Source organism: Medicago truncatula, chromosome 1 (genome assembly GCF_003473485.1).
Source record: "Medicago truncatula cultivar Jemalong A17 chromosome 1, MtrunA17r5.0-ANR, whole genome shotgun sequence".
NCBI lineage: Eukaryota > Viridiplantae > Streptophyta > Magnoliopsida > Fabales > Fabaceae > Medicago > Medicago truncatula.
Genome location: NC_053042.1, coordinates 28,207,018 through 28,278,634, shown reverse-complemented (window position 1 = coordinate 28,278,634; position 71,617 = coordinate 28,207,018). Strand labels below are relative to the sequence as shown.

Genomic DNA, 71,617 nt, shown 5'->3' with positions numbered 1-71,617 from the left:
ATATGAATATGGGGATTTTAAAATAAAAAAAAAGGATAAACTTAGGAGATTAAAATTGCATAAAATAAATTAGGAGGGCCAAAATTGCACATATATAAAAGTTGGAGAGTTAAAACTGTATTTAAACCTTTATTTTTTTACCAAATAATTAAGATTAATTGACAATTTTTTATCATTAGGTAGTTGAACGTATAATGAACACACCGCTCTACCCATTAGTGACGGAAGATTGACTCATCTGAAAAGAAAAAAAAAATCATGGTGAATACTCTATTCGTGTGCAAGAATTACTTGATACATCCCATTTTAAGATACAAAGCACTTGGAATCTAACTTGGAAGCTCAAGATTCCCCCAAAAGTAAAAAAAAAAATTATGTGGCCAATCTGTAGAAATTGCTTACCAACTTATGTACATCTAAAAGATAAAGGAGTCACATGTCGTATGGATTGTACACTGTGTACGGTGGGCATTGAAGATGCATTTAATTTATTTCTTCAATGTCCAGGTAGTTTAAGTGTTTGGAGTATGTTTCCTTTGTTTTCTTCTATTTCTATTTTGCTACAACAAGATATGAATAGCAAGAATATTATTTTCAAAGCATTACATGATTTATCTAAGGAAGATGCGGCTTTATTTTGTTGTGTTGTGGAGTATCTGAAAACAAAGAAACAATAAAGTGTGGAATGAGGTAGTTGATGCTAAAGTTTATGTTGTGGAGAGAATAAAAGCTATGCTTCATGACTAACAAGATGCATGTTTGGCAGTTGGCTAACACCCCCGCAGTTCTTGCATCAACCAGTCAGAACCAGCCATCACCGACTCTTGATGGGGGGGGGGGCTTCCACTTCGGTACTACATGGTGTACGTAAGTGGCAGCTATGTCGGGGAGATACAAATGCTGACGCCACTTTCTCTTCTTTTCCCTCAACCGAACAGGTATTGACATTTGTGTTTGTGATTCATATGATACTTTTTGTTCTGGCCAAGACTGTTACGTATCCTTGTCTTGTTTCGGTTGACATGAGCGAAGCACTTGACTTGCATTTGGCTTTATAATGGTTGAGTGACATGCAATTTGATAGCGTGGATTTTGAAACGGGTCCTAAGCTGACTTCTGATGCTTTTCTATGTCTGAATTTGGTTTCATTATTTCTTCTTGTTGTTCTTTGTTTACTTCTTTATTTTCTAACTCTAGGGTCGAGTTTATTAGGCGACAAGCCAATGAGGTCGCTCATACTCTTGCAAGAGAAACCACATTCCTAGCTGATCCTGCTGTTTATTTTGAAATACTCATTGTATTGAAACTCTTATTATCAAGTAAATGCTATAAGAATGTTTCCTTAAAAAAAAAAAACATATCAATACTAACCAAATCCTTTCATAAAATAATAATGGGCTAAAATATGTTTTTGGTCCCTACAAATATAGCGAGTTTGAGTTTTAGTCCCTGGTAAAAATTTTATTTGAAAATTGTCCTTGCAAAATTTTTTGTTTTTTAAAATAGTCCCTGAACCCACTTTCTTGGTGATTTGTCTCATTTTTGCCTATTTGAAATATGCTGACTATGCAAACCTGTACATGTGGCATCCAGTTGGCAATTATTCAATTTTACCTAATTAAAAAATATTTTAAAAAATCAGAAACTATATTTTTGAAATTTAATAAAATTATCTCCCCATGTTCATCTTCTCTTAGTATCATCTTCTTCCCTCCACTCTTTCTTCATCATTTTCATAAACTTTATCATCTTAATCAAACAAACATAATTTTTTTTAGAAATTAATCACTTCCTATCATTCTCATCTTAATGAAACAAACATAATCGTCCTCCTTCTTCGTATCATTCTTCTTCCTTCCAAATCTAAATTCATAATTGAAGCATAAAAGATCAAGATGAATCAAGCAGAAACCAAGCTCATAATCGTCCTCCTTCTTCGTATCATTCTTCTTCCTCCCAAATCTAAATTCATAATTGAAGTATAAAAGATCAAGATGAATCAAGCAGAAACAAAGCTCATAAAATTATCTTCACAAACTTAAATAAAAGCGAACAAAACACAACACAACACAACAATAAGGTCGGAGTGACCTTCATGATTGAGGGAAAATACATAAAAGTTCCAGATCTTGGTGCAGTAACTTTGTTAAAGACCCAATTTCCATAAACAATTTGATCGAATTGGATCTAAGTGTGGTTGTGAGAAAGATGAATGGTGTAAAGGGTAGTAATTACACATCTGAGAAATGAATTGGGGGATGAAGATGATGAATTTGATGATCAAACTCAATAACAAGCATCACTGTCCAGATCGATCAGAAAACCAGATAGTGTATTGAAGAGGAAACAAGAAACAAATTGAACAAAACACACCCAGAAGCAGAAATGAATATCAAAATAGAAGATGAAGATATGGGTTTAAACCCACACCATTTTCCAGAATTTCAATTTGGATTTGGATGAATTGATGAAGATGAAGATGTTGCACGAAGATGAATTTAGTTTTCCAGAATTTTGATTTGATTAAGATGAATTGATGAAGCATTGAATGAAACAATGAAGAAGAAGAGGAACGAATAAGAGGATCCGTGAAGAATAAGAAGAGGGTGAAATGGAAGGAGATTCTATTTTTAATATATTAAAAATAAGGTTAAAGTGCACTTTCCCCCCTCTAACTTTCAAAAACTTGCAATTTTGGCCCCCTAAGTACAAAAACTACAATTTTAGTCCCCTAAGATTTAGCCCCATTGCAAATTTGATACTTTTGGTCAATTTTGACCTAGTCAACGCTTGCATGGCATGCCAGCGTGTAAATAATGAATTAAAAAAATTAAAAATAATAAAATCATTTTATAAATTAAATAAATAAAAAAAGATATTAAATAATATAAAAAAATCAGAAAAAATTTAAAATAAAATCCAAAATAATACACATTCAATCTTCAATTTTCATGTCTTCATAACAATCTTCAAAAAAAAAAATTAATTCAAAAGGCATAAAATTGTATTCATTTTCTAATCAAAGTTGTTACCTTTTAGTTTTATTTTTATTCAAGTTGTTACCACATAAAAATGCAAGACCGAACAACATTTCAACCCATGAAACAAAATTTTCCAGAACAAGAACATTGCAAAAGATATTGGGCAAAAGGTGGTGCTTTAAGGAACATACCAGTTGGTGTTGGAACAAGAAAAGTTACAAAACGTTCATCAAGTTCTAAACGTTCAACAACACCATCTTCATCTTCTCCATCAACATCATCCACTTCTTCAGCAGCAAAAGTTTCAGCTTCAGTTCCAGAAACTGACCCGACCCAGATTCATGTTGACCCGATTGTGAGAAATTTTGGTGAAGGTCTTCTTCTTACGCTTCTTAGCTCCACCACGAAGACGAAGAGTGTAACGCCCTAGTTGTTATAATTAATTATTTTAATTTATGTGGAGTATATATATATTTATATATGATGTTTGGTGATTTATGCGGAGTGTATGCATATATTTATATATATATGTGTGATTTTGGATGATTTATGTGGTGAATTATTTTATTATATAGTTATTTAATAATAATTAGAATAAGTATGAAATAATAATTATTTTGGTGTTTTGGGGAGTTAATAGAAGTTAATAGAAATTATGGGGAGTTAAATGAAATATTAGGGAGTTAAGTAAGAGGGAAGTTGGGAAATAGATGTCAGAAGCAGTTTTTACGTGAAACCAAGCCAAGGGAGAGAAAACCAGGAACAAGAGAGAAGAACCAAGGGAATCCATTTTTGCTGTGCATTTTCATTCTGAACTAAGGTAAGGGTGAGGTTTACTTCAAGAATGTAGTTATTAAATTCTGATTTTGTGTTTAACAGAGTTTTGGTGAGAATTGGGGAAATTGAGTTTTTATGATGAAATGATGAATTTGAAGTTGTAAGTGTGAATTTGGTGTTAGAAATAGGTTCTAAGTGCATACAGAAAGTTAATTCGTATCTGTAAACTGATTTGGGGAGTGATTGGAAGAAAAATGAGATTTTTGGGTAAAACCAGTTTTCTGCCCGTACAGAAGTTCATCGCTCGCCTCGCGAGTAGCTGTGCTCGCCATGGCGAGTGAGCAACTTCATAGCTCGCCTCGCGAGCAGACCAACTCGCCATGGCGAGTAGCCCATATCAAAACTTGATTTTTGAAAAGTTGTTATAAGATGTTTTGGGGATGGTTTAAGGTACCTGGATGATTTTAATGATGAATGGTGAAAGTTTTGGATTAAAAAGGTGAATAGGGAACTTAGAATTGGGATTTGAGTGAGAAAATGTCATTTTTCCCGAGAGCACCTGATGTTCACTCGCCTCGAGTTCGCCTTGAACTCGCCATGGCGAGCTAGTGTTTTGTGAACTCGCCATGGCGAGCAGTTGTGCTCGCGAGGCGAGCTGCACAGTTCCTGAATGTTGTTTTGCTAGCTTGAATAGTAGTGGTTGATGTTGTTGTTTTTGAGCATGGTTATATATAATTATGCATTATTTTGGTTGATTGAACTACTGGATTAATGATTACTGATGATGGTTGAAATGTATGCCAATTGCTGAATCATACATATTGTTAAAGTGGAGTCATATTGAGTTGCATTGCATGGTCAGTTGTATGTAGATATACACAAGTAGGTCCATTGCATATGCATAAAACAACGGTGAGGGCTTCGGTCCTGGAGTACTAGTTGCTCAACAGCGGTGAGGGCTTCGGTCCTGATGAATGCTTTAACCATTCAAAAGCGGTGAGGGCTTCGGTCCTGTTTGGTACCACATGCATATTGCATTTCATTGAGAAGTCTAAGATGGTGTCTTAGCAGTGTTGTCATGTCATTTGCATGAGTCTTGGTTGTTGATTGCAGTTATTATCTGATGGTTGATGTTGATGTTGAATATGCATTTATATATATTCATTGTGATGGTGGTGTATTGATGTTGTTTGTTGCTTATGACTTATATATATATATATATATATATATATATATATATATATATATGTTTACAAGATGATGTGTTTGATGATTAGGGTGTTAGATTCAATTGAAGATTTTAATATCTATATTTATTGTTGTGAATCTCACCCCTTCTGCTTGAAAATGTTGCCCTTCCTATGGGTAACTTGCAGGTGACCCTGAGTAGTTGGTGGTGGCTCAATGTCGTGTCTAGGGCTCTGATACGTGGGATGGGAACTATTATTTATATTTATTGTTGTTTCTTTTCCATGGTATCAAATTTTGGAATTGTGATGTGGAGCCTTTATTGTCTTTTGAACAATGTTGTTGAATTATGCTAGAGGCCTTTAATGCCATAGACTGTTGTTGGATGTTATGAGGTTATGGATTTGAAAACTATTATGTTGCTATGTTTTCATAAATAATAAGTTGCTTGATTAAATAGTTTTATTTTCTATTTAAGAAATTTTGAAATGACGTGTAGCATGTCCATTGTGGATTACTCTGATGTATAAATGTTATTTAATTGTTTTTGGGTAACGGGGTGTTACAAAGAGCAAGGTGGAGAGTGGATTCGTTCTGGATGTTATAATCGACGAGAATGCGGCCGTCGTCCAAGGAAGGTGCACGGAAGCTACGAGATCTTGACGGTGGCGAAGTTGTATCAGGAGGGGTTGTCATTGGGAACGGCGACGACGTCTTCCAAGGGGGGAGACTCTTCCCGGAGATAAGATCCGACGAGAGTTCATCACCTCGCTTCCTTTTTCATTTCCCTTCCTTTTAATTTTAATTTTTTTCTGATTTTTTTTTTATAATTTAATATCTTTTTTTATTTATTTAATTTATAAAATGATTTTATGACATTTTAATTTTTTTGTAATTTATTATTTACACACGTGGCATGCCACACAGGCGTTGACTATGTCAAAATTGACCAAAAGGATCAAATTTGCAATGGGGCTAAATCTTAGGGGGCCAAAATTGTAGTTTTTGTACTTAGGGGGTCAAAATTGCAAGTTTTTGAAAGTTAAGGGGGTAAAAGTGCACTTTAGCCTAAAAATAAATGTTTTTTTAATTTCAAAAATATATTTTTTGATTTTTTTAAAATGTTTTTTAATTAGTTAAAATTAAATTATTGCCACCTGGATGCCACATGTACATGTTTGCATAGTCAGCATATGCCACATAGGCAGAAATGAGACAAATTAGCAAGAAAGTGGGTCTAAGGACTATTTTTAAAAACAAAAATTTTTGCAAGTACGTTTTTCAAATTTTTTTTTTACCAGGGATCAAAATCCAACTTCACTATATTTACAGGGACCAAAAGCATATTTTAGCCATAATAATAATAATACTAATCAAATCCTAAAGATACTAAAAATAAAAGGGAACACAAGAGAATTAAAAAATCAGCAGCAACAGCCGGCAGCCGGCGGTTAAGCACGTCGGAGTGAACATAGGGATTGCATTGCACGTAGATAGATATCAACAACAAACTACCAGATCACCAATAAAATCAAATCTCAACCGTCCAATCCTCTCTTACCATCCATCTTAGTCGTCCAATTTCTTAAATGTTATTGGTAACGCACCAACGCGTTTTCTCCAAATTTTGTAACATTCTTTCTAACAGAAAAAACCGTATAACTTTCTGTCTCTATCTCTTCCATTTTCAACCTTAATTTCTGTCACATTAATGTTCATCTTCATTTCCCATCTTTAATTCTCTCAAAAGTTTCCATCAAAAGTCTCAATCATCAAAATCTTATAAACATTTTTCTCCATTATTGGTGTTCATTGATATTCGTATAATAACGGGTTTTTTCCATTAATTCCAGCTATAATTTCAACATTATATTGTCACAAAAAAAAAAAAACAAATTCCAGAAATCTTTCATAAATCATTGATTTGATACCCTTTTATATAGCACACTTTCATATCCATGTTGCACACTAGGTTTGTGCAACCATCAAATATTGCGTTGCACCATCAAGCTAATAAGGTAAACACAATTTTATATTTATTTTTTTCCCTTTCATTTTGGTTTTATTTTTTCAATTTTTGGAGGAAAAAGAATTAGGGTTTTGACATTTTAGGTTTCTGAGGTTGAATTTTTTCATGTTTTGTTGTTTGCTATGTTTTAATCTATGAAGCATATTACAAGGACACGTGACACGACACGGACAAACATACCTCTGACACAGACACGATAGAGACGGACACGATAGAGACGCAGTAGGATGATTGGTATAGGGGGTAATTAGTGTTAGATGGGAAACAACTGTGTCGGAACGAGAACCTTTTTTTCAAAGGATGAATCATCATCACGTGCAACTTTTCCAAGTCCATCTTGCTGGTCACGTTCCAAGAAAGATAGTGCACACAAAACAAGTCCAACAAAACCAAAAGAATCTGTTCAAAACAATCCTCCACCGGTAATGAAAATCGAAAAGGAAGATGAAAAGCCGCCACCACAGCAACATCATCATCAAAAACCGCGACAAAAACCACAAACTAATGAAGCTGTTGTTGCTACACCTGCAAAACCAAAGAGACCTCACAATGTGAAGAGACTAGCAAGTGCAGGGCTAAAAGCAGATTCAGTTTTACAGCGAAAAACGGTTAGTCTTAAGGAGTTTTATACTTTAGGACCAAAGCTAGGACAAGGGCAATTTGGAACTACATTCCTTTGTGTGGAGAAATCTACTGGGAAAGAGTATGCATGCAAGTCAATCATGAAGAGGAAGTTGTTGACTGAAGAGGATGTGGAAGATGTGAGGAGAGAGATTCAGATTATGCATCACTTGGCTGGCAGTTCGAATGTGATTTCGATTAAGGAAGCTTCTGAGGATGCTGTTGCTGTTCATGTTGTTATGGAGTTGTGTGCAGGTGGTGAACTTTTTGATAGGATTGTGGAAAGAGGGCATTATACAGAAAGAAAGGCGGCGAAACTTGCAAGGACTATTGTTGGTGTTATTCAGTCATGTCATTCTCTTGGTGTAATGCATCGCGATCTTAAGCCGGAGAATTTTCTTTTTGTTAATCAGCAGGAAGAATCTCCCCTTAAGGCAATCGACTTTGGATTATCTTGTTTTTTCAAACCAGGTTTGTCCAAATGTTAATTCTCTTTTATCTTCAATTGTTTGTTTCTATACAAATTTGACAAAAAAAGGTTGACTATATTAAAGTTTAGGTAGTGATTCATTGGAATGAATTAGGATTCAATGAGAATCATGTCCACAATAGATGCACATTACGGATTCCATATTCATATCGATTGAGTTCAATTTTGTATAGAATTTTGTATCAATTTCGTAAGATACTGACAACCATGGTTTTTCAGATCAATAAAATTTCCCTTTTAACTTCAACTGTGAAGAACAGAGATACTTTTGGGTTAGACAAAAGTCCCTTTTTGGTGAAAAATATTTATTGTGTTTGCTTACCTTTAGAGGCTTTATTTATTTTCCAATGTCCACCCTGTTATATTGATGCTATCTTCCCTGGACATAATGCATCTGGTGTTACATGAAGCTAATTTTTGCATAGGTAATTGCCGTAACATTTGTTGCTAACAGTCAAAGGCTCATTATATTACAGGTGACATTTTCAATGATGTAGTAGGAAGTCCATATTATGTTGCACCTGAAGTTTTACGCAAACGATATGGTCCAGAAGCGGATGTGTGGAGTGCCGGTGTCATCTTGTACATTCTCTTATGCGGTGTGCCTCCATTTTGGGGTGGTAAGAGTTCTTCAGATATCAAACCCATTATATTAATTCCAATCTAGCTATTTGCTTAATTTAATTTCTTTCAAATGTTTCCTGGTTCAAAACATAGTATAACATTTATCTTGATCCTTGGTACTAGAATCGGAACAAGATATATTTGAGGCCATTTTGAATAGCGATCTTGATTTCTCATCGGATCCATGGCCTAGTATCTCTGAAAGTGCAAAAGACTTGGTTAAGAAGATGCTTGTCAGAGACCCTAGTAAGCGGTTAACAGCTTTTGACGTTCTTCGTAAGTTTCTCTGCATTGTTATCCCATTGAAATTTATGGTAGTGAAATGGAAGTTATTAGGCAGCGTACAACCTAATTTTATACCTCATTTGGCATGCATGTGATTGATTAATTGGCTATCATATATTTTTCATACCATAGTCTATATCTTACTCCTTCCGGTCACATTTATAAGCAAAAAACAACTTTTTAGGTACATTGAATAATTAATGTATCTGACTTATAATTATGACTGGATACATTAGTTCTTCAATGAATCTAAAAAGTTCTTTTTTGCTTATAAATGTGACCGGAGGGAGTATATCAAGTTCGAGTAGTTTTCTTCAATACACCTTAAATAGTTAAGATGAAAATCTTTTACCACATTGTTAATGATGATGATCTGATTCTTTGCAGGTCATCCATGGATCCTAATTGATGGAGCAGCACCAGACAAGCCTCTAGATTCTGCAGTTTTGAGTCGCATGAAGCAGTTTACTGCAATGAACAAGCTCAAGAAAATGGCACTTAGAGTAAGTTACTTTTCCCGTCAGATAACTCAGTCACACCTGAGTATTTATATTCCCTCTATTTAGGGATTGATAACGAATATGTCAACTTATTGTATAGGATCTACTTTGATTGTCAAATTTTGCTCTTGTAAATTTTTATGCTGTTCTGTGTAGGTTATTGCAGAGAATCTATCTGAAGAAGAAATTGCTGGATTGAAAGAAATGTTTAAGATGATCGACACAGATAATAGTGGTCATATTACCTTTGAAGAACTCAAGGTTGGACTGAAAAGATTTGGTGCCAATCTAAAAGAATCAGAAATTTACGATCTAATGAAAGCTGTAAGTATAATTCAGGACCGTCTTTATTTCGTCAACTTCACGAAACCTTAGTTAACTATAGCTGCTAACTTCTGTAGTATCTACTTCAAAAAAAAAAAACTGCTGCAGTATCTACTTACTTCTGTTATTACATTAGAAGCATTTGGGTTATGATACCAATTATTTACAATTCAATTGTACAGTCAATACGTAACATTACTAAGTCAACATGGTGTGACATGTTTGGTAGAAAATCGGGTGCCTTGAATATATAGTTACAGGTTCGACTTTAGGGTGGTGAGTATGAAAGAGCATATGTTGAGATAAATCCCATAAATTAATCTCAATACCTAGGTGGATTAGTCTTGGAACATATTCTTAACATAATGATTAATTGATAGTAAAAAAAATTAATAGTAAAGAAAGACGGTGTTTTCGTTATTAGTACTAAATTAATTTGACGCATCGATTCCAATTTATGTTTCGGATTTCAGGCAGATGTTGATAACAGTGGCACGATCGACTATGGAGAATTCATAGCTGCAACATTACACTTAAACAAAGTTGATAGGGAAGATCATTTACATGCAGCATTCTCATATTTTGATAAAGATGGAAGTGGATACATCACAAAAGATGAGCTTCAAAAAGCTTGTGAAGAATTTGGCTTTAGAGATGTCCCCTTGGAGGAAATGATCCGAGAAGTTGATCAGAATAATGTGAGTACATTTTATTTTATTTTTGTTTCTCACATGTTCAATCTACGAGAACTAAGTACGTCAAAGTCTGTTCAAAGTACGTTTTAAGCTTGATAATGACTTTGGTATGGTGTATGTTTTTGCTTTTCAGGATGGAAGAATAGATTACAATGAATTTGTTGCTATGATGCATAGAGGGAATGCAGAAATGGGTAAGAGGGGTCGAAAAGGTAGCAGTAGTTTTAGCATTGGATTTAGGGAGGCACTACCAGTATGTTAATGTAAGAAAAATTTACGACAGTAGTGAATGAGTTTCTTTTAGTTTTTGTAATATAGCATTTTCTCCATGGTGTATTCAATTGAACATAGTTTCTCGAGAAAGATGTCTCTTATTTCTTAAAACAATTCAATTGAAGTTTGCATGAAGTAGCGATCAAATGATGGCCCTATTTGGATAAACAGGTTAATTTGCAGCTTATAACACAAGTGCTTATCATGATAAACACATATGTTAAGTTGTTTTCCTATAATCTATAAATGGAGAGTTTAAGAAAACAAGTCGAAGACAACTAATGAATATGTCATAAGTTGTTTTTACACATTCTTTCAAATAGTCTCACAAGTACTTATATTAATAGATAAACTCAAATAAGTCAATCCAAACCGACCATATATGGTTGATAGAGGTGACTTTTATGATGCCTTACACTTCCGTATGCAATGACAAGTACCTTAGGAAAATGGATTATTTGCGGTAGGGATACTTTACATTCATGTAGTTAATAATACATCAGAGACTATTTAATTATGATCAAACAGTTTACAATGATTTTGATTTTTTTAAAATTGAAAATGCCGAGCTTTAAGTTTATGTCACGATCTTGATCCAATGTGCCGAGAGCTTTAAGTTTATGTCGCGATCACGATCTTGAAAAGGCTAGTCGATGTGTTCATCAACGTATGTTGTTCTGTTCTAGGTCTTCTTAAGCTTTGGTAGTTGCTTCAAGGCCTTTGATATTGTAAAAATCATAATATTCTTAGTGAATGGTATGACAGTCAAAACAGTGTCTTCATCATCTTCCTTCTGAACCTCTTAATGGAGTTCTTAATTGGTTTTGTTTGTCATTGTGTAACTGAAAGTAAATTGTGCAACTCTTCCACACGATATATATTGGTACTAAACGATATGCGCTGGTGTGTAAATTGACCTTCATTGATAGTGGCGGCCTTAGAGGTTGAAGCATAGTGAAGCTCTTATAAGGTAAGGCTAATTTAAAACTGGCTTAAAAGAGACACTTTATTGCAAGAAAATTTAACCTGTAATAAAAACAGGGCGACTTAAAATCAAATCTGTACTCTTTCTGAACATATCATGTATAAAATCATTATACTTTGTGAAATAGAATTTCAACCATATCATGTGCACAGAATTTGAACCAGTTAACATGAAGGGAATAGAAACTACTTTTGATTCCAACAATGGTAAAAACAGTATCAGTCTTTATTTGGGAAGCCAAATAAAAAAACTTCAATAAAAAACTTGTTTTGAGAACAAGGCATTCTGTTTCATTCAAATACATATGTGGCTATTATCAAATTTTTAATCAAGTTCTTTGAGCCAAAGTCGGTTAGTTGTGATTTTTATCAACATGCTCGAACTCATCATCATACTAATTTACCATTTACCAAATAAAACAATGTCAAGTGAACACAGCATACATTAGAGCATCATAAATAAGAGTAAGTCACACAAACAAAGCTGTAAATATTTCCAATGAACATATTACTACCTCGTTCATCTTGTTTGTCGGAATCCAGTTCATAATTCAGCATAATTATAAATATCCAGAAAACGGTTAAGGAGAAAATATAACTGGCTTGTTCTTCTTGTTGTTTTCTTGTTTGTACCATTTTCTCAATCTTGCTCACTGACACTAGGGAGTGAAAGCAAAGACTCGTATAAATAGACACGTATGTTGAACATTTACAATAGTAGGTATGCTCTAGAAACTCTCCTTCGTTATCATATCTAATCAATACAATACGGCAACTTGTTCCAACAATATCACCACTTTTTGTACAACAAATGGGGGAAATGCGAGGAATGGTATCCATGTTGAGAACAAGAGTTTTAGTCCAAGATGACTGCCCTTTGTATTCTTTCATCACCCATATATCAACTCTATCCTTAAACCTCAAAACCCATAGACTGAGAAATCCTCTAAATACCCATAAACTATAATCTGTAGACCAAAATTCAATATCACTTGGGAGAGGAATCTCTAGAAGTTTCCTTTCCGTTAAATGAAAGGCTGCAACAAAGAAATCTATCTCATGACGGAAAGCTAACCAATGAATAGCCCCATTGAAGACCGACTCTACCACAGGATAATCAGAACCAGAACACGGGACCTCAATACAAGGCAAATGGGTAGGACTCACAATTTCGTTCCACACATTAGCTCTCAATGAGAAAATCCTCAAGCGAGATAGCACATCATCTGAGTTTGGAATATAGGATACTGAAACTACCAAGTAATCGTCTTTTGAAGGTGAAAAACCATAGGTAAATGTTTGTATAAGAGTAAAAAAATATGAACCCTCTACATGAACCTATAATTTTGATAGGTAAATCAAGTTTGTGAACAAAATTAGGGTTAAGTAAAGTAGGAGCAGAATGATCGGTAAAACAATGAATCCAAAGCTATGGATCGAAGTTCAGAAGTCTCTGTTACGAACAGAATTCGACGAGTGTGTGTTGCAGCAGTAATCTGAAACTGTGAATTTGCAAAACTGGATTTGAAATAAGAGAAAACCAAGACTTACGAACGCATTTGAAACGAATAAGAGACTTAACCGGTAATCTCAATAGGATTTGGGTGATCAATTCATCAGGCAGATATGGTGGTTGATCCTCCGCCTCAATAAGATACGGTGGTGGATGCACCTCCGCCTCCATGCGTCTTCCTCTTTAACAACTACCAGTCATGTTTGTCACCGTTTTTAGGGTTCGGATTCCAACTTTGATTCAGTTGTCAGGGGATTATTAAATAGTGCCCGTGGTTTTTAATGTAATCTTTTTTTTTTATACTCCCTCCGTCCTGTAAGCCTCCATTTGACTTTATTTTTATCCTTAAATATAAATCCCCTTTTAAATTACTAGATGCATTTATTATTATTTTTTTAAATATACACTGCTAATTTGTCTTGAAATATGAAAAGTCAAATTTAATACACATACAAACAAATGATAATTTGGTAATATTAACACACAAAAGAGATACATTAATTACACCGACAATATTACTTAATAAATGTAAAAAAGGCAAAAGGTGCTACATTAAAGGATTAAGGGACAGAGGGAGTATAATCTAATTTTATTTTTTGGGTCACAAAGCAAGGTTTTGCTAAAGTGGCTAAGCTGGTAGTAGGCGTGTTTGTTCATTTGGTTCAAATCTTGCTGCTTGCAACAACATTTACAAATTATGTTGGACTCATTTTCTTAATGAAATAATATGTTACTAGTTTTTATTTTGTTCTGAAAACATTTTTTTTTTTGAGGAATTGAACACTATTTTTTAAAAAAATTCAATTTAATTTACATGTAGAAACATATATTTTAAAGCTGAAATTCAGATTAGTACGTAAAATATAGCATATATTAGCTGAAATTTAGATTAAAACGTAAAATAGACATATAAGTTTGTATTTTTGCCAGTTCATATAATACTGGTATTTTCTGTAACCAAAAAAAATAATACTGGTATTTTCTGTTTTTTTATTTTTGAAAAAGTAAATATAATTTTCAATACAAATGATCAAATTTTAATTTCTTTATAATTTTTCTTATAAAATATAATTTGTGTACTGCTTTCTAATATAAAAGGCCTCAATCTAATTTTCACTTTAGGCCTCGTACTATGTTAGGCCGATCTTGGTTGTTCATTTCCTTCCAAATAACCCAGACACACGCAAACCAGATCAAAGAATGTGTAAATCGCGGTAACTCTGCTAGATGACCAAACTGAAGAGATGATCACGAACCACCACATCTGAAGCAACAAAGGTAATGCCTAACCACTGCGAAACATAAGACCACACGTTGCCAAAGGTATGTAGCATAACCTAAAAATACATGACATGCAGTCTCCTCAGAACCGCACCCTCCAACACACCGGTTGTCGTCTTGTTAAAGGACACGACACCACACATGATTATCTTTCGTCGAAAGTCGGTTGCGTAGAAGTCACCAAGAAAATAATGAAACCTTTAGCGGGATATGCTTATGCCAAACATTGTTGAACAAGCCCCTAGCAAGAGGTTCATCAACCGATGTGAGGAAATGATAAGTCCCCTTTACGGAATAACCATGAACGAGATCGAGCAGCCACTTCCACCTGTCAAGGGTATGTTCCTGCAAAACAATATGATGCAGCAAAGCAGAACACTCCCTAACACACTCTTCCTCCCAAGCAAAAAGGTGTCTCCCCCACACCCAGGCACCACCCGGCCCCAACCTCCCACCCTCTCCTCTCCATAACCTCCACCATCACCCATTTATCTTCAACCAAATCAAATAGGCGAGGAAATCTAACCCTTAAGGGAACACCTCCCACCCAAATGTCTGTCGATTTCTAGTCTCTATAAAATCTTCAATCACCCATTTTGGTCCCTAGTTTTATTTTTTTTCTCATGTGTAACCTTTGTATTTTTTTAATGAAATTCTGTAGAATATTTTAAAAATCTCTCCAAAAAAAGTTAGATTTTTTTTAGCAAAACATGAATTAAATATGATTTTTTAACGGCCAAAAATATAAAAAAAAAATCATATTTTTAGGGGAGAGATTTTCATAATATTATAAACTCTTCTGCAAAATTTTATTCAAAAATATGAATTCTACGTGAGGTTAGGATCCTCTCAATTTCTTCCATTTTGAGGGATAAGGACACAAAAAATCTTGAAAATAATTAATGATGGTGGGACCCATTTAATGATAGGACCCACCATCCATTTTTTGTGTCTATCTCATAATGACAATATACATTTATTTTTATAAATGGAGAGGATCTCAACTCCAAAAATGAAGATGAAAAACTTTTGGAGAATTAAAAGTGGAAAAAAAATTTAGCGGGACTAAACAAGAAGTTGATATATTTATAGGGACCAAAAATATATTTATTAAGTATATTGAAAGACTATTTTGACTAACAAGCTGCACGACCAGAGATTATTTAAGGATCAAAATGAAAATTACTCCCAAATTGTTCTGACCTCCATCGCATATTTCCTTAGATAGATGGATGTGTAACTAAATCCCATCATGTCCTAGAAGGACTACAATTCAAAGAAAGAATCACATGTTTCCCAACCCCCAGCTTGTAGAAATGAGAAAATAGAAATGAGGGGGTAACAGCAGAAAATAGAAAGGAGGAAGAAATGAGAAACTTGGCACACAAGTTACTTAGCTTGCAGTACACGTCACCTTCAAATTAAGGGTGAAGCCATGAAGAGAAGAGGGAGACAATATGACAAAACAGAACACACAACATATTCTAAAATTGCTTCTTACTTGAAATTTTACAACACCCGCAGCATCAAAATTTAAACATACTATAGATGTTTTACTTGTATACTCTACTAGTACACATTATTTTTAACATTCAACATGTTTAGTTTCTGAAATTACTACAAAAATTACAGGACATTCATCCGAGCCTCTGTACAAAATCGAATTAATATAGCAGTAATATTTTAATGCACCAAAACAGTTATTATCTTTAACAAATGGATCATCACTCTTGTGGTGCCTCAAATCATACAGCAAAGGTCTGATATCAAAATTATTAACAAAACTATTCCCTGTATTATCACAAAAGCAACCTCATCAGGACATCATAAATGTTGCAACAATCCAACACTATATCAGCAAAGTGAATAAAATAATGAGTCAAGGTAACATCAGATATTAACGGAAGGTGTTGCTCATTGTAGATTATATAATTATCATAAGAGTTATCTTTAATTAGCAATTTGAATTATAGATCTATAATCAGATCTCAATTGCAATCCATTGATATAATTTCTTAGTGGAGGACCTCTCTAAGAAGCAAGGATACTTTTGTGTGTCTCGTATTTAACATGTGCCAACAACCCGTATAACAGTGTAAGACACCTCATTTAGGTTTCCAATGAAAAATAATCATCTTTTTCTTGCTCTAATAACTAATATAGCTTCGAAACAGACAGAACACCGCTCTGGTGGGAAGCGACAACTTTTTTGTGTAGTATCGTAAACATTTTTCATGATTTTGATGAAGTAAATTGTAACTTGTTTTGGATCTTTATACCTTTTTTTCCCTATTTCTCTATAAGTTTTAATAAAATTTCACTTCTAGCTTTGATTATGCGAATCATCAAATTTTACCTATTTCTAATGTTATATAAATGATGCTTATATTACTTTGTCTAAATAGTTCAAATGCAGGGCTCTCCAAAGTCCAAACAAGATGTCTACCATTTGAGGATAAGTTGATGCAAGCACATCAATATTCAGTCCTCAACAATAGTTAACAAGAAAATAAAGTTAACACAAAATTAAAGAGCTATAAAAACAAAGTGTAAAATAAAGAATGAAATTAGTTACATTTTGACAGAGTTTTGATGACGAAAAGTAGAGGAGAAAAAGAAGATTAGTATGAAGATGTGAACCCGAAAAAATATTAAGAAGAAATGGGAAAGAGTTGTGATTTGTAGCATTACTTATAAAGAAACTACTACTTCACTAGAATGAAGAAAGAGAGGGATTTTAAAATTGTTGTCATGCTTTTGTGTGCTCCAAATCATGAAAGAGAAAAATCGTGATAGCCAAGATTTGTTTCAGTAAGGAATGAAATAAAACAATGACAGAGTTTTATTAATGTTTTTTGTCATTTTGTGGGGTACTACTAACCATATATGAATTGGTTGGTGTATTTGTTATATGTTTGTGTGCTCCGAATCCATAAAGATAGGAATCGTGATAGCCAAACTGTAAATAAAGTAAAATAAAACAATGAGAGGGTTATTAGTGTAAAGTAAAGAATGAAAATTTTAAACCGAGCTTTCATGGTGAAGAAATTTCAATGAGAAAAATAAAGTTAACACAAAATGAAAGAATTACGAAAACAAATTGTAAAATAAAGAATGAAACATTTTAACAGAGCTTTCATGGTGAATAAATTTTAACCAAAAAAAAAGTTAACACAAAATGAAAGAGCTACAAAAACAAATTGTAAAATAAAGAATGAAACATTTTAACAGAGCTTTCATGGTGAAAAACTTTTAACGAGAAAAATAAAGTTAACACAAAATGAAAGAGCTGCAAAAACAAAGTGTAAAATAAAGAATGAAACATTTTAAAAGAGTTTTATGGTGCAGAAATTTCAATGAGAAAAATAAAGTTAACTCAAATCGAAAGCGCTACAAAAGCAAAGTGTAAAATAAAGAATGAAACATTTTAACAGAGCTTTCATGGTGAATAAATTTCAATGAGAAAAATAAAGTTAACACAAAATGAAAGCGTTACGAAAACAATGTGTAAAATAAAGAATGAAATTAGTTACATTTTGACAGAGTTTTGATGACGAAAAGTAGAGGAGAAAAACGAGATTAGTATGAAGATGTTTAACCCGAAAAAATGTTAAGAAGAAATGGGAAAGAGTTGTGATTTTGTTGTGATTTGTAGAATTACATATAAAGAAACTACTACTCCACTAGAATGAAGAAAGAGAGGGATTTTAAAATTGTTGCATGCTTGTGTGTACTCCAAATAACGAAAAAGAAAAAACGTGTTAGCCTAGATTTGTTTGAGTAAGGAATGAGATAAAACAATGAAAGAGTTTTATTTATGTTTTTTGATTTTATTTTGTGTGGTACTACTAACCATATATGAATTGGTTGGTGTATTTGCTCTGTGTTTATGTGCTTCGAATCCGCAAAGATAGGAATCGTGATAGCCAAACTTTATATGAGTAAAGAATGAAACAAAACAATGAGAGGTTTATTAGTGTAAATAAAGAATGAAAATTTTTAACCGAGCTTTCATGTTGAAGAAATTTCAATGAGAAAAATAAAGTTAACACAAAATGAAAAAGTTACGAAAACAAATTGTAAAATAAAGAATGAATTTTCACAGAGTTTTCATGGTGGATAAATTTCAACGAGTAAAATTAAGTTAACACAAAATGAAAGAGAAACAAAAACAAATTGTAAAACAAAGAATGAAGCATTTTATAAGAGCTTACATGGTGAAGAAATTTCAATGAGAAAAATAAAGTTAACACAAAATGAAAGAGAAACAAAAACAAATTTTAAAATAATGAATGAAACATTTTATAAGAGCTTACATGGTGAAGAAATTTCAATGAGAAAAATAAAGTTAACACAAAATGAAAGAGTTACAAAAACAAATTGTAAAATAAAGAATGAAACATTTTAAAAGAGCTTTCATGGTAAATAAATTTCAACGAGAAAAAAAAAGTTAACACAAAATGAAAGAGAAACAAAAACAAATTGTAAAATAAAGAATGAAACATTTTAACAGAGCTTTCATGCTGAAGAAATTTCAATGAGAAAAATAAAGTTAACACAAAATGAAAGAGTTACAAAAACAAATTGTAAAATAAAGAATGAAACATTTTAACAGAGCTTTCATGGTGAATAACTTTTAACGAGAAAAATAAATTTAACACAAAATGAAAAAGCTGCAAAAACAAAGTGTAAAATAAAGAATGAAACATTTTAAAAGAGTTTTATGGTGCAGAAATTTCAATGAGAAAAATAAAGTTAACTCAAATCGAAAGCGCTACAAAAGCAAAGTGTAAAATAAAGAATGAAACATTTTAACAGAGCTTTCATGGTGAATAAATTTCAATGAGAAAAATAAAGTTAACACAAAATGAAAGCGTTACGAAAACAATGTGTAAACTAAAGAATGAAATTAGTTACATTTTGACAGAATTTTGATGATGATAAGTAGAGGAGAAAAACGAGATTAGTATGAAGATGTGTAACCCGAAAAAATGTTAAGAAGAAATGGGAAAGAGTTGTGATTTTGTTGTGATTTGTAGAATTACATATAAAGAAACTACTACTCCACTAGAATGAAGAAAGAGAGGGATTTTAAAATTGTTGCATGCTTTTGTGTACTCCAAATAACGAAAAAGAAAAAACGTGTTAGCCTAGATTTGTTTGAGTAAGGAATGAGATAAAACAATGAAAGAGTTTTATTTATGTTTTTTGATTTTATTTTGTGTGGTACTACTAACCATATATGAATTGGTTGGTGTATTTGCTCTGTGTTTATGTACTTCGAATCCGCAAAGATAGGAATCGTGATAGCCAAACTTTATATGAGTAAAGAATGAAATAAAACAATGAGAGGTTTATTAGTGTAAATAAAGAATGAAAATTTTTAACCGAGCTTTCATGTTGAAGAAATTTCAATGAGAAAAATAAAGTTAACAGAAATCAGATAAGGTACATTATGTGCGTTATGTTTGTAACAAACAAGGTTTCAAGAAGGGAAGTCTGCTTAATCCTAACAACAGGCCAACATCAGACAGTCCGGTGGTTATTGAGTTTGTGAAAGTGAAAGAAAAACCTGAGGAAAGGGTTGGTTGTAAAGCTGGAATATATTTGAAGCTGGATGAAGTTTTTAATGTCTATAAGATATATAGATGGGATGTGGCTCACTGTCATCCATTACATAAACTAGAGCATTTGTGTTTCCTGAGATCATTTCGAGAAGTAAATGAAGTTCAAGGACAACTCGCTTTGATAAATTCTAAAGCTGGAATGTCGATGAGAACATCTTATGAAGTTATGGGTCAAGGAGTTGGAGGCACGGAGAATCTTCCTTTTCGGTTTTCGGACTTAAAGAACTATCTAATGACAATTCGTCAAAAGGAGATGGTGGTTGGTGAAGCAACTGTAATTCAAGAATTCTTTAGAAATGAAGCTCTCTCGAAACTATCTTTTTACTATGATATCCAAGTTGATGCTGCAGAAGACATAGCTAGCATTTTTTGGGCAGATGGAATTATGCAACTAGATTATTCTCTATTTGGTGATGTCATCAGTTTTGATACAACTTACCGAACAAACAATCAATATCGGCCATTAGGTTAGTATTTTGTACTTCTCTCAGGTTTTAAATTAGTGTTTACTTTCATTATGTTGTATTTTATTCTTGCTTGGATAGTATAGGTAGGAGTACATTTTGAACTGCCTAGTGTCTAGGTGTGTGTGTAATATGTGTTCGAGTCTTTATCAAACCAACGCTGCTACTTGTTTCCTTGCTTGGTCTAGGTGTGTGTTAAAATTTAAATGTGCACAAAGAACATGTTACTGAGGGATGATTGCAGATAATGTCCCCGGAATCTACTTGTTTTGGTTTGTTTTCAGCTGCTGTCATGGTTGTTAACAACTTCTACAATGTCTATTTTTGGCTGCAGTTTGGTTATGTTTGATCCCATGTACTTTTTCTTGTCCTGTTGGTGTTACAGGTTTTGTCCACTAATATGAAATGTTGTACACCAAAACTATAATTTCAAGTGTGCCTCATGTTTAAAATAATTTCAAGTGTGCCTGAAGTAAAAATAATACGAAGTAAACTGATAAGAAACCAAAACATGAGGTGTAGATTTTAACTCAATTGCAGGTGTCCATCCTAGACCAAAACTCAATTGGTCCCAAAGTATAATCAATACGGCCAAAACATAATCAAAACAATATTTTAACTCAGATTGGCATGATCATATTATGTTCCACAGACTTTGTTAATATTAAGCTACATAGTCTGTTCTCATAATTTCTTACATTTCCATTCATACCTACACACCCTCTACATCTTTCTCAACCACATTACATTAGGTGAAGAAAATAGCTAGTAGTAGTACTAGTACTCAATCAGAAAAATCTTCACCAGAAGATGTTTCATGATCTGCACTCACATTAACTTCCCCTTGTTTAAATGCCTTGGCTATTTCATCAATAGGAATCAAAGGCAAATATCCAAACACTGTGTATCCCTTTCTAGTAATGTCCTTAACAACATGGTTATACTTTTCTGACCAACGTGCAGTTGTTGGAACTGCCATCTCTGCCACTGCATGGAATGGTGGATAGTGGTTGAGACCTGACCATATTTTTACTAAACTAGTTAGCACAATTTGTTTAGATTTTGTAGCTACATAATTTACAGCTGCTTTTGCCCCACCAGATTGAGCCTCATTCACTACTTTCTCAGCTTCGTGTGTTGCTTCTTGAATCAAACCATGATACCAATGCTGATAATGTTTCCGGAATCTACTCCTCTGTTTTTGTTTGTTTTCAGCTGCTGTCATGGTTGTTAACAGCTTCTGCAATGTCTATTTTTGGCTGCAATTTGGTTATGTGAATGAAAGTATAAAAAATATATGATGATGAATATCACAGTATAGAAATGTGATGTAGTATGTGATTACTGTCATAGTCACTGTAAACTTATATTTCAGCACAGTTTTGTGTTGTAAATATCTGATATAATGTTTATATTTGGCTATTTCTATTGGTGTTCAAATAGTTTTGTTTAAATTCATGCCTTTCTAATGATTTGTTAAGGTTTTATGAGAAAAACAGGAAAAATTAGTGATTGTTTTCATTATTTAGTGTAATTTATATATATGTTGTATTTTGTCCTGATTTAGTTCATTTACATTTCAGCTGCCTTTATTGGTTTTGACAATCATCGTAAGAGTGTTTTACTTGGTGCTGCGCTATTGTATGATGAGACAGCAGCTACTTTTGATTGGTTGTTTACAACATTCTTGAAGTGTATGTCCAATAAGAAACCACAGACGATATATACAGACCAGGCTAGTGCGTTGTTGAGTTCAATTCCAAATATTTTTCCAGGTGTTTTTCATGGGCTTTGCTCATGGCACATGGCAGAGAATGCAAAGAAAAATCTCGGCTCTCGTGCAAACAGTGCATTTTTTGATGAGTTAACTAATTTGGTTTCAAATGTAGACGATGAATCAGATTTCGACTACAATTGAGATCAGATGATGAAAAATTGTTTTAATGGAAGGCCTACTTCAGACTTTAGGTGGCTTGTCCAAACTCACGGAAATCGTATGCATTGGTCTTCAGCTTGGGTGAAGTTACATTTTACAGCTGGTCTGAAAACGACTCAGTTAAGCGAGTCTTTCAATGCTTTTCTTCGTGGATTTCTGCAGCCAGACCATTCACTTGTTCGATTCTTTAGTCATTTCAACATTATGGTTCAGAGAATGAGGGATAATCATGCTGAGTTGGACTTCAAGGCTGCAAATACTAGAACAAAAAATAATTATCCTAACAGTCATCTGATGCGGTCCGTTGTAAACAAGCACACACCGGCTTGCTTTGCATTTATTCACAGGCAGTATGACCTTTCCTTCAAATACTATTATGAGGAGGACACAGCAAAAGGGTCTGCATTGAACAAGTTTTTCAAAGTTTTCACAATTGAAAAGGTTGATGATAATTATGATGATGTTGATAATGATAATGACGGGCCTTCCAATGTCGATGTTTTGGATGCAGAACTTCAAGAAAACTTTTTCCCAAGTTTTGAAGATCATGATCGACTTGATGAAAGGGTTGTCACAGTTGACATTAGAAGCAAAAGTTTTAGTTGTTCATGTCGTATGTTTGAGAACAGGGGCTTTTTATGTCGACATGTTTTGAAGATCTTGGAGTTCTTAGGTGGTTATGTGCAATATCATTTTTTGAAGACAATACCTGGACAATATGTTTTAAAGCGTTGGACTAGAGATGTGCGTCCGTCTGTTGATAAGCTGAAATCTACCATCAATGTTGGCACTGAAGACACCACTCAAGCACAACGATATCAACAAATTTGTGCTGTTACCGTTCAGCTTTCTACACGTTTTTGTGCAGATCCGGAGGCATCTGAAATTTTTCTCGACGGTGTTCTTGAAGCTGGGAAAAAGGCAGAGGAGTTGCTTCTTTCTAAAGGTATTCGTACAGACCCATCTTAGTGTAAATAAAGAATGAAAATTTTTAACTGAGCTTTCATGTTGAAGAAATTTCAATGAGAAAAATAAAGTTAACACAAAATGAAAAAGTTACGAAAACAAATTGTAAAATAAAGAATGAATTTTCACAGAGTTTTCATGGTGGATAAATTTCAACGAGTAAAATTAAGTTAACACAAAATGAAAGAGAAACAAAAACAAATTGTAAAACAAAGAATGAAACATTTTATAAGAGCTTACATGGTGAAGAAATTTCAATGAGAAAAATAAAGTTAACACAAAATGAAAGAGAAACAAAAACAAATTGTAAAATAAAGAGTGAAACATTTTAACAGAGCTTTCATGATGAAGAAATTTCAATGAGAAAAATAAAGTTAACACAAAATGAAAGAGTTACAAAAACAAATTGTAAAATAAAGAATGAAACATTTTAAAAGAGCTTTCATGGTGAATAAATTTCAACGAGAAAAAAAAAAGTTAACACAAAATGAAAGAGAAACAAAAACAAATTGTAAAATAATGAATGAAACATTTTATAAGAACTTACATGGTGAAGAAATTTCAATGAGAAAAATAAAGTTAACACAAAATGAAAGAGTTACAAAAACAAATTGTAAAATAAAGAATGAAACATTTTAAAAGAGCTTTCATGGTGAATAAATTTCAACGAGAAAAAAAAAAGTTAACACAAAATGAAAGAGAAACAAAAACAAATTGTAAAATAAAGAATGAAACATTTTAACAGAGCTTTCATGATGAAGAAATTTCAATGAGAAAAATAAAGTTAACACAAAATGAAAGAGTTACAAAAACAAATTGTAAAATAAAGAATGAAACATTTTAACAGAGCTTTCATGGTGAATAACTTTTAACGAGAAAAATAAAGTTAACACAAAATGAAAAAGCTGCAAAAACAAAGTGTAAAATAAAGAATGAAACATTTTAAAAGAGTTTTATGGTGCAGAAATTTCAATGAGAAAAATAAAGTTAACTCAAATCGAAAGCGCTACAAAAGCAAAGTGTAAAATAAAGAATGAAACATTTTAACAGAGCTTTCATGGTGAATAAATTTCAATGAGAAAAATAAAGTTAACACAAAATGAAAGCGTTACGAAAACAATGTGTAAAATAAAGAATGAAATTAGTTACATTTTGACAGAGTTTTGATGACGAAAAGTAGAGGAGAAAAACGAGATTAGTATGAAGATGTTTAACCCGAAAAAATGTTAAGAAGAAATGGGAAAGAGTTGTGATTTTGTTGTGATTTGTAGAATTACATATAAAGAAACTACTACTCCACTAGAATGAAGAAAGAGAGGGATTTTAAAATTGTTGCATGCTTGTGTGTACTCCAAATAACGAAAAAGAAAAAACGTGTTAGCCTAGATTTGTTTGAGTAAGGAATGAGATAAAACAATGAAAGAGTTTTATTTATGTTTTTTGATTTTATTTTGTGTGGTACTACTAACCATATATGAATTGGTTGGTGTATTTGCTCTGTGTTTATGTGCTTCGAATCCGCAAAGATAGGAATCGTGATAGCCAAACTTTATATGAGTAAAGAATGAAACAAAACAATGAGAGGTTTATTAGTGTAAATAAAGAATGAAAATTTTTAACCGAGCTTTCATGTTGAAGAAATTTCAATGAGAAAAATAAAGTTAACACAAAATGAAAAAGTTACGAAAACAAATTGTAAAATAAAGAATGAATTTTCACAGAGTTTTCATGGTGGATAAATTTCAACGAGTAAAATTAAGTTAACACAAAATGAAAGAGAAACAAAAACAAATTGTAAAACAAAGAATGAAGCATTTTATAAGAGCTTACATGGTGAAGAAATTTCAATGAGAAAAATAAAGTTAACACAAAATGAAAGAGAAACAAAAACAAATTTTAAAATAATGAATGAAACATTTTATAAGAGCTTACATGGTGAAGAAATTTCAATGAGAAAAATAAAGTTAACACAAAATGAAAGAGTTACAAAAACAAATTGTAAAATAAAGAATGAAACATTTTAAAAGAGCTTTCATGGTGAATAAATTTCAACGAGAAAAAAAAAGTTAACACAAAATGAAAGAGAAACAAAAACAAATTGTAAAATAAAGAATGAAACATTTTAACAGAGCTTTCATGGTGAAGAAATTTCAATGAGAAAAATAAAGTTAACACAAAATGAAAGAGTTACAAAAACAAATTGTAAAATAAAGAATGAAACATTTCAAAAGAGCTTTCATGGTGAATAAATTTCAACGAGAAAAATAAAGTTAACACAAAATTAAAGAGAAACAAAAACAAATTGTAAAATAAAGAATGAAATGTTTTAACAGAGCTTTCATGGTGAAGAAATTTCAATGAGAAAAGCTTTCCTGAATTTCGTTTTAATCATGGATGTATCGAACAACCTCAAGACACAGATGTCGATAGATTCTTTTCGATACGTGCGTGTGATAGCAGGAATCAAGTGATAAACCTTCTCAAACGGAGAAGGTGGATCACTTGGCTGAGGAATAATTACAAAAATTAATAAATAAACCCTAAAATAACAATAAAAAATTGCATTCATTAACGGAGAGGATAAGAAGGATATAGTAGGTCATTACTGTCACAAAATAATCGACAAACTTTTTATCCATGTTTCAATCCGTAATGATAACCACGGCGTTTCTCTAAATGTTTTATGTACACTCTACCCGGATGCCATAGTTGTGCATTCAGTTTCGATCGAATCCTCTGATTTTTGTGCTTCTAAACTTTTGTAAGTTTCACATAAATATATTTCTTTTGCTTCTGTATTATGTTACTGTCTTATTTTACAAGTTTTTGAATATACTATTACAGGGACTTGGATGATAACACACGAGAGATTTTCCGTGCTTTTGTTGTGGAAAGAAACATTGACCACACTCTCTTCAGATATTTACTCGATTGGCTCTATGGTAAAGAGCAGAAGAATTTGTTCCTCTACTATAAAGCTTTATCCTTGTGTTTCAAGATTTCACTTGCAACCAAGACTTTGGATATATTATAAATAATGTCTTGGATGAAGAGCTTTTCAATCATGATGATGATGAACCTCTTGGTAATCATCCCTAGGAAAAGTAGAGGAGAAAAAGAAGATTAGTATGAAGATGTGAAACCTGAAAAAATATTAAGAAGAAATGGGAAAGAGTTGTTATTTTGTTGTGATTTGTAGCATTACTTATAAAGAAACTACTACTTCACTAAAATGAAGAAAGAGAGGCATTTTAAAATTAATGCATGCTTTTGTGTGCTCCAATTCATGAAAAGGAAAAATCGTGATAGCCAAGATTTGTTTGAGTAATGAATGAAATAAAACAATGAAATAATTTTATTTATGTTTTTTGTCATTTTGTGTGGTACTACTAACCATATATGAATTCGTTGTTGTATTTGCTCTCGGTTTATGTGCTCCGAATCCGCAAAGATAGAAATCGTGATAGCCAAATTGTATATGAGTAAAGTATGAAATAAAACAATGAGAGGATTATTAGTGTAAAGTAAAGAATTAAAATTTTTAACCGAGCTTTCATGGTGAAGAAATTTCAATGAGAAAAATAAAGTTAATACAAAATGAAAGAGTTACGAAAACAAATTGTAAAATAAAGATTGAAACATTTTAACAGAGCTTTCATGGTGAAGAAATTTCAATGAGAAAAATAAAGTTAACACAAAATGAAAGAGTCACGAAAACAAATTGTAAAATAAAGATTGAAACATTTTAACAGAGCTTTCATGGTGAATAAATTTCAATGAGAAAAATAAAGTTAACACAAAATGAAAGCGTTACAAAAACAATGTGTAAAATAAATAATGAAATTAGTTACATTTTGACAGAGTTTTGATGACGAAAAGTAGAGGAGAAAAACGAGATTAGTACGAAGATGTGTAACCCGAAAAAATGTTAAGAAGAAATGGGAAAGTGTTGTGATTTTGTTGTGATTTGTAGAATTACATATAAAGAAACTACTACTCCACTAGAATGAAGAAAGAGAGGGATTTTAAAATTGTTGCATGCTTTTGTGTACTCCAAATAACGAAAAAGAAAAAACGTGTTAGCCTAGATTTGTTTGAGTAAGGAATGAGATAAAACAATGAAAGAATTTTATTTATGTTTTTTGATTTTATTTTGTGTGGTACTACTAACCATATATGAATTGGTTGGTGTATTTGCTCTGTGTTTATGTGCTTCGAATCCGCAAAGATAGGAATCATGATAGCCAAACTTTATATGAGTAAAGAATGAAATAAAACAATGAGAAGATTATTAGTGTAAAGTAAAGAATGAAAATTTTTAACCGAGCTTTTATGGTGAAGAAATTTCAATGAAAAAAATAAAGTTAATACAAAATGAAAGAGTTACGAAAACAAATTGTAAAATAAAGATTGAAACATTTTAACAGAGCTTTCATGGTGAAGAAATTTCAATGAGAAAAATAAAGTTAACACAAAATGAATGAGTTATGAAAACAAATTGTAAAATAAAGATTGAAACATTTTAACAGAGCTTTCATGGTGAAGAAATTTCAACGAGAAAAATAAAGTTAACACAAAATGAAAGAGTTACAAAAACAAATTGTAAAATAAAGAATGAAACAGTTTAAGAGAGCTTTCATGGTGAATAAATTTCAACGAGAAAAATAAAGTTAACACAAAATGAAAGAGAAACAAAAACAAATTGTAAAATAAAGAATGAAACATTTTAACAGAGCTTTCATGGTGCAGAAATTTCAACGAAAAAAATAAAGTTAACACAAATCGAAAGCGCTACAAAAGAAAAGTGTAAAATAAAGAATGAAACATTTTAACAGAGCTTTCTTGGTGAATAAATTTTAATGAGAAAAATAAAGTTAACACAAAATGAAAGAGTTAGAAAAACAATGTGTAAAATAAAGAAGGAAATTAGTTACATTTTGACAGAGTTTTGATGACGAAAAGTAGAGGAGAAAAAGAAGATTAGTATGAAGATGTGATTTTGTTGTGATTTGTAGCATTACTTATAAAGAAACCACTACTCCACTAGAATGAAGAAAGAGAGGGATTTTAAAATTGTTGTATTCTTTTGTGTACTCCAAATAAGGAATGAAATAAAACAATGAAAGAGTTTTATTTATGTTTTTTTTCATTTTGTGTGGTACTTGATCAGGAGGCCTGAGGTCGATCAGGGGAGTGGAAGCAAGACTGCTCCTGCTCAGAGCTCAAATTAGAGCAATGCTGGGGCCGGGGTGGCCGATCCTGCTACCAGTATAGAAAATGCCCAGGCTAGGGGCATGTTTACACACACTTGCTCCCGAGTCAGGTAGGAGGAATTCCTGTCGGCCAACAAGGAAGCGAGCAAGGTGCGAAGTCTCAATCACGTGTGTGACGGTCGACGGACGAAAGGGAACCAGAGCTGCAAGTATCACAACTAGAGACATTCCTGATAAGTCATTTATTGCTTATTTTTATATGCTTTTTAGTTTAGTTTTAATTAGATTTTATTTTATTTTATATTAGTATTATTTCCTTTTTAGGATAGTTTACTACAAATTGCATTTTATTTTATTTCAGGAATGAATATTGGATGGATTGAGTCTTGGAGCAAAAGAAAGGGACTTGGAGCTGATTGAATGCAAAAATACAAAGATTCGGAGACAAAAATATGTCTCCCCCAAGTCAGAAGCTTGGCACGGCCCGTGCCATCATTGGCATGGCCGTGCCACCCTCCAGAGTCGCTTTTGCTGCTTTTGCTTAGATTTTAAGCTACTCTATTTTTAGCCCGAATGTAATTGCTTAGATTTTAAGTCGAATGTATGCTATAAATAGAGTAGCCATCCATCACAAATATTCATCTTTACTTGGAATTCAATAAGTGACAATTGCTTTTCTAATTAAAGTTCTTTTCTTTTCCTTTATTTTCTTGTCATTTACCTTTATGCTTCCTCTCTTCTCCCCCATGTCTACGATGAACATGAGTGAGTAGACTTCTCCTTGTCTTGGGATTGTTGGATAAGTCTAAATGACATAATCCTAATCAAACCAAGCTCTCAGCCTTAATTTTATGTAACCCTAGTTTCTTATCTAAATTCACCGCTTTAACATGGATCAACCATTATCAAACTGTGAAAACGAAAGTGGAGGGTTTGATAATTGTTTATCCATCATCTCAAATATCAATTCATAAAACGAAAGTGGAGCTTTGATATTCGAACAAGTGAATTTAGACAAGGATTGCAAAGGCAGTGAAATAGTCTTTGCAATCTTTGAGACACATAGTTTCGATCTTCAAGGGAACTAATAATAATCAAGTCAGCGAAATAGGCTTGGTTGTTAGAGGAACCAAAATCCAATAGTAATCAAGTCAGCGAAATAGGCTTGGTTGCTAGAGGAACATAAGAGAAATTGTCTTGAGAAATTAGGTCTAACATAAAGTTATAAGCTTTTAGTTTGGTTTGTGAAGGACTTGTCATTTAGATGAAACCAACGATCCCAAGGCTCCTTTTATTATTATTATCTTTCAACGCTTGAAAACCCCAACTTACAATCTTTTTCTCCTCTAATCATTGCCAAAGGTTAATTGAATTAAACTACTCCCTGTCGGACGATACTCTTTTCTTACTACTTCGGTAAGACCGTGCACTTGCGGTTTTATCTCATCAATTCCCCGCCACAACAGTTCCACAGGCACCATCGGATCTGGAAAGAAATTACATGGTCGAGGCGCTACAGTAGCTTGGAATTGACGTCAGGCCCTTAATGAGGTCGACGTCTAGGAAACCATACCCTGATTGGATCGACCGAGTTCATCAGTTTCCAAGGGGGTATAAGGTGCCTGAGTTTGTTCTATTCTAGGAGAAGAAGTCGACTATTGAGCATATAGCTCGGTTCTCGGTCCAGTGTGGGGAAGCTAGGTCCAAGGACTACCTCAAGTTGAGGCTCTTTGCCAACTCTCTTACTAAATCAGCCTTACTAACAATATATGAATTGGTTGGTGTATTTGCTCTGTGTTTATGTGCTCCGACTCCGCAATGATAGGAATCGTGATAGCCAAACTGTATATGAGTAAAGAATGAAATAAAACAATGAGAGGGTTATTAGTGTAAAGTAAAGAATGAAAATTTTTAACCGAGCTTTCATGGTGAATAAATTTCAATGAGAAAAACAAAGTTAACACAAAATGAAAAAGTTACGAAAACAAATTGTAAAAATAAAGAATGAAACATTTTAACTGAGATTTCATGATGAAGAAATTTCAACGAGAAAAATAAAGTTAACACAAAATGAAAGAGCTACAAAAACAAAGTGTAAAATAAAGAATGAAATATTTTAACAGTGCTTTCACGGTGAATAAATTTCAATGAGAAAAATAAAGTTAACACAAAATGAAAGAGTTACAAAAAGAATGTGTAAAATAAAGAAGGAAATTAGTTACATTTGGACTGAGTTTTGATGACGAAAAGTAGAGGAAAAAAAGAATATTAGTATGAAGATGTGAAATCCAAAAAAATGTTAAGAAGAAATGGGAAAGAGTTTTTATTTTGTTGTGATTTGTGCTCCGAATCCGCAAAGATAGGAATCGTGATAGGCAAACTGTATATGAGTAAAGAATGGAATAAAACAATGAGAGGGTTATTAGTGTAAAGTAAAGAATGAAACATTTTAGCAGAGCTTTCATGGTAAATAAATTTCAACGTGAAAAATAAAGTTAACAAAAACATTTTAAGAGTTACAAAAACAAAGTGTAAAATAAAGAATGAAACATTTTAAGAGAGCTTTCATGGTGAACAAATTTCAACGAGAAAAATGAAAGAGCTATTACACTCCACTAGAATGAAGAAAGAGAGGGATTTTAAAATTGTTGTCATGCTTTTGTGTGCTCCGAATCAGGAAAGAGAAAAATCGTGATAGCCAAGATTTGTTTGACTAAGGAATGAAATAAAATAATGAAAGGGTTTCATTTAATTTTTTTTTTTGTCATTTTGTGTGGTACTACTAGCAATATATGAATTGGTTGGTGTATTTGCTCTGTGTTTGTGTGCTTCGAATCCGCAAAGAGAGGAATAGTTATAGCCAAACTGTATATGAGTAACGAATGAAATAAAACAATGAGAGGGTTAGTAGTGTAAAACAAAGATGAAAATTTTTAACAGAGATTTCATGGTGAAGAAATTTCAATGAGAAAAATAAAGTTAACACAAAATGAAAGAGTTACAAAAACAAATTGTAAAATAAAGAATGAAACATTTTAACAGAGCTTTCATGGTGAATAAATTTCAACGAGAAAAATAAAGTTAACACAAAATGAAAGAGAAACAAAAACAAATTGTAAAATAAAGAATGAAATATTTTAACAGAGCTTTTATGGTGCAGAAATTTCAACGAGAAAAATAAAGTTAACACAAAATGAAAGAGCTACAAAAACAAGTGTAAAATAAAGAATGAAACATTTTAACAGACCATTCATGGTGAAGAAATTTCAATGAGAGAAATAAAATTAACACAAAATGAAAGAGTTACAAAAACAATGTGTAAAATAAAAAATGAAATTAGTTACATTTCGATCGAGTTTTGATAACGAAAAGTAGATGAGAAAGAGAAGATGAGTATGAAGATGTGAGACCCTAAAAAATATTCAGAAGAAATGGGAAAGAGTTGTGATTTGTTCGATTACTTATAAAGAAACTACTACTCCACTAGAATGAAGATAGAGAGCAATTTTAAATTTGTTGTCATGCTTTTGTGTGCTCCGAATCAGGAAAGAGAAAAATCGTGATAGCCAAGATTTGTTTGAATATATAAGGAATGAATTAAAACAATGAGAGGGTTTTATTTGTATATTTTGTCATTTTGTGTGGTACTACAAACCATATATGAATTTGTTGGTGTATTTTCTCTGTGTTTGTGTGCTCCGAATCTGTAAAAGAGGAATCCTGATAGCCAAACTGTATTTGAGTAAAGAATGAAATAAAACATTGAAAGGGTTTTATTTAACTTTTTTGTCATTTTGTGTGGTATTCTTAACCATATATGATTTGGTTGGTGTATATGCTCTGTGTTTGTGTGCTCCGAATCCGTAAATAGAGGAATCGCGATAGCCAAACTGTATATGAGTAAGGAATGAAATAAAACAATGAAAGAGGAGACACTCCTCACTTCACCAGCCAGTTTTGTGAGGATGAGTTTGGCCCCAAATTTCAACATGGTATCAGAGTTTGTCGAATTCTCAAGGGCCACCTAAACCAATTCATGAACCAAGCCCAAAGAGTGCTGGGCGTGAGGGGATGTATTGAGAAAAAACCAAGTCCCACATCGGATAGATAAGACTCTTAAAAAGAGTTTATAAACTGGAGGCAATACTCACCTCACAAGCCGGTTTTGTGATGATAAGTTAGGCCCGAAATTTGAACATGGTATCAGAGCTTGTCGAAAGCTCAAGGGCCACCTAAACCAATTCATGAACCAAGCCCAATGAGTGTTGGACGTGAGGGGGTGTATTGGGAAAAACCCAAATCCAACATCGGATAAATGAGACTCTTGATGAGAGTTTATAAAGAGGAGGCACTCCTCATCTCACAAGTCGGTTTTGTGATGATGAATTAGGCCCCAAATTTCAACATGGTATCAGAGCTTGTCAAATTCTCAAGGGCCACCTAAACCTATTCGCTCACCAAGCCCAAAGAGTGCTAAGCGTGACGGGAGTGTATTGGGAAAATCCCAAGTCCCACATCGGATAGATAAGACTCTTGAGAAGAATTTTTAATAAGGAGACAATCTTCACCTCACAAGCCGGTTTTGTGATGATGAGTTAGGCTCCAAATTTTAACAACCTATGTTATTAGAGTCCACTGAAATTAGAGAACATAACATTCTATTTCACTCAAATACATATGTGGCTATGACCAAATTTTTAATTGAGTCAAAGTTGGGAATTTTTATCTTGACCAACATGCATAAACTAATCATACGAATTTACCATATGAAACAATTTCAAGCAGTGAAAACAAGATACATTAGAACAGTGAATCACAGAAAAAAATGTTGTCAATATTTCCAATAAACATGTTACAAATAGTTAACCAATAAACATTTCATGACATGTTGGATCAGTTCATGTTACAAATGCAGCCACTCAATAGTTCATGATACAATATAATTATTAACGCAAATGCTACATATCGCGAAACTTTTGTCCCAATTACACCACGACACTTCATACATGTACTCTAGCAAATCCTTATGAGAACTTCTACGGTACACTCACAAAGCGAAGTGTACCGGTACTCTCGTTTCATAATTTTATAAATTAACGATCATTTTTCAAGTAAGAAATAGCAATTTTTCAATATTTATATTTTATAGAACATCATTTCGTAAGAAAAAACATCATTTCATTGTTTATAAGAATCATAGTAATTTTTTTTTACATATTATCGTAAAAAATAATCGATGTTCTCAATCATGAGTGATAAAAATTCAAAAAAAAATTAATTTTATTTCGTTGATATTTTTGATGAATAAAATTTAGTTATTATAATTATAAGTGATAAAAAACAATATTTTTCTTCAAAAAAATAACTCATTTAACTATTAATTTAAAGAGTGAGTGTACCGGTACACTCAAATCTATTAGGTGTACCATAGAATTTGCCTTAATTTATATCCATCTAGTCATGCAATTAGTTAGAGGTTAAAAAATATTTGCGATGGATTCGCTCGGAACAAATAGCAAAGCTCATTTTTTAATAGGCTTAAATGCTCTTTTGGTCCCTTAATTATTTAATTGGTATCGCTTTGGTCCCTTAACTAAAAAAAAGATTGTTTGAGGATTTTAAGTTTTTTTTTTTAGTCTCGTTTTGGTCCCTTCTGTTAGGTTTCCGTTAGTTTTAATAAAAAACGTTAAGTGTGGACACGTGTCACCTTGTCATTGGCTCTGAGATTTTATATTTTTTACAAAAAAAAAATAATAATTTTTTTGTAAAAAAAAAAAAAACTCAGAGCCAATGACAAGGTGACACGTGTCCAGGAGTTAACTTTTTTTTAAAACCCTAACGGAAACCTAACAGAAGGGACCAAAACGAGACTTAAAAAAAACTTAAAATCCTCAAACAATCTTTTTTTTAGTTAAGGGACCAAAGCGATACCAATTAAATAGTTAAGGGACCAAAAGAGCATTTAAGCCTTTTTTAATATCCATAAAATGGTGAAGGAGAAATTATAACTACCTTGTTCTTCTTCTTTTTTCTTTTTTTGAGAGGACCTTATTCTTCTTGTTTGTGTCAACTTGTTAAGCTTGATTACTGGGGATCGAGAGCAGAGACTATGTATACATAGCCAATTGGAATCCCACTGCATCTTCCCAATAGGAGTGATGCTCAAGAAACTCTCCTTCGATATTATATCTCTCCTTCGAGAAGGAATAGAATCAATACTAAGAACAAGAGTTTTAGTCCAAGATGAATGCACTCCATACTATTCCATCACCCATATATCAACTTTACTGCTCCCAAGAACTCATACACTAAGAAATCTCTAAAAGTTTTCTTTCCCTTAACTGAAAAGCAACAATAACAAAGTCACAACGAAGCAAAACCAACCAGTGAATAGCCCCATTGAAAAGCGATTCTACTACGGGACAATCAAAGGAAGAGACCCGACCATAAAAAGGCAAACGGGTAGTATCCACAATTTCCTTCCACACATTAGCTCACAATGAAAAATCGCCAAATGGGATATCACATCATATGAACTTGGAATATAATCATAGGATACTGAAACCACCAGGTAATCATCTGTTGACTCGTCATAGCCAAAACCATAAGAAGGTAAACGTGAATGATTAGGAGGAAGCGAAGGTATTTGTCTATGAACCCTGGTAGACGTATTCCATAAGTAAATTTTCGGATTAGAGTACAAAAGTATAAACCCTCTACATGAACCTTGATTAATGGACATGAAGTACAAAAGTATATTTTCGGATTAGAGTACAAAAGTACATAAGTAAATTTTCGGATTAGAGTACAAAAGTACAAAAGTATAACACAATTAGATTACATAAAAGTTTGGTTTAATGAAACATAATCAAAATGGACATGAAGCGATGATTCCATAAAACTACACTTTTAAATTTTTTGAAAGATTTCTCCATTTTTCCTCGTATTTTGCACCCCTCAAAGTCTTCCCTTCCTCTCCCCTCTAAACTCACAAACAAAGCCTTAGGGTTTGGATTCCAGCTCTTGCTTTAAGCTGGTAGGGTTATATAGTGCTCTCTTTTTAATGTCAATTTTTTTTTACACATATATAATTAATCTTTGGATCAGAAAGAAAGGTTTTATTATTTTATTTTTCTCCTTTAAGATCGTGTAAAGTTAAACCTTTTTTAGTTTTTTAAATTCTTTTGATTTCGTTTTTCAACATTTAGCAATTGAGTTAAATAACAATGTTTCCTCTCAAAAAAAGTTAAATAAAAATGTTTAAATAAAAAACGGATAAATGGTGTGAAAATAAAAGAAAAAAGATTACAAGAACAAACTAACACTTTTAGGAATGCAAGTCCCGAATATATCATAAAAGAGGAGGTTTTGGAGACTTATAAGAGAAACCTTCAGAATATTTACATTTGATTCGTTCACACAGGGCGCGGTTATGGTGCATAAGAAAATCCTTATGCACCATAAATTCAGAAATGGTTTCTGTGAGTTGTACTCCAAAACCATTAGATGTACTTAACGGTTTCCAGTACTTTGCATAAGGATTTCCAGCACCCCGCATAAAATTATGCCAAAACCATTTTGTTGTGAAAATGATTTTTGTGAGTTGTACTTCAAAACCATTTCTGAATTTATGCAGGGTATAACCGCACCCGTTCACGCAATATGTGCTACCGTGTCATTTGTAGATTAGAGATTTCATGGATAAGACTCCCAATTTTTATATTTTTTTCCTTTGTTACAATCACCAATCACAAAATATAATATTTGATGTTGCTTTGGTGGCAGAAGAAACAATCTAAGACATATGAGTTGTGATAGTGCTTGTTATTTTTATGTCATGTTCTTAGAGCTTGTTTTAGTCTATATAATAATGCTCTTAGAGCTTGTTTTAGTCTATATAATAATGCTCTTAGAGTCCACTGAATTTATAGAACAGAACCTTTTATTTCATTGTTCTAATACATATGTAGCTATGATCAAAATTTTAATGAAGTTCTTTGAATCAAAGTCAGGTAGTTGTGATCTTGATCAACATGGATAAACTCATCAAACTAATTTACCATATAAAACAATTTCAAATAGTGACCACAAATTCACAAGAGCAGAATCAAGTTACACATGCATAAATAATAGTGAATCGCCCAAACAAAGCTGTCAATATTACTCATAAACATATTACAAATAGTTTTCACAATGAATCAGCTCTTGTAGAATATAATTATAAATATCCAGAAACGGTGAAGGAGAAAATATACCTACCCCATTTTTCTAGTTTGTGCAATCTTCTAAAGCTTCCCCACTCTCATCGGGAAGTGAGAGTAGAGACTCTGTATACATGGCCAATCGGAATCCACTTGAATCTTTACAATAATAGTTATGCTCAAGAAACTCTCCTTCGTCGTCATATTTTATCAATCCAGTACGACTATTTGTTCCAATAATATCACCAGTTTTTGTACAACATATAGGGAAAATGCGAGGAATGGTATCCATAGTTAGAACAAGAGTTTTAGTCCAAGACGAATGCACTTTGTATTCTTCCATTACCCATATATAAAGTGTATCTCTCCTCAAAACCCATAGACTGAGAAATCCTCTAAATACCCATAAACCCTGGTCTGAAAAATCATCATAGTCAATTATATCAACTGGGAGAGGAATATCGAGAAGTTTCCTTTCCATTAAAAGAAAGGCAACAATAACATTGACACGTATATCATAACGAAAAGTCAACCAGTGAATAGCCCCATGAAAGAGTGTCTCTACTACGGGATAAACAATGGAAGAGGAAGAGGGAGAAACCTCACTACAAAAAGCCAAATGGGTAGTACCCACAGTTTCATTCCACGCATTAGCTCTCAATGAGAAAATCCCCAAGTAATCATAGGATAACGAAACCACCAAGTAATCATCTGTTGACTTGTCATACCCAAAACCATAGAAATCTGCATATAAATGATTAAGAGGCAAAGGTAATTGCCTATGAACTCTGGTGGATGGGTTCCATAGGTAAATGTTTGAAGAAGAGTGCAACAATATAAACCCTCGACATGAACCTTCAATGGTCAGATCAAAATCAGATTTGGGAAGCAAAAAAATAGGGTTCAGTAAAGTTGGAGAAGAATCATATGTAAACAATGAATCTAAAAGCTATAGATTGAAATTGATGATTTGGTGTCAAGAACAGAATTTGATGATTGTGTGTTGCAGCAGTAATCTGAAACTGTGAATTTGCAAAGTAAGGATTTGAGATAAGAGAAAACCATGACTTGCAAACACATTTGAAACGAATCAGAGTTTCAACTGGTAACCTCAGCAGGATTTGGGTAATCAATTCATCAGGAAGATAAAGTGGATTCATCTCCATTCATGCGTCTATCTTCTTAACTAGTGATGTTTGTCACCGTTTTAGGGTTTAGGGTTTGGATTCCAGCTCTTGCTTTAAGTTGGTGCTTCATAGGGTTATATTCACCATCCACACGATTCTTGAATAGGGCCCATGGTTTTTTTCTTTTCTTTTTTGTAACTTTTCTATATCTAAATTTTTTAATCAGAATTCCATTTTAATTTGCGCCAAAAAAAGAAAATTAATCCCATTTTAACTTGTTATTGCAAAGTTTTTTTTTTTTTTTTTTTTTTTTATGAATGAAGAGAGCAAGGAAGGCATCAGAAAACAATTAGACATCCCAACTAGGTTGGCACCCCATAGTTGCTCCTCTACCGCTTGGTCTAAAATTTTATTTAAAAAAGGAAAAACTATATAAAAGGGGGACTTGGCCAAAACCCTCAAAAGCGAAAAGAAAACAAAGAACAGACTAAGGGAAACGAATATTCGGAGGACCATGTATGTCCCTGTAAAAATCCTGCCTAAGGAAACAAGGTAAGGAATCCCACCAAATAGTATCAGTAATAACATGCCCCTGCCTAGACAGTTTATTTGCACAAGCATTTCCTTCTCTATAGATATGTGATGACAGGATGTGAATACCACCATGGAAACAGTTTGTGCCAACGATTTCGAAGCCTCAAAGGAAGAGGCTTCCTGCAAGCCAAAATTAAGAGGACAACGATTAAAACAAATTTTTTAAAAGCAATGCGAGATTTCACATTACCGATACCTCGAACATTCCAATAGAAAATATTCATCTATTCGGAGGAGTTATAGCACCCTTGGACCGGGTTTTATAGGCTGCACGGATTATTTTTTTCTGCTTTTTAGTGAGAACCGGTGTAAATTGTTCATTAGGATCTTCCGTTGCCGGAACCAAAATGTGTCGTAATAAATTTAAATCCTTCTGCATAACGGGCCAAATAGGGTGTTGCTGAACTTGCTGAGTTTTGTCCACTTTTTCATGTGATGAAGACATGGCAGAAGCTAGAGAAGGCGATTTCGCACCAGTGGAGGAATTCAATTGTTGAACCAGATGAAGAATAGGAGAATTATCCTCTAGTTGACGAACCATACCCTCCGTATAATTTATATTACACTCAACAACATCAATAACATTTTGTAACAGAAGCCGGAAGGAAGTACTTGACTGCTTAAAGGCATCTACGTTCCCATTTTCCACTTCCGTCACTTGGATATGCTCCTGGATGCGTTCTGTGATAGTGTGGGGAAAGTCTTGCTGTAAATCATTAATCTTATCCACGGAAAATCCCCGAGCAAGATAGCACATCACCTGAGTTTTGAATATAATCGTAGGATAGTGAAACCACCAAGTAATCGTCCATTGACTTGTCATTACCCAAAACCATAGAATTTGAAATGTGAAAGATTAGAATAAAGTATTTGCCTATGAACTCCATTGGATGGATTCCATAGCTAAAAGTTTGGATAAGAGTACAAAAATATGAACCCTCTACATGAACCTATAATTTTAAGATCAAAATCAAGTTTGTCAAGTGGAAAATTGGGGTTAAGAGAAGCAAAAGCAGAATGATCTGTAAACAATGAATCCAAAACTATGGATCGAAGTTTAGAAACAATGATTGGTAAACAATGAATCTAAAGTTATGGATCGAACTTCATAAGTTTCTTGAGAACAGAATTCGATGAGTGTGGGTTGCAGATGCAGAGGTAAGTAATAGTCTTATTCTTTAGTATTTTTACGTGTAACCTTATAGTTCTCTTTCATTTTGGACTTTGACCCTCTTTTTCTACCCAAAAAAATAAAATAAAATAAAATAAAACGTGGATTTATTCAAGACATTTTGCTCATTGAAAATTGTTGTCGACACATTTGAGAAGGCTGAAAACACATGTAAAATACTAAAATGTTCTTCGGCAGTTAACTGCCGAGGAGGTTTAAAATCGGTTGCAGTTAACTACTGAGGAAAACCTCGACAGTTAACTGCCGATGCGCTCTTGCTACAAATCTGGCAGAAGCTCTCACATCCATTATTACTCTCATTTTACCAAAAAAAATTCAAATCTCTCTCAAAATCTCTCGAAAAAACCCAACCAAATCCTACCAAATTTATTCAACAAAATCACAAGTAAGTGATCATAATGCTATTAACTTACATTTTAGTTGTTATAAATGTTTTTTTTTTAGTTTTTGAGTAGATTTAAATTATTTTAGTTTTTGAGTAGATTTACATGTTATAATTCATTTTTAGAGTAGATGTTAGTTGATTAATTTAGTTTAAATGTTTGCATGATGTTTATGTTATAATTTAGAATTTTAGGATTATTCTTTATTTTGGTGTTTTATATTTATTTTTTTATTTTAGTTTTTAAGTAGATTTACATGTAAGAGTATATGATTTATTTTAAGAGTAGATATAAGTTGAATAATTTTGTTATATTTTACAATATTTTTATGTTTTTTTTAGGGTAAAACATTTTAGGGTTATTTTTATGATTTTTAGGGTTTATGTATAATTTACACTCCAAGTGTTTGATGAAATGTTTGAATGAGTTTTTCATTGATTGTTTTCAATTTCTTATTGTGTAGATTTGAAACAATGGCCAGGTGGATCGACGTTCATGCACAATTCAATGGCGGAGAACCTCAGAGGTTCGGTGCCTTGGTGTAACGTTAAGAGGTCTCAAGGATCAACTGAATGAATTCATCCAAGGGTGGAATACGTTCGGTATAAACGTCCAACGCTCGACGAGGGGAGAATATCAATCACTTGGGTAGAATTAATGAACGACGAAAACGTGAAGAACATGTTTTGGGGGCACAGTATGTTCTAGTGGATCGATATGCGGTTAACGTTGTTGAGAGCAACTGAAGATATTATCAAGAGTTTGATTCCGTTAGAAGATCGTGATTAGGTAGGGAATGCACCTTCCAACTACAACAATTGTCTTCCTTTGAATGAGGTAATTCAAACTTGTTGACTCAAATATTCGCCCGACATTCCCATTGTTCCTTTCAAAAGATTAAATTCTTGTGAGGCTGGTATAAATGAAGGTATTGAAGTGTTAAGGAATGCACCTCATTCTGTTGACACGTCAATACCATCATTTAAAACCAAGCCTAACAATAATTTAATCTTTTGAATGAAACAATGGGAATGTCGGACGAATATTTGTGTCCTGCTGTTTAGCAAGTTTGAATTTACCCCATTCAGAGATAAGACAATTGTTGTAGTTGGAAGGTATATTCTTGAATGTAATGTAATGAATTTACCACTTTTCAAATTTATTTATTCATTATGAAACTTTTATTCGAATTCACGTTAGACTTAATTAGTCTTTATTCGAATACGCAATTTTTAATCGAAATTATTCAATACGCGAGTTTAACCGAAATTATTCAATACGCGATTTTAATCGAAATACACGATTTTGAATGAAATTATTCAAAACGCGATTTCATTCAAAGTACCATAATGTCCAGCAAAATGCGCGCGACACAAAAAAAAACATAAAAGAAAAAAATCCAAAACAATTAGGCATTAGAAGCCATTACATTCATTCTTCCTCGTCACACAAGTCAATCAGGTTGCCCACTACAGTCCCTGGAGCACCTTCTTTTGGTTGAGGACCAAAATAGCATATCCTCCCACTCCTCCTCAACCCCGACTGATTGTACACCGGCACCTTCGAACGCTTCTTTTTTTTCGGAACCATCACAAACAATTCCATGTCATGTCATAGGCGATTTTTCTTTCTTCTTGTCATCACCCTGAACGTTACCCTGGTTCTGATTCTGAGACATATCTACATAAAAAAAAATGACGATCAAAACCTAAACTAAACAACAATGCCATAAAATCAAAAAATCAAAACCTAAACTATCATCAAAACCTACACCTAAACCTAATCAATTCTAACAATTCTACAACAATTCATCAAAACCTAAACCTAACAATTCAATAAAACTTCTATAACAATTATAATAATTCATAACCACCTAAACCTAAACAATTCTAACAATTCTAACCTAAACTATCCTAAAATCATAAAACCTAAACCTAACAATTTTAACAATTCTACAACAAATCGTTAAAACAATAAAACCTAAATATAAATCTAACATATGATAAAATCATAAAATCAGTAAAATTTATATAATCGAAATTTAAGAAAAAAAACAACAATTCAACCACAAAACAACAATGCAATAGGATTCAAAAAACTTGTTTTTGCGATTGAAATTAGATTGGAATGGCTTGAAATGGCTGAAAATCGCACATAGGAGAACCAAACACGTAACAGAGGAGTTTTGGAAACTCCTATGTCTGTTTTTTTTCTTATAACAGATCATCGGCAGTTAACTGCCGAGGTTTACCTCGGTAGTTAACAGTAGCCAGTTTCTTCATAATTCGGCAGTTAACTGCCGCGGGAGCTTTTCGTCTTTTACATGTGTTTTTCAGCCCTATTAAATGTGTGAACATAAATTTTTTTGCTCATTTCAAATTGATTCAGAGATTGATGATATCCCCCTTCTTTCAATATTCTCAAATTTTCATCATTATATCATTCAACTTACTTACGAGCTCTCAAACTTACTTTTTTCCCTTTGTTAAATGACTTTAAATTATGGTTTACTACTTTTTTCAATTCCACTCATTCAAATTTGGAGAGGCTTCTAAATTTTTCAGAAACGGTGCTATCATTTAGCATATAAAAGTTAATTGAGGGCACAATCATATAAAAATATCGTATAAGAATTGAGAAAAGTTAATTGACTACCATCTAGCTCAAATCATCAGTATATGAATACGCATGATGAATTTCTCTGCTATGATCTACAATTTCCCATACATATGTTGAATTTGAACTCATTTAAAACCAAATAACAAGATTTTGAATCATTTCAACACGAAAAAATGGTTGGGATCGCTTCATATGAGTAGCATTTCAGCTCATTGAGGTTCATAGTTCTTTTGAAACCTGTTAAGTTTGAAAATGTGAAACCTTATGCAGATTTTATAAACCTCTTATTGCCCATTTCCACTTTGTAAGTCACATTTCAGTTTCTATAAAGCATGTATGCATAACTATAATTTAAACTTCTCTTATAGTTTTTAAAGACTGCTTTCCTCTAGAAAAATTTCACACCCCTGCACAAAATATCTGCATGCATTTAAAGCTTTGATATTATTGTACTGCATTCATTCTAACTAAAGAACCGAGTTATGAATATAAAAAAAAAAAAAAAAAAAAGAAAAAAAAAGTATGCTAATGCAATATTTGTTTATTTTGTCAATGACAGATAGTAACAAAAAGGCATTCAATACACTTAATTTTTCTAAGCAATTAGAATGGAAAATGCTTGAAAATCTTTACGGCCAAATCATTATGCAAACCAAATTTGAATACCACAAATCATTTTTGGACAATTTATAAAACAGTACTGCTATATAGTACGGACGGTCGCATACGAAACTTCACGGGCGCGTTTAAAATCTTATTTTCCACGCGCTACAGTGTCTGCAGTTTTTTAAAATAAAAAATGATAAAATCAGTCATCGCACTTCAGTTTCTCTTTCCTCCGCAGCTTATTTTCCAGCCACCGTTTCTCTTCCTTCCGCAGCCGTTTGGAAATGAAAAGCACATCTACTCCATCATCTCTGGCCACCGCGACGGAACTATAGCTTCATATTCGAGTTCTCTTTTCTTCGGGGTAAGTCATCTTCTCCTTCTTTCCATCTTCTCTGTTTTCTTTCTTTACGCAAAAGCTGTTTCAGCTGACTCACATAAACCTCTTGTTGATAATAACCAAAATACTCCCTCATCATCATCCTCCAAATTGTCCTTGTTCTTGGTGGTTCAGGTGGTGTTGGTAACCATTCATTTATTCTTCTTCCTTCTGTTTCTTTTGTAATTAGTTTGATTTTGAATTTGCTTTAGGCCCACCCTGTTTGGATAAACAAATTAATTTGTAGCTTAAATTATAAGTGTTTTTCGTGATAAGTCCTTATGAATAAGCAGTTTTCGTATGAGTAATAAGTTGTTTTCAGAAGTTATCTTCAAGAGCTTATAAAAAAAAAGCTGAAAACATCTTATGAACATGAGCTATTTTCATAAGTTCTCCAAAACAGTCTCAAAAATGTTGAAGGTCAATCCAAACAGGTTCTTAATGTTTCATAAATATTTACATATTGTTTAACTAAATAGAAAAAATATAATGATTAGTCACTCTAGATGCATTTACGATCGCGGCCAATTCATAGAGTAGTTGCTGACTTATGGGTGTTGTTTATTAAGTTGACTCTATGTTAGATCTGCTATATCAAAAAAAAAAAAAAATTAAAGTAGATCAGTTATACAGTTAGTAGTTAGTGGCTAGCAATCTGTCACAGTTGGTTAGTTTTCTGTTTCGGTTTGTTTGTTTTGGTTCAACTTTTTGATCTTGTAAATAAGACATGTTTGACTCAATATTCAATAATTCCGTTGAGATCAATGACAAATGTTTCGCTCATTTTCTCGCATTGTTTACTTTCATATGGTATCAGAGTCTAGTTACAATCCAAGGACATGTGAGTTATACTAGCTTATGTGACAGAGTCAACCTATATTGTTGATGAATAGTATTAACAACCTTGTTGTTGGTAATATGTAATTGTGGAATAAGGAATTCCTTTGCAATGTTATTTTACGCATTCAGAAAACAACCGTAAAATGTAGAAGTGCATATTAATCCATGCCAATATTTTTGATTCGGGGAGTTTGTAAATTAATTGACTTGACTTAATATTCAGGGCAGCTATTTGTAGCATCACTGCTTCAGCGGAATATTAAGTCGTGCTTGATACTTAGGGATCTCGAGAAAGCCAAGGCTCTTATTGTCATTCAGGGGATAGTGATTAAGAAGTTCTTCACCACTTTTGGAGTACAGTATGCTTAAGAAGTTCTTCCTTTCTATTACTTTTCAAACTGTTTTCAGTTTTAACATGTTATAGTCTAACTATAATATGCAGTACAATTTTAACATGTTGTAAAAATCAAATTATTTTCAATCCCTTCCCCCCCTGAGATAGCCAATGCAGCAAGGGATTTTGTTGTGGAAATTAATGAAGCTGTCTCAAAGAAGACGAAGAGTTGGAAGCAGGGCACACGACAGGAGTTAATTCAAACTTCTCATGCTCTCGTGATTTCTGTTGATGCAGGTTGTTTCTCGGATGGCTATACTGCATCTGGCTGCGTGTTCAATGACTATACAGGTGTAACTACATTCTCAGCTTGCAAAAAGGAACAAATGACAGCTGAACCTACAATTGCTGAAGCTCTTGGCATCCGCTGGTGTATGCAGCTCGCGAAGGATCAAAGAATTAAAGAAAAGAAATCATTGTGCAGTCAGATGCGTTGGTTGTAGTGGAATGCATTAGGGGCTCTAATTCTATTGCTAGTTTTTAACACATTGTGGCAGATTGTAAAACTCTTATGAATGTCTTTAGTAAGGTATCTGTTAACTTTATAGGTAGAGATTTGAATGTTTTAGCGCATAGACTTGTAGGTTATGATATGCAAGTAGGGAACAAGTCTTGGTTGGGATATCCCCTTCCTTTGAATGATGTTATTGTCTCTTGTAATGCTTCTGTTATATAACGAAGTTGGTAGAATATCAAACAGAAAAAAAAAGAGATTGACTAATGCTTTTGACCATCTTGTTTCAATGACCATGTAGACTGTAATTACCATGATAAATCATGCAATTGGAGCATCTGGAGTCGTAACCAAGGAGTGCAACTTAGTAAGAAAGAAAGTGATTAATTATCACAATAATTAGAAGTATACCAACTTAGTAAAATATGTTTTGTTCTGCTCTAAATATGTTTTTGGTTACAGGACGATATTGATCATGGTTGGCTTCTGGCACTGAATGAAAGCGTGCAAGCACTGCTGGCCATATCAAACTGAAATATTGTTACTGTGTGAAGGCTTGTAATTACATATATGTATTATTGGACGAGCTGGGACAGATTGGGAAGAGGTAAAAACAAAGGTGGCTTAGGATTTAGAGGCTGTTAGTATAGTGCATTATGCTTCTTCCTTTGCTGAAGTGTTCAATGCAGCCTGTAGACGGCTTTGGGTGTTTTGAAGGTTAATATTGATGTGGGATGCTTTGAAGGCGGGCACACATGTTGAGGTCTGATCGTTAGCACCATGACAGTGATGGTGCTTAAATTGGATTGATGAACAGAAACAGTTACAGACTAATCCTGCTATTGTATCTCATGTGATTGTAGAAACTAACACAAGTAGTATCCAAGGACAAGCATTTGACTTTTAGGAAAAAGAGAGAAAATAATAATGAGCATTTGGCTTTTAGGAAGTCTGTGTTAAGACTATCCATGTAATGTAATATTACTCATGTCTATGTTATGCATGTCAATGAATGAAAAGTGCAGGAACATCAATTTGTGTACTTCAAGTTTTAATATTCTTTAGTAGTATTTCTTTCGGCATCAATAACATGATATTCCTTCCAAATAAAAATATTACAGTTTGATTACAAAATAAAGCTAAAAAGTTGAAAGAGCAGTGTCATTTTTTATAACTGATTAATTCATTCAATAAAGCCTAGCACAAGGAGTGCAAAAGGCTAGAGTTTACAAACAAATCCAAACAAACAAGTCTCCACGCACTAATGAAAACAAACACCGGGAGGCACCAAAGGCCGAAACAGGGAAAACAAAAGGCATGTGGCTATACAGCATAACAACAAAAAGCCAATCATCACCCAAACTGCAAATCATGCAGACCCTCATACCATGACTGCAGAAAACAAAAAAAAAAACTCGTAACAGCAGTGTCTTAATCTTGGCTTTTGATGGCTGGATCATTCAACTTATGTCTCTGATGATTGTGTTGATCCTTCATATGGTGTCGTTCCTTCAAAAAGAGACAAAGGGATTGGTCTTTTGTGTTAAAATCTGATTGTATTCCCACACAATAAAAAACCAATAGATTGCATTTACAAACAATAAGAAAACTTCAAACAAATACCTGTAACAGATCTGAACAAGCAGCATTATGGTTTATGACCTCAGAATAATAAGGAGCCTGCAAAGAATATATACTTAATCAGTTATGTTCATAATATAAATGTTCAAATAAAAATAAAACACACCAAATTATGTTATGATATTAATTTTTAAATAAAAATAAAACAACACCAAAATCTATATTTGCACCTTGTTTTCTTCACCAAGATATTCTTGATTTGGATTGAAGGGAGCTACAGTATTTACACTACCATTTTCACCACTCCGTACATTGTTCTGCTCCTGCTAAAATATTTACATAGAAAACATGGATGCTTAGTATGCAATGTAATATCATGTACATTTTAAAATAAAAGTATGGAATCATCTAGAATATGAATTATCAAATAGAAATAGATAGAGCAACAAATCTTATATCTGCACCTGATTTACTTGACTAGAATATTCTTTGTTTACTTGAATGCTCTCTTGTGTGCCAATTCCATCTCCAAGTTGAGATCTGTAACACACTTCATATTCGATTTCTTGACCTCTAGATATGCATGGGCCCTGCCATAAAAAAATCCTAAATTAGACTTGTCAACTATTATATCTATAATATCAATAAATAAATACTATAAATTTCATACTCACCTTCTCAGGACCTTGATTTTTTTTACTATTTTGGTTGTTCTTTTTAGTTTTCTTTTGTGCAAGCTTCTTCTTCACAATCTGATCAAATTTAGATGTCTTCCTTTTCGAAGGAGGACGCCCTTTACTTCGAGCCAGTTTAGGATCAAGAATGGTAGCTTGGCTTTGAACTGAACAGTCTTCTTCTATAATTCTAGGAGATGTTTCATTACATGGTAACTCAATTTTCATGTTTTGAATCCAGTTCATCACTTTCACTAAATCATCTTCACTATTTATCCTTGTTGAAGCAAATTCATAAAAGGCGTCACAAGCTTTATCAACACGTTGCAATTCAGTTTTTCCAACCAAATTATCAAAACCACATTTAATAAGTGTATACCTCCGCTTTATATCTTTCCTCCACCGTGCCAAAATATAATTAGATGGCACGAAATCTGTTTTCCCTATGAGCTTAAGCACACAAAGGATGTGCCTACATAAAATGCCTTTAAATTCAAACAAGTGGCAGGTGCATTTTAACATGAAGTCTTTTTCATTGAAGAGCACCATGAACACAATATCTTTCATCTTGTCATATACTTTCTTACTTTCTGTAACAGAAAATATTGAATCCAAACCCTCCAATCTGTTGAAACATGCATGACAGTACATCATAGAAGCTATTTCCAATTGGAATTCCTGAAACTTTGCATTGGTAAAGGCTTTTTGGAATTGGAACTCAAAGCCAAAGTGACTAATACAAGCAATAACCGTATTAAACGAACGAAAGTCGGCAATGTTTTCCTTTTCAATTTTATCTTTCAATGCATTATCATACTGCTCAACAAATTGCTTCGGTGTTGTCTTTGAGGTCACATATCCATCAAAAAATGAGTTCATACTTTCACTTCGTTGTGTAGTTGACATTCCAGCCCAAAATGTGTCCCTTACATATGCAGGAACCCAACGATGCCGTTCAACAAATAACCCTTTCAACTATTCATTGTCATGTAGCTTGTAACACTCAATCATATTTTCCCACTTCATCATAAAATCACTTTTGCTAAAAGAATCGTATACAATATCATGCAAAAGTGTTTTGATAGACTCGTAGTCAGAGTGTCTACCAAACTTTTCTGGAATCTTTTTCATTAAATGCCATAAGCACCACCGATGACGAGCCTTCGGAAAGACAACCTCAATTGCCTTTTTCATTGCTCCGTCTTGATCAGTGATTATGGCATTTGGAGAACGTCCATGCATACATTCTAACCAAGTCTTAAACAACCAAGTAAAAGTTTCAGTATCCTCATTTGACAACAGAGCACAACCTAGCAACATCGACTGACCATGATGGTTTACGCCAACAAAAGGAGCAAAAGGCATGTCATATTTATTTGTTAAGTAAGTGGTGTCGAAAGATATGACTTCGCCAAAATATTCATATGCGGCCCTACATCTTGCATCTGCCCAAAACACATTTCGTAATCGACTTTCATCATCGACATCCATTACATAATAAAATTGACTATTTTGTTTTTGCATCCTAACAAAGTATTTCTGTATTGCTTCAGCATCTCCTGTCCCAAGTCGTAATTGTCTTACTTTGTCTATGTGGTTTCTGCAGTCTTTTTCTCCAAATGTGAGATTCTCATACCCATTTGCTTCACCGACCAAGGACCGAAAATTTCTACTCACATTAATCCCAGCTTGATCATTGAGTTCTAACCTCCTCTTCATTCGAGCCCCGATATTTTTGTTAGATCTAAAATATCGTGCTTTCCCTGGACTTAGATCATGATTATGCTAAAAAAAAACACTTGAAATTTTAGTTGTTCCGTCTGAATACATACACGCATTCAATCTAGCCTTACACTGCGTTTTGGTTACAGGATTTGGCTCTAACAAATTCTTTGAGCGACTCACATACTTTCTAGATCGACTACATGCTAAAGTAAAATACATTTTCCCTTCATCTCCTTTTTTTGAACTTATTTTAGTAGTTCCAAAACCCACCCGCTGAGCATAATTCCTGTAATACTCAGTAATTTCCTTCTCAGATCCAAATGACATCCCAGCACAAGGTGTTTCTTCTTCATAAGTATCATTTGTTTCTAAACAATCATTAGTTTCCAATTCATCACAAGACTCAAATCCTTCTTGCACTAATACAACAAATAAAATAAAATAAAAAACCTATATTAATTGACCAACACAAGTAGTAAATGAAACATCAATCAATTGACACAAATTTCCTGCTAATGATATATAAAAACAACAAATACACAAAATACTTACTTGTAAGTGAAATGAAATCTGAAATACTCTGCTTTAGGGCTATGAATCAATGGAAGCTATGATAGTAAGCAGAAACATAGTTATGTGAGGATGTTATGTGAGGATGAATATGAGACCAAATTCACAGAGGCAAGACGTAAGAATGAGAAAACGACCACGACGCTATTTCGCAACAAATGAGATTGAACTCCAATCAGAGTATTTGATTCGCGGGAATGAGGAAACAATTCGCAGGAAAGAGTATCTGATTCGCGGGAGTGGAGAACGTGGGTTTCCATTCTTTTTTTGGGTGAACTGCAGTTTTTTTTTTTTAGTTACAAACTGCAGGTTTTATATTTAATTTAATCTTATTTTTGTTGGACAGAGAAAGTGCAGCTCGTGGAAGTAGAAAGTTTTCACGCCCCTGTGAGTATTCTTGCACAACAGTTCCGTACAAAATAGCATTTTCCTTTATAAAATCATTATGCTTTGTGAAATAGAATTTCAGCCAAATCATGTATGCAGACAAAATTAGAACCAGTTGGGTTTGAACATGAAGGAAAGAAACCACTTCTGAATCCAAAAACAATATACTGGTCAGTCAAATAAATTTCCACTTCAAAAAGAAGATATACCACAAATCTAATCAAACCAGATTGCAATAAAAAGCTAATTTCTTTGCCTAATGGCTATGGCCAACAGTATAACAATTAACACTCTCTTCTACAGCTTATTACCATGCAAAATGCATTCTTTTCTCTCTTAAACTTCTGTCTTCGAAAACTCTAAGTTGTAATCATAACGCTATTTAGGCTCATGAAATGATTTAGTTTTTATGTTTCTTACACTAAGGTATTAAAAATTCATTTAATTGGTCATGTGCAGGTCATTAATTTGAGACTATTTTTTTTCTGGTTTGAAACAGAAATTCCAATCAAATCACCAAGTTATTAGAGTCCACTTAAATTAGAGAACAGAACCTTCTATTTCATTCAAATACATACAGGGCTATGATCAAACTTAAATAAGTTCTGAGCCAAAGTGGCAAGTTGTGATCTTAATCAACAAGCTTAAACTAACTAGAGTAATTTACCGTATAAAACAATTCCAAACAGTGAACGCAGCATACATTAAAACAGAATCGAGTTACACATGCATATAATCATCAGACTAATTTACCATATAGAACAATTTCAAGCTGTGAACACAACATACATTAGAACATAATCCAGATACTCCACTACTACAGACACATGTGCATAAATAACAGTGAATCAAACAAAGTTGTTAATATTTCCAATAAACATATTACAAATAGTTAACCCAAAAAACAAACATTTCACGAGATATTGAATCAGTTGGTGTGGCATACTGTCTCAAGTTACAAATTCGGCCACCCAAGAGTTCAAAATACAGCACAATTATAAATACCTAGAAAACAGTGAAGGAAAAATATAACTAACTCATTCTTCTTGTTTGTGCCATCTTCTTAAGCTTCCTCATTGTCACTAGGGAGTGAAAGCAAAGACTCCGTATACATAGCCAATCGGAATCCATTTCGTGAATCTTTGCAATAGTAGGTATGCTCTAAAAACTCTCCTTCCTCATCATATCTCACCAATCCAGTACGGCTATCTGTTCCAACAATATCACCACTTGTTGTACAACATACAAGGGAAACATTATGAATGGTATCATAAGTAGTAAGAACAAGAGTTTTAGTCCAAGATGACTGCACTTTATATTCTTTCATTACCCAGATATCAACCGTATCCTCATCCACCATAACCCATAGACTTAGAAATCCTCTACATACCCATAAACCACAAACCGTATAACCATGGTCAAAATCATCTGGGAGAGGAATCTCTACAAGTTTCCTTTCGACTAATTCAAAGGCAACAACAAGATATTCATGTGTATCATAATTGAAAGCCAACCAGTGAATAGCTCCGTTGAAGACCGACTCTACTAAGGGATAAACAAAGGGAGAGGACTTACTACAAAAAGGCAAATGGGTAGGGCTCACAATTTCGTTCCACGCATTAGCTCTCAATGAGAAAATCCCCAAGTAAACATATGAAACTGAAACCACCAAGTAATCATATGTTGATTCGTCATACCCAAAACCATAAAAAATTAAATTTGAAACATTAGGAGGGAAAGGTATTTGTCTAAGAAATCCGGTGGATGGATTCCATATATAAGCTTCTGAACAAGTGTGAACATATATAAACCCTCTACATGAAGCTTTAATTTCAAGATCAAATTCAAATTCCGGAAGCGGAAAATTAGGGTTTAGTGGAACAGGTTCATTATAATCACCAAGTAAACTGAAACCACCAAGTAATCATCTGTTGATTCGTCATACCCAAAACCATAAAAAATTAAATTTGAAACATTAGGAGGGAAAGGTATTTGTCTAAGAAATCCGGTGGATGGATTCCATATATAAGCTTCTGAACAAGTGTGAACATATATAAACCCTCTACATGAAGCTTTAATTTCAAGATCAAATTCAAATTCCGGAAGAGGAAAATTAGGGTTTAGTGGAACAGGTTCATTATAATCATCGGTAAACAACGAATCTACAGCTATATATCGAAACTCAGGAGTTGCTGTCAGGAAGAGAATTCTAAGAGTGTGTGTTGCAGCAGTAACTTGAAAGTGTGAATTTGCAAAGTGATTATCAGAGATAAGTGAAAACCATGACTTACAAACAGATTTGAAACGAATAAGAGACTTAACCGGTAACCTTACTAAGATTTTGGTGATCAATTCATCAGGAAGATATGGTGGTGCATCCACCTCCGCCATGCGTCATCCTCTGCTTTACCAGTGATGTTTGCTTTGATCAGTGTGTTTGGTCTGCAAAACAGCAAATACTGGACAGAACAGTACAAGATAGAACAGTACAACACAAGGCAGAACAGCACAGGACAAATTTTTTATGGCATTGAATAATTTTTTGTTTTATACGATGTTTGGGGGACAATGCTATTTTGGTATTTTAGACAACTTGTACGTGGGAAAAAAAGTTGTGTTGTGGTTTTGGTGAGGGACAAAAATATGAGTTTTTGTCCTGTCCCTTGCCTCCAGTTTGTCATGTACCTGAAACAGTTATACAAATCAAACACTGAACAACTAGAGTTGTTCTGTCCTGTCCTTTATTTTTTAGCAAATCAAACGCACCCAAGAAAACACGGTGACGAGATTGTAGACGGCGGCTAAGAAAATTAATAGATGGGCATTGGGTGGTTTAGGCCCATTTATCAGAAAATTCCTCTTTAGACCCTCCAATTGCTTACAGGTTTTTTTTTTTTTGACAAAATTGCTTACAGGTTTATCAAGTTGTGTTAATGATGGTGAGACACACTCAATGGTATGACCCACAATCTTTTTTGTATGTATTTCTTTCTAAATAACATTCTCCATTTATTTTTATAAATGGAGAGGATCCTTACTCATTTTAGGGACGCTTAAATTATTATTTTAGCTTAGTAGTCAAGTATATACATATTTTTTATCAACATACTACTTACTCCATATTACTTTGGTTTTTTCCACTAAATTTGTATTTTATTTTTTGATTAATTTCTAAATTATTTTGGTAGAGTTAATTTTGGTCATATACATTATGAAGAAATGAAAACTCTATACTTGATGGTAATAAAATATAGTTTAATTATAATACTATGTGAGTCTGTAATTATTATATATACGGACATCCAATCATGTGTTGCACATTATCATATAATATGAAAATATTTTAATAAAATTGTTGTACAAGAATAAGTGATTTTTTCTATATGGCACGTTGACAAGATTGTATATATTTCTCCTTAAAAAAAAATTGTATATATTTCTTTTGAACTAAAATATTTTCATGCTGGAATGTTGTTGATTTGAAAAATCATTTGAAGTGAAATTTATATTTGGTCCAATTTATCACACTTCGAAAGAAGACATTATGGGACACTAACTTTTGCAGGATAGCTTGATTTTTTTTTTTTTGAAAGGACCTTGATGTGCATTTGTTAATGATAGTTAATTTAATAAAAGTTGGAAATTCTATTGTTTTGTAGTGTTGCCTTTTGATTTATAAGTTGTTTTCACAAGTTCTTTTAAACAATCTCACAAGTGAAGTATTTGTGCCGGTAAAATAAATAGGTAAATCCAAACAAGCCCTATATAGTTTGATACAGAGGAATGTTACCATGCTTTCCACTTCGGTATGTAACGACAAGTACCTTAGGACAACTGATTCGTTACGGCTGGGATACCTATTCGTTGCTGTACAGATTCAGTAATGAGAGTAATCAAGTGTGAATTGCATTCATTCACTCTATCATTTGGTGCTTTCTTTGTCTTTCCTGAGATACTTTTAACACGAATAAAGCTTAAAAACAACAGTAAATTCCTTAAAATGCTGAAGTACAACTTTGTGAGGCCATTTCACCTTCAAATTAAGGGTGAAGCCTGAGAGAGAGACCATGGCCAGCAAAAAGAAACTAACTGTATATCCGATCCTTAAGGAATAGGGTTCAGACAATATGACAAAACAGAACACACAACATATTCTGAAATTGCTTCTTACTTAAAATTTTACAACACCCGCAGGATCAAAATTAAAACCTTCGGTAGATGTTTTACTTTTATACACTGGTACACATTATTTTTAACATTCAACACGTTTAGTTTCTAAAATAAGTAAAAAAAATTACAGGACATTCATCTGAGCCTCCGTAAAAAATCGCAATTAATATAGCAGTAATATTTTAATGCAGTAGACCTAGCACCAGAACAGATATTATCTTTAACAAATGGATCATCACTCTTGTGGCGCCTCAAATCTTGTTGGGCTGTCAATTCCCATCATGCAGCAAAGGCCCGATATCAAAATTATTAACAAAACTATTCCCTGGATTATAACAAAAGCAAACTCATCAGGACATCATAAATGTTGCAACTATCCAACACTATATCAGCAAAGTGATTAAAATAATGAGTCAAGGTAACATCAGATATTAATGGAAGGTGTTGCTCATTGTAGATTATATAATTATCTTAAGAGTTATCTTTAATTAGCAATTTGAATTATAGATCTACAATCAGATCTGAATTACAATCCATTGATATTAATTCTTAGTGGAGGACTTCTCTGAGAAGCAAGGACACCTTTGTGTGTTTCGTGTCTAACATGTGCCCAACAACACGTGTAAGACACCTCATTTAGGTTTCCAATGAAAAATAATCATCTTTTTCTTGCTCTAATATAGCTCCGACACGGACAGAACACTGTTATGGTGGGAGGTGACAACTCTTTTGTGTAGTATCGTGAACATTTTTCATGATTTTGATGCAGTAAATTGTAACTTGTTTTGGATCTTTATACCTTTTTTCCCTAATTGTAACTTGTTTTGGATCTTTAGACCTTCCTATTCTGTATTATTTTTAGTAAAATTTTACTTCTAGCTTTGATTATGTGAATCATCAAATTTTAACTCTTTCTAATGTTTTATAAATGATGCTTATATTACTTTGTCTAAATAGTTCAAATGCAGGGTTCTCCAAAGTCCAAACAAGACATCTACCATTTGAGGATTAGTTGATGCAAGCACATCAAGATTCAGTCCTCAACAATAGTCTATCTATAGACATGTATACAAGGTGTTCTTAAATTAAGTGTGCAAAGGCTGTGAATATTTTAGTGTCGCTATTAAATGTTCACGTATCAGATTGAAGGGCAACAGTTCTACAAGGAATGATGCCACGCAATAATGGCTAGAAGTTTTATCACAAACCAAAATAACCAATTGCATAGTTTGTACGGAAGCGAATAAAAAAAAGGACAATATCTTTCATGCTTGTATTTGTATCATTGAACTCAGAACTTAGAAACAAACAGAAACCTATACAAGCATGCATATGAAGTGTACTTGTGGTACCAGATAATTTAATCATAGAGAAGTAAGGGGAAAAACAGAAGAAAAAATAGAACATGATAAAAGAGTGGTATAATGGTAACTATATTATGTTTTATTCATAAGAAGGTTTTTCTCTTGCCAGACTAGCACATTCGTAGAAGGTGCAAGATAAATCAACAAGAACTCACAAGCCATCAATTAACTGCATTTGTAAAAATGGGCAAAGAAGCTTACCACTAAAAGTCCCTCCAAAAGTGATGATTTAAGCTGGCAGACTCCATCACAAGCTGTGGAATTGGTTGATCCATTCCCTGTTGTACTTTCTGCTAGAAACCTTTGCAAATCCCTATAAGAAGGATACTGGATTGACCTCGAGAGATCTGACACATAAAGTACTGCATATTTTGCCCCAGATTCCTCTACAGAGCTGATAAGCTCGGATAAAACTTCACCTAAAAATATACAAATGCATGAGAACTCAGCAAATGGTAAGATTATGTCGAACAAAGCCCATAACTCTGAAGTAGATGTACCTTCAGATTGTGTTCTGTCAACATTTTTTGAAGCTTGAGGACCATTGCAGAACACAACCAAATCTGTTTTCCCTTTGTGGCTCTCTTCCTTCCTCTTGGTCAAATAGGCCTGTAAAGTTATAATGGTCAATAAAGAGCATTATGCAACCATTACGAGGAAGGGCCTTAAATTCCATAATCAGTCATATCACATTAATTTATTGATTACTTGAACCGAGTGTAAAGCTTTAGTTTCTTCACGATTTCCAGTGCCCATAGAGCAAGATCCAAGGAAAGCAACGTTGCCAATTCCTAAATCATCTCCACAGGCTTCAGCAAATCCTGAAACCAATGAGTCTTCCAAATTCACATCCTCTGATGCTGAAACATAAGGAAATGCCATGGAAGTGTTGGATCTGACAAAAGAGTCCTGTTCATGACAACAGAGAGTGTCAGAGTCAAAAATTGAAAAAATTATTCCATTAGCTGTCCTGAATCAGGTTTACACAAAAAACTTAATAGACTAGACTGCATGTCACAATTCTCTCACCTTGAGAAAGTCAGAAAGAGCCGAGTCTGCATGCTTGTTCAAGCTTAAATCTGAAGACTGTAACTGCAAAGGTAAAATGTAACATAGCTTATTGAAACAATGCTGATGCACTCATTGACAGGAATCTCTAAGATCAAGACAACAAATGTAAAATAGGAAAGTTGCAACACAAACTATCTAACAAACGCTTAAATGATATTACCTCTCCACCAACAAATAGAAGTGCCAGATCGAGAGGATCCTGAAATTTCTTCCCTTTGCACTGTCCAAATAGAAAATTGAAAAAGGAAATTAAAAATACCGCAGCAACAGCAATGATAGAAGAGACCAAAACTGAACAAATGTTATCATCATTAATAAAAAACAAAAAAACAATCCCTTCTCAGTAAAGGTTTAAGAGAAAGGTAGGGAGGGATAGAACCCCAGCATATATACAATAGGAAACTAATCTATCGGATAAGTAAATACCAGAAAATTTGACCATCCTGCTTCAGATAAAACAGACTTTGCTAGGTCTTTCGGAGAAATGACCTGATAATTAACGGACTCCTTCAATCCATTGTCTGAGATCCTGCAAAGGTCCAGTAAGATATAAACAATTTTCTGATTCGTTGAACAACATAGTGTAAACCTAAGACATGAATACTCAATGACTATGTATGTACAATACAACCCCATGCTTATATGATATAGAATAGATACATCCTACTACTACAAGAAGCATCTAGCATATTAAGATTGTTGCCACTAAAGACAAGTAGAACTAAATGAGGGTTTTTTATATTTTGCAAATGGTTAAGTTTTCATTTTAACCAATAACCCTATTTATATTTTCTTCTTATCTGCTACAGCTGCTTCATTCTTTACTATATACACCTCCCAAGTTCAATTTCTAGGTAAAACAATTATTGGCAAGGCTACACTTGCCTCACAGCGGAACTCTGGATTACCAGAGCCCTCTTCCCATGGAAAGTAGAGGGTTAACACCTATGAAGCATGGATACGGACACGGACACCGGACACGGACACACCGACACAGCTAATCATTTGAAAAAAAATGCATAATTCAGTGTAATTACAAGTGTCGGTGTCGGACACGTCACGCCTAATCCAAGTAGTGTCCGTGCTTCATAGGTTAACACATAAACAAAACAAAAAAGTAAACCATCAATCATAGAATGAAGCTTTGTTGATTGATCCGAAAAATCTATCCCCGGCATGACCATGCCTGTGATGAACCAAAACGTTGTGGCAATTCAAAAAGAAACCTAAAGCTACAAAAACACAGGTATTACTTACACTGTTATTACTATACTTCAACCCCTACCCATGATTTTCTTTTGTTCAAATTTTGAACCTTTTTCAGATAAAATTTCAGTAGATCATGCCACACGTCTTTTACTCTCATTTCCTAAACCCTTGGAAAGCTACAAAACTTTTCTATCTCCGCCGGTTTGGATTGACTTATTTGAGTTTATCAACGGACATAAGTTTTGTGAGACTATTTGAGAGAATTTATAAAAACAGCCAATGACAATTTTTTTATATGCTTTTTACAGCTTATTTTTACAAGTTCTCCAAGATAGCTTAGAAAATAGCTTATAGCTACAAATAAGCTATTTATCCAAACAGGTCCTAAATCTAGCATAACTAACTATCATCAAATTACAAGTAACAAATAGAAAATGATACTTACAATTTATAATGAGATGACCAAAGGAATGCGGGAACAGTGGAGGGAATTGCAAAGACTAATCCATTGGGAATGAAAAGTGCAGCAACAATGAAAGCAAGTAATGGCATCACCATCGTTGATTCTTCCTGAAACAATAATCAAATCAAGTTCAGATCGAAGATGGATTGAATCAAACAAAAGAGAAGAGAGAATGGAAACCTAATCTCGTAACTTACGTTCTGTATTGTGATTTGTTAAATTCGAGTTTCAATCCAAACCACACGACACAACTCTGCCTCGGTCGAGATCTCACGATGTTGCCCCGATTTTGTTTCTCTCTTCTTTTTTTCGTACGTGAATGATTTATTCATAAGATAGGATATTATAATTATTTTTTTTTTAGGGTAAATTATTATTATTAATTTTTTTTTGTCAAATAGTTTAATGGCTAGAGCTCACACAATTTAATTGATTGTGGAGAAGTGGAGTGTTTGGGGTTCGAACTCCAGCCCCTGCATATAATATTTAATATCCATACCAACCGAACTAAGTTCAAATGGATTATTATTATTAATTTTATTAGAGAGTTTAATTGATGTAAAATAATTTTAATCATCATCTAATAAAAATACTCATTATCTTCTCGTGTAAATCGTTCAACATCATCTCATCATATATATAATGTCAAAATAAATAAATAAACATGAATTATGACATAAAATTAATCCATGGAGCAACAAATATTTATCTAAAGCGGGGTATGAGGTAATTATAAAATATGTCTTATAAGTTATACCTACTTAATTCATGGAGCGCAAATGTTTATCAAAAGTGTGGCATTAGGTGGATGTCTTGGGATAAATTATCTAGTCATAAAAGTCATGAAGGAATGGGTTTTACGGACTTAGCATCTTTCAATGTTGTTATGCTTGATAGTCTAGTGGAAAGATTGTTTAAAACTCGATATTTTGCACATATTGACTTCTTTCGATCTAAAATTGGCATAAATTTAAGCCACCTCTGACGTAGCATTTTTACCGCAAAGAATGTGGTTCAACAAGGGGATCGTTGATGTATAGGTATATGCAAAAAGATTTCTTTGATGGTCCGTTCTATTTGTTTTCAAGAACTGATTGATCATACGTTAAAAACTTAAAAAGTGCAGTCAAGTCATTACCTTTTTGATCCACCTACTACACTTACAATTCTCAACACTCCTCTTTTTCCTCTAGTCACAGAATATGTGTTAGTTTGGAAAGGAGGAAGAATGACAGGTATTCTGTTTGTCGCGCTTATCAAATTTGCATCGGAAATATCTGGGCCATTGGAAATCGATATGGAACATCAAAACTCCCCTAAAGGTTAAGAATCTTGTTTGGAGGGTGTGTTGCGGGTGTTTATCTACACATGCACGACTCGTTAGTAGTGGAGTTATTTATCCTACTAATGATATGATCATGAGTTCATTAAGCATGTGGAAAGAAACATAAAAAATTCACTAAAAAATATGCTTTTTTCAATTTTTTTAGTCCATGTTTCCTTTGAAATGGTATGTTACATATATGAGTTCAAGTGGGAAATAAGTCATGGTGAGTTTTGTTATTCAAGATATTTGACATTCATCTTGGATGGGGTCCACGTAAGACTTTTATTGGAGAAGATCAAAGAAATATTTGTATGACCAAATGAAATCAAATCCAAAGGAAATGAAGACCACGCTAGTTTTCTTCAATACTGATCCAAAAACGTTGGCTTAAATGCTCTTTTGGTCCTTTAACTATTTATTTGGTATCGCTTTGGTCCCTTAACTAAAAAAAAGATTATTTGAGTACTTTATCTTTATCTCCGTTACCTATTTTGGTCCCTTCCGTTAAAAAATTCAAAAAACGTTAAGTGAGGGCATAGGTGGCAATTGAGGGATGATTTGGACAATTAGTGCTGGATGACATGGAAAAGACTGGGTTTAAAATAGAAGACGTATAAATAGAAGAGAGAGAAGACAGAAGAAGAGAAGATGGAAGAAGAAAAGAAGAAAAGAAGAAGAGAAGACGAAATCGCGGTGGTTGGAAGCCAAGGAAACGAAATCGCACCACTCATCGAATCCAGGTATGATCTTCATCCTTTATCACCACGTTTTTGCTACAGTTTTTAGGGTTTCTACGGTTTAAAGTTGTTGTTTCTGGTTTAGGGTTTGTTTAATGGTTTCTGGTTTAGGGTTTCAATAAATGCGAATTTTGAAACTTTTATGTACGTGGATTTGGGTTTAGGGTTTAATTTTGTGATTATTTAAATAGTCCATTGTTTGTATGTTGATTTCTGTGAATGTTTGTTTATTAGGATTGGTGAGTGGTAATGGAGAGTAATTTCGAAGTGGTTGTGCATCATGGGGGTGTTTTCAATGAATTTCTGCATACTGGTTATGAGGGGCTTGAGATAACTTGGTTGTGTGACCCTGATAGATGGTCCTACGTTGAAGTTTTAGGTAATCTGAAGGTGTTAGGGTATACTGAAATTGACACTATATGGTACTATGACCCTTACCTTGCACCTGTAATGCATTTGTTAGATAATGACAATGATACTAGTAGGGTTCGGTTTATAGCAGAAAGTGATGGACAGGCTCACATATATGTTGTTCACCCAATATCCCAACCTGAAATTGTTGAGTACTTAGAGTTTAATATAGGTGGTGATGAAGGGGTAAGTCCAAATGATGCTGAAGGAGTAAATGTTGAAGGTGCTGAAGGAGTAAACGATGAAGGAATAAATGCTAAAGGTAATGTGGAGAATGTGCAAAGTGAAAATGCAGGGCCCACTGTGGCTGAAGTGGATAGTGGAAAAGAAGGGACCACTGAAGTTGAATTGGATAATGGGAAAAGTGGGTCCACTGAAGTTGAATTGGAAATTGATAATGCTGGGGCCAATGGGGTTGATGTGGAAAATGAAAAAGTTGGGCCCACTGAGCAAGTTGAGGGAGAGAGTGTTCAAACAGGGACCATTGAGAAAGTTAGTAAAGATAAGGGAGTGCAAAATGATGGTGAGGATGAATGCATTCAGCTACATGAAGACAGTGATGACAGTGCCTTAGGGGTTGCATTTGGGGGCTCAGATGATGAACTCTTGTTGAATGATCATTTTGATGATGGTGATATTGGTGATGAAGGAGGGGGTGTAAATGAAGATGCAAATGCTTTGAACATTGAGGGAGAGGGAGTTGAGACTAGTTCTGCAGATGAAAATGTTGCAGAGGCACCCAGAAAGAAGAGGGGCAGACCTAAGAAAGTACATGTTCCAAAGGGACCTAGAAAGAAGAGGGGCAGAACTAGGAAAGTACATGTTGCACCAGAAGTTAGTGAGCCTGTCATTGAAGAACATAATGAGGAGGAAGAAGCAGATGTGGAGGAAGATAATTTGCAAACAGAAGGTCATGGTGAGTCAAGTATGGCAGCTGATAAGGGATTGAGTGATGATGAAGTGTATGATTCTGATGAATTGGACAGTGGGAGTGACTCTGATGATGGTGGTGCTACAAAGTCAAAGTTTCCAACTTTTACGTTACCAAGCAATATGAAAGATTACAAGTTTGAAGTTGGTACATATTTTGCTACTAAACATGAGTTTCTAAATGCAATACGGACATATGCAATACATTCTGGGAGGCAACTTAAGTTCAAGAAGAATGACAAAGTGAGGGTGAGGGTTTGTTGTAAACCAACTTGTCCATGGAATGCTTGTTGCGCAGCAATACCAAATCAGGAGACCTGGCAGCTAAGGAAGATCTATAAGGGCAAGCATAAATGCAGCAGGGACCAGAGGATTAATATGATGAATTCCAAGTGGTTAGGTGTTAAGTTGCAGCCAAGTGTAAGAGAGAATCCTAGCATGAAGGTAACTGACATCTTGAACAAAACACAATTGAAATGGCAGACTGGAGTAACAAAGACAAAGGCCATCAGATCAAGAGCCATGGCACTTGATGCTGTTGATGGTTCATTTAGAGAGCAGTACACTAGGTTGCATGACTATGGTCATGAGTTGTTGAGATCAAATCCCATATCAACTATCAGTATTACTTCTGTACCTTATCAAGGTACAAAAGCTGATTTAGAACACCCTAATACTATTATGTGTCCTCACTTCCAAAGGATGTACATCTGCCTCAATGCATGCAAGGAAAGTTTCTTTAAGTGCAGGCAAATCATTGGGCTAGATGGGTGTTTCTTGAAAGGTTACTATGGCGGGCAACTTCTAACTGCTATTGGTACAGATCCAAATGATCAAATGCTACCCATTGCATATGCTGTTGTTGAAGGGGAGACAAAGGAAAGTTGGGCATGGTTTTTGGATTTGTTAGTCAAGGATTTGGGAGGAAGAAGATTATGTAATACCTATACTTTCATCAGTGATCAACAAAAGGAAATAATGTTTACTTTTAAATTTGATTTTGCTTTATTTTAAAACTGTAAAGTTTATTTTTTCTTGCAGATTTTAATGTTGTATATTGCAGGGACTGTTACCAGCTCTTGTGGAGTTACTCCCAGATGCTCAACACAGATTTTGTGTCAGACACTTGTACAACAACTTCAGAAAGCAATACCCTGGCAAAAAGCTGAAAGAACTTATGTGGAGAGCAGCAAAAGCAACATATCCCAATGCATGCATGGATGCTATGAAGGAAATCAAAGCAATTAATGAGGAGGCATTTAAATACCTGATCAAGATACCAGTTAGACATTGGAGCAAGTCTTATTTCAATGGTGATCCAAAATGTGATACCTTAGTGAACAATTTGTCTGAATCATTTAACTCAGTGATTGTGGGTCCAAGATCAAAGCCTGTTATCACTATGCTAGAGGAGATTAGGGTGTATTTAATGGATAGATGGGAGAAGAATAGACAGAAAATTCAGAGGTATCCTGATAGTGTGTTACCAAATATTAAGAAGAAGCTTGAAAAAGAGGCTGAACAAACCAACAACTGGCTAGTCAGGTATTTTTAGTGTTTTTTGTAGTTTAAAATGGTCCCTTATTTAGTTTTAGTAGTATCAAATTGGTCCCATAACTTTATAAAGAAGTATTAAAATGGTCCCATAACTTTTTAAAGAAGTATTAAAATGGTCCCTTATCTTTTTTAAATAAGTATTAAAATGGTCTCTTATCTATGTTAAATAGTTTTATATTACTCCTTGTTAGTGACTGCTAAAACATCTGTCTATGTCCCTTTATTTGTCACTAATCTGAATACATGTTGTATGTATACATAAACAGGCGTTGTACTGAAGATGAATTTGAGGTCAGACACATTTCTCTAAGTGTGGTAACCTTTTCAGTGAATCTAACAACAAGGGAATGTTCTTGTAGGAAGTGGTTGTTAACTGGTTTACCTTGTGTTCATGCAATTGCTTCTATAAGGTATATGGAAATTGACTTTTATCAGTTTGTTCTGGACTTTTATAGGAAGGAAAGATATGTAGAATGTTATAGACCTATCTTTCATCCTATTAATGGTCAGCCTCTTTAGGAAAGAACTGCATACACTGACTTGCAACCACCCCCTATTAAAAGACAACCAGGCAGGCCTAAGAAAAAAGAAACAAAGATGTATCTGAACTGATAAAAGAGGATGGACAGATGAAGAGAGCTTCATATGGAACAAAGTGTAGCAGATGTAAACAGTCTGGACACAACAAGGCTACCTGTAAGCTGCCACCACCCCCACCACCTGCTGCTAACCCAACAGAAGCAAATAACCCAACTGCTCCTAACCAATCTACTGAAAACCCACTTCCAACAGCTTCAAACCCACCAACAGCTACTAACCCCTCAGCTGCTACTAACCCACCAGCTAGTCTTAGTCAAGGACAACCTGCATCACTAGCTTCATCAAATTCTCAACCAGCTGTTGCAACACAAGGGTCATCCATTACTGCACCTCCAAAGGCACAAGATGCAAAGGAAAAGGCCAAGAAACAACCTGCCAAATCACAATCTGCAAAGGCAAAAGATACAAAGGGGAAGGCAAAAGCTAGTTCCAACTTTCAGGGAAGCAAAAAAAGAATTCCAACCAACACTGAAAAGACTCTGTCATCAGTTCTCAACACCAAAAGGCAGAAGTTGCCTTTCACTAGGGCTCCACAAGATGCAGCAGGACCACCATCCAAATGAAGTCATTATATTATTAGCCTATTATTATCCTATTTTGAACTGATGTAATGATAAGGGTTTTGATACCATTTTTGTGTAATACCTTTTTGAGTATGGTCTCATTGTTTATGAAGACAGAAAGTGTAATTGAGAACCTATGGTTACACCTTTTGAATTGGTCTCACCTTTATCATTCATGATTATGTATTTGAGAACATGTTGAATTTGTCTCAATCATTTTTATTATATGCAAAAATATATTGTTCAAGATTTTATTATGTCTTTTGAATTTGTCTACAAGTTATGTGACTTATTTCCAACAAAGTATTGTTCGAAATTTAAGCATATGCAACAAAGTATTGTTTACTTACAAGCTTATTATATCAATGTGACCAAATTCTTAACATTTCATTAACATAAATAGAGTAACATAATTTTGTTCACAAACTAACCATTACATTCAATAAGTTCAACATTACATCTTTTGTTTCCTATGTTACATATTACATCAACACTAGAAACACACACACCACCTTCAACACTAAAGACACATACACCACCTTCAACACTAAAGACACACTACATTCTCACTTCAGAAACATTGACAACATCAGTGACATAAACACCAAGTTCAACCCAAAACTAACAGTGGCAAAGCTTATAGCAATCTTGCAACATTTCCTACTGCTAAACAACTCATCCTTTAGACAACAAATTTCATGCTTCAGCTTGCCATTTTTCTTCTTCTGCTTTGCAATCTTCACATCACGGTCATCAACAACATCATCTTCATTGTCTACCCATTGGAAATGGTTGCAGCCATTATCAATTTTGTTCCTCCAATTCCTACAGCCCCAAAACTTTTCACCATAGTTAGGGTTACTTTCATCAGTGATAGTTCTCAAAACCAAAAACTCACCACATGAACATTTTTGAATTCGTCTTCTAACCCCAGAACCCAGAGATCCAGATAATCCCCTTTCACTTTTAAACCCGAATTCGTTGTTGCTTCTGCGATTAAAACGAGATGTTGCACTTGACATGATGATTGAATGAACTGAATACAATGAAGAGAAGAAGAAAATCGATCGGAACCCACAGATTCAATAAGAGGGATGAAGATGAAGAACAAACCCTAATTTTTTGGGGGAAAAGATGAACACAAATGAAAAACCTGGAAAAATACAAGCCTTATATACTGCTGACTCACTAATTGTCCAAATCATCCCTCAATTGCCACCTATGCCCTCACTTAACGTTTTTTGAATTTTTTTTAACGGAAGGGACCAAAATAGGTAACGGAGATAAAGATAAAGTACTCAAATAATCTTTTTTTTAGTTAAGGGACCAAAGCGATACCAAATAAATAGTTAAGGGACCAAAAGAGCATTTAAGCCAAAAATGTTTAAAGTATTACTCATGAAGGAAACTATAGTTACTATTCATTGGGTTTACGTCATTTACTTGGAGCTATCTAGTCACCTTTTCTTCTCATTTTGGGAAAAAAAAAAAAATGCTTTTTACGTCATTTACTATTCAATTCATCTCACGTTCTGAACTAAAAGCATATGAGGTTAATTAGTGTTTTCTTTTCGGAAAATAATTGTACGGCTATGTATTTATTTAAATTAGGATTTAATTTATCTAAGTTTTATTTGAATTAAGTAGGGACCATTTAGTTCATCAGAGCAAGAACTTTAATAATTGTAAGTTTCACTTTGAAATAAAAAGATACGTAGAATTTTGATAAAAAAAAAATAAAAAAATACATTTTTGATGTTGTAAGAGCTTTGTCTCTTTCTTGGTTTTGGATTGAACCAAGTTTATCGAATTTTATCAATGATTTTCTTACCATTGTGACGATTCTTCATAACTTATGTTGTGAATTCGATGAAAAATCACACCAATAACAACTTGATGTGTGGAGTAAGGGATAATCAAGCAACCAAAGTAAAGTGTATGGAACAATTAAATACAAGTCAAAGGTAAAAAACAACGGTGAGAAGAACACAAAGAAGAAAAGGACACAAAAGAATTTGTTGACCCAGTTCGGTCAAAATTGACTTAGTCTGGGGGAGAGAGCAGCCATTCGATTCACTATATGATGAGTAACATTACAAAAGAGAAATCAATGGGTTACAAGAATAAGTCTCCCGCCTAATTCTACCCAAAGTCCCAGCCTCTTCCCGTAACCAAGAGACTCAATCCTAATAGTGTTTCCTAAGGTGAATCAACCCACAAACCCTAGTGTTTGTTCCAAAGAGACAAACTCTATACAAACCCTAGTTTTGTTGTTGCCTTTCTAACCCTTGTTTCAGCCCCCTCTATCTCTCTCTCTCAAAGTTTGCTCTGATACAAGGTCTATATTTATAGTAAAAGTATAACTCATAAATTTGGAACAAATACCACACTAAAGATACATTTTTTTTTCTCCTTCAGTGAAAGAATATTTGCATCAAAAATATAATATTCCCTTTCAAAATATATTTGCATCAAATCGTTCTTCATACGATACAAAAATATATTTATTGTCCATAAATATATTTTCAGCACAAAATATATTTGAAACAAATCTTTTATATTTTTAGCAACAATATTCTCCATCCATCAAATTTTGAGTCATACTACAACATTCTCCACCTTGACTCTAAATTAGTGATGATGCCAATCATCAACCTCCTTAATGCTCTTTCCCTTGCTTCCCACTACACCAAGTAGCTTCACAAGTTTACACCCCATAACCCCTTCAGCCCTCGGAATGTCTTCCGCCTTCTCGAAGGTCCTTGTAGTCCAACTACACTAGGAGTTTTAGGTAGTCCCACAAGCATTCACCTTAACCTCTTCAGCCATCGGAACGTCTTCCGACTTCTCGAAGAGTCCTTGCAGTCCAACTACGCTAGGAATTTTAGGTAGTCCCACTTGCATTCACCATAACATCTTCAATGCAGAACATCTCCCGCTTCCTTGAAGACCACCTTGCATCCAATCACCATTGGCCTTCTTTTAGAGTAATCTCGCAAGCCGTGCTATACATTCTTCAACCTCAAGAAGAAATCCCTTGCTCACCATAGAGCATAGCACCCAAGGTCCTCCGTAGCTGTACCATTACCGGTGTGTTCAACTCCACCTCACGCTGAGTGTACTCTACCTCAACTAGCAAATGCGTACATCCCACTATGTCTTCAACCTTGAAACTCCACCTCAACAGGTAGATCATGAGTATTCTTACCACCGCCTCTCCAGGCTGATGTTGTGTGTTTAACGTCTCTCCAGACGATCACCGCTCCACTAGGCATCAATCCCAAGGTGAGACACATCACCTTCTTCATCCTCCAAACAACACCACACCATCAGAGCACCCGCATCCTCAAGACGCAACTTAATGTTCCCCAAATCACCAATGATTTTGTTGAACTCCACAAGTAGCTCCATGATAGCCTTTGACTTTACCATCTTGAATGAGTAAAGTTGTTGCTTTAGGACTTTCCGATAAGCCAAAGACTTTGTCATATACAAAGATTCCAACTTTGCCCACATCGATGTCGCGGTTGTTTCCTTTGCTGCTTCTCTCGAAACTTTATACCCGAGGCAAAAGACAATGGCACTCCTGGCCTTGTCGACCATATCGGTCTTCTCCGCTCGTGACATGGTGACCGGTAACGAACCTTCACCCTTCAAAGCTTTCTCACACTTTAGCTGTATTAACACTGCTTCCATCTTTACCTTCCATAACCCAAAATCGTTATCTCCGGTAAACTTCTCAATATCCCACTTTGAACCCATGATACTTAATTATCCGTTGACCCTTGCCCCACGGTGGGAGCCAATTTTTGTGAATTCGATGAAAAATCACACCAATAACAACTTGATGTGTGGAGCAAGGGATAATCAAGCAACCAAAACAAAGTGTATGGAACAATTAAATACAAGCCAAAAGTAGAAAACAACGGCGAGAAGAACACAAAGAAGAAAAGGACACAAAAGAATTTGTTGACCCAGTTCGGTCCAAATTGACCTAGTCTAGGGAGAGAGCAGCCCTCCGATTCACTATATGATGAGTAACATTACAAAAGAGAAATCAATGGGTTACAAGAATAAGTCTCCCGCCTAATTCTACCCAAAGTCCCAGCCTCTTCCCGTAACTAAGAGACTCAATCCTAATAGTGTTTCCTAAGGTGAATCAACCCACTCTAGTTTTGTTGTTGTCTTTCTAACCCTTGTTTCAGCCCCCCCCCCCCCCCCCCCCCCCCCCCGCTCTCTCTCTCTCTCTCAAAGTTTGCTCTGATACAAGGTCTATATTTATAGTAAAAGTATAACTCATAAATTTAGAACAAATACCACACTGAAGATACGTTTTTTTTTTCTCCTTCAGTGAAAGAATATTTGCATCAAAAATATAATATTCTCTTTCAAAATATATTTGCATCAAATCGTTCTTCATACGATACAAAAATATATTTATTGTCCATAAATATATTTTCAGCACAATATATATTTGAAACAAATCTTTTATATTTTTAGCAACAATATTCTCCATCCATCAAATTTTGAGTCATACTACAACAACTTAGGAGTCCTTTTTAGGTTGAAAGTGAATGTGATGTGTTCTTTTACGCCATTCCTTTCTCTAAAACCATCTTTTTATTTTACTTTTATTCATATACGATTTGAGTCCTTTATAAGAGTGTGTTGTTTGTAATTAGGACTATGAAGAATATGTGCATGCATTATTTACACGCTCCCAAGCTACTCCAGTGTGGCGCGACACCAATTTATAAAACATTATAGAGCACGCTTTGAGTTTGTAAGCTGAGTCGGCTGCTATGGTTTTGTATTCTACAAAACCTCCAATGTCCAACCGACACAATGCCCCTTTTTGACAATGATCTTGTGGAGTTTATGGAAGCGCAAGAATTTAAAATTGTGATGGCAAATCCATGAAACAAATGCACAAGTACTTAAACATTCCGTGCATATCTTAAAAGATTAGAAGCTTGCGCAGGAGGTGAAAACAAGTGCCAGGACAACCGAAGCACAACCTTAACTACGACCAAGCCATGCTCACACTCAAATATATATTTTTTTTACAACAAAAGTATAATGAAACAATAACTTCAATAAAAATAAGTAAAAGAATTTATGAAATAATAAAATAAAACCTCAACTATATTAAAAATTAACGTCAAGTCTTACAAGGATGTCAAGCTATAAAATAGCTAGAAATTACAACATAAGAGTATTATAACTGTTTATTTTCAATGAGATAGTAAATCTCTAATTTAAACTCCAATAATAGCCACAAGCCTATGATGGAAAGAAGAGCAAGTTTGGAAAATGCTTGAAAACCTTTTCGTAAACACAATATAATATTTCCCACCTACTTGTTTAGATAATTTTTCGACATCTATAAAATCAATATGCTTTGTGAAATAGAATGTTAGCTAGTCCTCGTGAGCTTAGCTCAGGTGATAAGGACAATGCATAATATATGCAAGGCAATCAAAAAAAATAAATAGAATTTCAGCTAAATCATGTATGCAAACAAAATTTGAACACATGAAGTTTTACCACAAATCTAATCAAACAGATTGCAATAAAAAGCTAGCTTATTTCTTTGCCTTGTGTCTATGGCTAACACTATAACAATCAACACTCTTCTAAAGCTTATTACCATGCAAAATGCATTTTATTTTCTTAAACTCCTTTCTTTGAAAACTCTAAGTTGTAATCATATATCACTACTTAGGCTCATGAAATGATTTAATTTTGATGTTTCTTACACTCTAAGGTATTAAAAATTCATTTGATTGGTCATGTGTACATCTTTAATTTGAAACTATTTTTTTTCCTTGTTCAAAAACAGAAATTCCAACCACCAAATTATTAGAGTCCATTGAAATTAAATTAGAGAACATAACTTTCAATTTCATTCAAATAGTTATGCGGCTAAAATCAAACTTTAAAGAAGTTCTTTGAGTCAAAGCGGGTAGTTGGAATCTTAATCAACATATATAAACTCACCAGATTAATTTACCAGTTACCTTTTAAAACAATTCCAAGCAGTGAATGCAGCATACATCAAAACAGAATCCAGCAGTTACATATGCATAAATAACCGCGAATCGCACAAACAAAGTTGTCAATATTTCCGATAAATGTATGGAAAATGCATATACAAATGCATGAGAACTCAGCAAATGGTAAGATTATGTCGAACAAAGCCCATAACTCTGAAGTAGATGTACCTTCAGATTGTGTTCTGTCAACATTTTTTGAAGCTTGAGGACCATTGCAGAACACAACCAAATCTGTTTTCCCTTTGTGGCTCTCTTCCTTCCTCTTGGTCAAATAGGCCTGTAAAGTTATAATGGTCAATAAAGAGCATTATGCAACCATTACAAGGAAGGGCCTAAAATTCCATAATCAGTCATATCACATTAATTTATTGATTACTTGAACTGAGTGTAAAGCTTTAGTTTCTTCACGATTTCCAGTGCCCATAGAGCAAGATCCAAGGAAAGCAACGTTGCCAATTCCTAAATCATCTCCACAGGCTTCAGCAAATCCTGAAACCAATGAATATTCACTGTAATAGTTATATGCCCTAGAAACTCTCTTTTGTCATCATATCTCACCAATCCAGTAATTCTATCTGTTCCAACAATATCACCACTTTTTGTACAACATACAAGGGAAACGCCATGAATGGTAAGCAAATCAAGAACAAGAGTTTTAGTCG

The 71,617-nt window shown here is 33.8% G+C and overlaps 8 protein-coding genes and 1 long non-coding RNA gene across 10 annotated transcripts; 5 read left to right on the top strand and 4 right to left on the bottom strand.

The window, feature by feature from the left end:
* The first annotated feature begins 3,072 nt into the window (after positions 1–3,072).
* LOC25483657 (dof zinc finger protein DOF3.1) lies at positions 3,073–3,411 on the top strand. Its single transcript, XM_013612356.1, has one exon. It carries the CDS (start codon positions 3,073–3,075, stop codon positions 3,409–3,411), a length of 339 nt encoding a protein of 112 aa, XP_013467810.1.
* Positions 3,412–6,676: 3,265 nt separating this feature from the next.
* LOC25483656 (calcium-dependent protein kinase 26) lies at positions 6,677–10,955 on the top strand. Its single transcript, XM_013612355.3, has 8 exons — positions 6,677–6,964; positions 7,116–8,067; positions 8,563–8,706; positions 8,834–8,986; positions 9,383–9,498; positions 9,652–9,819; positions 10,293–10,517; positions 10,648–10,955. The coding sequence occupies exons 2-8, from the start codon at positions 7,233–7,235 to the stop codon at positions 10,774–10,776; spliced, it is 1,770 nt and encodes a 589-aa protein (XP_013467809.1). The 5' UTR covers positions 6,677–6,964; positions 7,116–7,232; the 3' UTR covers positions 10,777–10,955.
* A 10,485-nt stretch (positions 10,956–21,440) lies between these two features.
* On the bottom strand, positions 21,441–21,881 carry LOC25483653 (REF/SRPP-like protein At1g67360). The gene has a single exon (XM_013612352.3). The coding sequence runs from the start codon at positions 21,879–21,881 to the stop codon at positions 21,441–21,443; it is 441 nt and encodes a 146-aa protein (XP_013467806.1).
* Positions 21,882–22,583: 702 nt separating this feature from the next.
* LOC120578234 (protein FAR-RED IMPAIRED RESPONSE 1-like) lies at positions 22,584–23,561 on the top strand. The gene has a single exon (XM_039830697.1). It carries the CDS (start codon positions 22,584–22,586, stop codon positions 23,559–23,561), a length of 978 nt encoding a protein of 325 aa, XP_039686631.1.
* Positions 23,562–43,694: 20,133 nt separating this feature from the next.
* On the top strand, positions 43,695–46,630 carry LOC120576023 (uncharacterized). 2 transcript variants are annotated; one of them, XR_005642221.1, is made up of 4 exons: positions 43,695–43,857; positions 44,936–45,071; positions 45,344–45,927; positions 46,023–46,630. It is a non-coding gene; the product is annotated as an uncharacterized lncRNA (long non-coding RNA). The 2 variants fall into 2 exon arrangements; XR_005642222.1 differs by lacking the exon at positions 46,023–46,630 and having other exon boundaries at positions 43,702–43,857; positions 45,344–45,635; positions 45,862–46,016.
* Positions 46,631–46,913: 283 nt separating this feature from the next.
* Positions 46,914–49,534, bottom strand: LOC112419493 (protein FAR-RED IMPAIRED RESPONSE 1-like). The gene is made up of 6 exons (XM_039830695.1): positions 48,875–49,534; positions 47,891–48,790; positions 47,615–47,731; positions 47,372–47,464; positions 47,184–47,240; positions 46,914–46,952 (listed from the first exon to the last, which is right to left on the bottom strand). The coding sequence occupies exons 1-6, from the start codon at positions 49,532–49,534 to the stop codon at positions 46,914–46,916; spliced, it is 1,866 nt and encodes a 621-aa protein (XP_039686629.1).
* Positions 49,535–51,262: 1,728 nt separating this feature from the next.
* LOC25483646 (F-box/kelch-repeat protein At3g06240) lies at positions 51,263–52,888 on the bottom strand. The gene is made up of 2 exons (XM_039830692.1): positions 52,564–52,888; positions 51,263–52,420 (listed from the first exon to the last, which is right to left on the bottom strand). The coding sequence occupies exons 1-2, from the start codon at positions 52,886–52,888 to the stop codon at positions 51,561–51,563; spliced, it is 1,185 nt and encodes a 394-aa protein (XP_039686626.1). The 3' UTR covers positions 51,263–51,560.
* Positions 52,889–54,583: 1,695 nt separating this feature from the next.
* Positions 54,584–59,111, bottom strand: LOC25483645 (uncharacterized). Its single transcript, XM_013612344.3, has 9 exons — positions 58,972–59,111; positions 58,757–58,881; positions 57,529–57,631; positions 57,263–57,322; positions 57,061–57,123; positions 56,740–56,940; positions 56,532–56,640; positions 56,233–56,450; positions 54,584–54,992 (listed from the first exon to the last, which is right to left on the bottom strand). The coding sequence occupies exons 2-9, from the start codon at positions 58,867–58,869 to the stop codon at positions 54,903–54,905; spliced, it is 957 nt and encodes a 318-aa protein (XP_013467798.1). The 5' UTR covers positions 58,870–58,881; positions 58,972–59,111; the 3' UTR covers positions 54,584–54,902.
* A 5,254-nt stretch (positions 59,112–64,365) lies between these two features.
* On the top strand, positions 64,366–64,899 carry LOC120578232 (pectinesterase inhibitor 10-like). The gene has a single exon (XM_039830690.1). The coding sequence runs from the start codon at positions 64,366–64,368 to the stop codon at positions 64,897–64,899; it is 534 nt and encodes a 177-aa protein (XP_039686624.1).
* Positions 64,900–71,617: the final 6,718 nt, after the last annotated feature.

Bases quoted from the DNA above. Each gene is read 5' to 3' on its own strand.
- LOC25483657 (XM_013612356.1), top strand. From the start codon at position 3,073: ATGCAAGACCGAACAACATTTCAACCCATGAAACAAAATTTTCCAGAA.
- LOC25483656 (XM_013612355.3), top strand. From the start codon at position 7,233: ATGGGAAACAACTGTGTCGGAACGAGAACCTTTTTTTCAAAGGATGAA. The intron at 9,820-10,292 runs GTAAGTATAATT...TTCGGATTTCAG, and splicing joins TTTACGATCTAATGAAAGCT to GCAGATGTTGATAACAGTGG. The intron at 10,518-10,647 runs GTGAGTACATTT...TTTGCTTTTCAG, and splicing joins GAGAAGTTGATCAGAATAAT to GATGGAAGAATAGATTACAA.
- LOC25483653 (XM_013612352.3), bottom strand. From the start codon at position 21,881: ATGACAGCAGCTGAAAACAAACAAAAACAGAGGAGTAGATTCCGGAAA.
- LOC120578234 (XM_039830697.1), top strand. From the start codon at position 22,584: ATGAAAAATTGTTTTAATGGAAGGCCTACTTCAGACTTTAGGTGGCTT.
- LOC112419493 (XM_039830695.1), bottom strand. From the start codon at position 49,534: ATGAAGAGGAGGTTAGAACTCAATGATCAAGCTGGGATTAATGTGAGT. The intron at 47,732-47,890 runs GTGAAGAAGAAG...TTTTTATGGCAG, and splicing joins CATCTAAATTTGATCAGATT to GGCCCATGCATATCTAGAGG. The intron at 47,465-47,614 runs GTAAATCAGGTG...ATATTTTAGCAG, and splicing joins ACAAAGAATATTCTAGTCAA to GAGCAGAACAATGTACGGAG.
- LOC25483646 (XM_039830692.1), bottom strand. From the start codon at position 52,888: ATGGCGGAGGTGGATGCACCACCATATCTTCCTGATGAATTGATCACC. The intron at 52,421-52,563 runs GTAGAGGGTTTA...TCAACAGATGAT, and splicing joins TCTTGAAATTAAAGCTTCAT to TACTTGGTGGTTTCAGTTTA.
- LOC25483645 (XM_013612344.3), bottom strand. From the start codon at position 58,869: ATGGTGATGCCATTACTTGCTTTCATTGTTGCTGCACTTTTCATTCCC. The intron at 57,323-57,528 runs GTATTTACTTAT...CTATTTGGACAG, and splicing joins CAGGATGGTCAAATTTTCTG to TGCAAAGGGAAGAAATTTCA. The intron at 56,451-56,531 runs GTACATCTACTT...GTATATTTTTAG, and splicing joins TGACAGAACACAATCTGAAG to GTGAAGTTTTATCCGAGCTT.
- LOC120578232 (XM_039830690.1), top strand. From the start codon at position 64,366: ATGAAGAGAGCTTCATATGGAACAAAGTGTAGCAGATGTAAACAGTCT.